The sequence below is a fragment of the Phallusia mammillata genome, chromosome 6, assembly GCF_965637545.1.
Source record: "Phallusia mammillata chromosome 6, kaPhaMamm4.hap1.1, whole genome shotgun sequence".
Classification (NCBI taxonomy): domain Eukaryota; kingdom Metazoa; phylum Chordata; class Ascidiacea; order Phlebobranchia; family Ascidiidae; genus Phallusia; species Phallusia mammillata.
Genome location: NC_137257.1, coordinates 26,572,400 through 26,644,488, shown reverse-complemented (window position 1 = coordinate 26,644,488; position 72,089 = coordinate 26,572,400). Strand labels below are relative to the sequence as shown.

At 36.7% G+C, this 72,089-nt stretch overlaps 4 protein-coding genes and 2 long non-coding RNA genes across 6 annotated transcripts in view; 2 read left to right on the top strand and 4 right to left on the bottom strand.

The window, feature by feature from the left end:
• The window catches only part of LOC145234570 (uncharacterized), a 4,571-nt gene extending 1,089 nt beyond the window's left edge, over window positions 1–3,482 (bottom strand). The window contains exons 1-5 of the mRNA XM_080099282.1: window positions 3,395–3,482; window positions 2,712–2,830; window positions 1,973–2,414; window positions 1,312–1,417; window positions 1,179–1,246 (exon numbers count right to left, since the gene is read on the bottom strand). Of these exons, the coding sequence (XP_079955408.1) occupies window positions 1,179–1,246; window positions 1,312–1,417; window positions 1,973–2,414; window positions 2,712–2,830; window positions 3,395–3,482 (823 nt within the window). The remainder of the gene's footprint in view (window positions 1–1,178; window positions 1,247–1,311; window positions 1,418–1,972; window positions 2,415–2,711; window positions 2,831–3,394) is intronic.
• A 29,512-nt stretch (window positions 3,483–32,994) lies between these two features.
• Window positions 32,995–37,472, bottom strand: LOC145233268 (uncharacterized). The gene is made up of 7 exons (XM_080097965.1): window positions 37,343–37,472; window positions 36,800–36,900; window positions 35,923–36,139; window positions 35,358–35,558; window positions 35,169–35,283; window positions 34,722–34,798; window positions 32,995–34,381 (listed from the first exon to the last, which is right to left on the bottom strand). The coding sequence occupies exons 1-7, from the start codon at window positions 37,422–37,424 to the stop codon at window positions 33,492–33,494; spliced, it is 1,683 nt and encodes a 560-aa protein (XP_079954091.1). The 5' UTR covers window positions 37,425–37,472; the 3' UTR covers window positions 32,995–33,491.
• A 1,130-nt stretch (window positions 37,473–38,602) lies between these two features.
• Window positions 38,603–43,461, top strand: LOC145233109 (2-oxoisovalerate dehydrogenase subunit beta, mitochondrial-like). The gene is made up of 8 exons (XM_080097769.1): window positions 38,603–38,862; window positions 39,541–39,627; window positions 40,041–40,234; window positions 40,484–40,653; window positions 41,019–41,113; window positions 41,675–41,772; window positions 42,097–42,294; window positions 42,942–43,461. Exons 1-8 carry the CDS (start codon window positions 38,718–38,720, stop codon window positions 43,080–43,082), a joined length of 1,128 nt encoding a protein of 375 aa, XP_079953895.1. The 5' UTR covers window positions 38,603–38,717; the 3' UTR covers window positions 43,083–43,461.
• A 7,323-nt stretch (window positions 43,462–50,784) lies between these two features.
• LOC145233910 (ATP synthase F(0) complex subunit g, mitochondrial-like) lies at window positions 50,785–51,342 on the top strand. Its single transcript, XM_080098679.1, has one exon. The coding sequence runs from the start codon at window positions 50,840–50,842 to the stop codon at window positions 51,137–51,139; it is 300 nt and encodes a 99-aa protein (XP_079954805.1). The 5' UTR covers window positions 50,785–50,839; the 3' UTR covers window positions 51,140–51,342.
• A 263-nt stretch (window positions 51,343–51,605) lies between these two features.
• Window positions 51,606–54,283, bottom strand: LOC145233911 (uncharacterized). The gene is made up of 4 exons (XR_013861210.1): window positions 54,108–54,283; window positions 52,500–52,573; window positions 52,021–52,096; window positions 51,606–51,744 (listed from the first exon to the last, which is right to left on the bottom strand). It is a non-coding gene; the product is annotated as an uncharacterized LOC145233911 (long non-coding RNA).
• Window positions 54,284–61,835: 7,552 nt separating this feature from the next.
• Window positions 61,836–66,559, bottom strand: LOC145233822 (uncharacterized). Its single transcript, XR_013861186.1, has 4 exons — window positions 66,382–66,559; window positions 63,396–63,475; window positions 62,910–62,985; window positions 61,836–62,463 (listed from the first exon to the last, which is right to left on the bottom strand). It is a non-coding gene; the product is annotated as an uncharacterized LOC145233822 (long non-coding RNA).
• Between the last annotated feature and the right edge of the window lie 5,530 nt (window positions 66,560–72,089).

Sequence of the window (72,089 nt, the reverse complement as noted above, 5' to 3'; positions counted from 1 at the left end):
ATACTCTGAAATGGATGTCCAGTTGTATTAACCAAACTTTTCCCACTGCGGGCCGCCGCATAGTTTACATGCCCTAGTGCCGTCTTCTCAAACTTAGCCCATGAGGCGATTTTTATATGGGCGCCAAGATATGGTCATTTTAAAACCCCATTTAAAATCTCTTAAATTGTATAGTTAGTCTCATCTTACAAGGAATGCTTGTATATTATGTCATAAGTGACACAATAAGGCAATTGTTTGAGCACAATTAAAATTTTTTGTTTTGTCTGTGACATAATAAACTGGGTTTGGATCAATCCTGGGCGTTGCAATCCTTTGAGAGTCGGTAATATTAATTTTACATGTCGTAACAGTAAACTTTCGTAAGGAGTAGATTAAGTTTTGACGGTAACAAAGCTATCAATACGATTTGGCAAACCAAAAATTGGGTCGCGAGCCGGATGAAATGACCTCGCGGGCCGTAGTTTGGTGACCCCTGTACTATATAGTCGGCTGTACATTCTTTATTTGTGCGCAATTTCGCATTAGAGATTGCCCTGACTTTGAGTGAATCAACGATTTCTGGGCAACATATGCGTAGTTTAAAAGAATACTGGCAACGTGTCTCTGTGTTCGCAAAAGCCTACTTTTTCGCAACTTATCAGTGTTGAAGTGGCTTTTTCCAACGTTCGGAACTAACTTGACAGTAGCTTAAAGGGGACATACCATGTATGTTGTTTCCGAAAAACAAGACAAGCATCATTAGTGCTAATTTTTGTAGGGGGGGGCGTGAGAATAAATAATTAGTGTAAAGTGGGGCGCGACTGAAAAAGTTTAAGAACCCCTGCTTTACATCACAACAGTGAGATTTAAACTGCACACATTCGGGTACACGATTCAAGGTTAAAAACAGTAAAACCATCCCAAACCTTTGACATTTGTATTTTTGTCACGAAATTTCTGTATCCTGTAGCTTTACTGCAAATTTTAACTGAAAACGCTCGGGCGGGTTGCAGTTTTAAATATGCCGAACAAAATGCAAGTCACATTTCAATGCATGGGCTACGACATTTCAAAAACTTTGACAACTAATTTTGTTTCCCACTGAATTTTAAAAATAAGAAGAGCTCGCGTACAACATAAGTTACATTTCTCCTGCTTTACGTATAACCGTGTTTAGGTTTCGTAAACTAACTTACCGATGCTGCTGGATTGATTCTGCGTTGTTGTTTCGTCCAATTCCTCATCTTGAGGCGAGTTTTTTTTTCTACATCAATATAGTTCACATTTTTATTTTTTGACAAAAACGTACAAAAAATTCAGATCACCAACCTGCAGTAAACTAAACAGGAACAAATCGCACCAATCATCATCGACCCGCCCAGCACTGAACCAATCAGAATCCACATCAGTTGGTTGCCCATGGCAACCGGTCCCGCTATAAAAATATTACCACATTAACACACGGAATACACTTGATTAATTTTAAGACAACACCTAATGCATCCATGACCCAGAAACCAATATGTTCTTTAAAGCTTGTGACAATAAGTGGAAAACGTAAGAAGAAATCATGACTACCATTTCGCACTAAAGTTTATGTGCTAATGTACTAGATCCATTGCGCACACATATTGTGGAAAAACTCTTAGCAAGAGGAAGGTTATATCCTCTACTCCAGTGGTTCTAATATTGTGGTATGCTGGGTGTCACTATTGGCATGCTGGAGCTTTTATAGTGGTACGCGAGTAGCTTTCTGCTATACCTAATTCAATTCTGATCATGAAATACAATTCAACTGACCCAATTGATCAGCCCTGGTTTGGACGAAACTCATGTATTTGACATTCTTTTGTAAATGTACTGTCATAGTGAGGAAGAACCACCTGATCTACACTTTACAACACCGTTTAAATGGTACGCAGTGATAGAAAAAGTTGCCAGGTGTTACGCGATTATTGTAAAGGTTTGATATTTTGCATATGGAACTTACCTGAAGTCACTGTTGAATTCACTGAGCGTGCTTCGGTGCTTGTGGAGAGAGTAGAATCAGTTGATCTATGCTTTACTGTAGTTGTTGGTGACGTTAGCAATGTTTTACTTCTTGTTGAAACTACGTTTGATAAAGTTGTGCTTGTTTCCGCTTTGAATGTTGTTATAATGGTTTCGGTTGCAGTTGTTGGTGACAAAGTTTGCATTGTGGTTGCAGGACTTGTTGTGGCCTCTTGTGTAGTAACACCAGCAGTCGTTGAATCACATTGTCCCGTGCACTTGACTTTCACCACTTTGCATCCGTCGTGAACTTGAAACCTCTCATCAGCACAACTCAACATTTCCTCCATAATTCCTGCTTCCCCACAAGTGCCATTGCAGGGTTGAGTTGTGGTGGATGTTATGTTGTAAAGATGACAGTACAAGTTCGAGCAAGGCCGAAGCTGTAAAAATGACACATTTTAATCTAGGTCAAGTTGGAAAGTTACCAGAGGCCTGAAACATACTCCAACATAATCCTGATGAAGGCGTCCTGTACGCAATGTCGAAACATCGATCATTTATAATAACCTACATGGCTCGTTTAGGGAAAGTTTTTTTTTTACTGCTACCGCTTTTGGCTCATGCTTTGTGTTAAAACATTACGTGAAACTGGTGTGCAACGAGATTCGTGCCTTTGGTGTTTGTGTTTCTTACGCCCGACCCATAGTTCCATTTCAATGTTTTGACTATTTCATTACCTGTGCTTTGATACCGCATCCTTCGCTAATTTGACAAAACTTTGTTCGTCTTTGGGCTTCTGAAATACTACAGCTTCGAAATCTACATTCTCCCCATGTCGCCCATTCGTATAAGTCTTCTAAATAAAGCAACTTTTTTGAACTGCATGACAAGCATACCAAATAGTAAAGGCATCCACACCTTATGTAAACACTCTTATTTTGCCAAAATTGACATACTATTGAACGGTTTAGTGTGACAGCGTTGGATACAGATAACGTATGCGATTTATTGTGTTTTCAATGGTGGTCAACGTGTATGTAACAAGTCTTGCTCATTGGTTTGTCACATTAAAACTTTATCCAAACGTTTTGTCTCATTAGAAGTTACAATGTTAAATCAGGAAAATGCATGAGTCAAACCCCATTCCGATAAAAATTGTACATCAAAGACGTAGCACACTCTGTAAGATGTTAGGCAAGCCTTACCATACAATGTTTCCAATATTGAGTATAGGAAACCCAAGTTAGGTTAAAAATCACAACACGTTGACACAAACGTATCATTTGTCTCATTTCAATACAACACAACTAAAATGCTACCAAACATGCAAACATGGGCAATTTCAACCACGTGTTTTATTGCTGTCATTGTATATATAACGTGCATTGTGCGCAAACACTCGCACATTGTGACGTCATACCTTGTGCATTTGTAACCGATGATGTCACAATAAGGATAGTTGTGATGCAACTGCTGATGACTAATTGTTTTGTCATACTGGAGGGCATTGTGATGCAACGCACCTAATCAGAGCTTCTGTGCAGTTGTTTCAACTTTTGTGTAATATTGAAATAATTTTCGCTGAAATAATTTTCTGTCCAAAACAAAGCGATTTAAATATGTGTTTTTCCTGATTTGCTGAATCAATTTTAAGTGTTTTAACCATCTTTATGACCAGAATAATTCTAAGAACCCCCAAACATAAAAAAATCTGGTAGATTACGGCTCATGACAAAACCTGTCAACTTTTATAATAAAATTAACCTCTTAAGTTCTTCTGTTTTTGTTACACGTATATTGGGGAACAAATGAATTGGTAGCTTAATTTGGTTTTTGATGAATACGAATTATACGTCACAATAATATTTTATTATTTTCGCCTTTCCTGCTAATGTTTTTTTTTATTTCTGGGATCTGTGTTTTTCAACGCCAAACTCGTTTCGCCCATAACTTTATGAGGAAGTGTTGCTAATTATAAAGCATATGTAAGCTATTGCTGCCAGGCATAATATCAAGTTTGTAGAGCTCGGCAAATGTAATTTTATGAAAACTTGATACAAAGCATATGTTACGTTATAAATGCTTCTTCGATAAACTCTATAATGCGACTCTGAAGGTGCCTCGTATGTTGATGCTGCGCAAACAATTTTCAATGCACCGACTTTTTATTGAGTCTGACTTTTTACATATAACTCGACTTTTTCAAACAAACGTTTTTGATGTCTCCCACCTGATTTGAGATTTTAACCCGAATACTCAGCATAATTAAAACTATCTTCACAACAATTTCTATTCCTTGGCATATTATAACTTTTTGTACTTAGTATACATCTGTCCTTCAGCTGCTTGTCAAGATGTGACAACCCCTTACATATCTGATTAGTTGTCATGTTACGTTGTTTCCCAACGATGTTTCAGAGACTGAATCATTTCCTACGACTTCGTGATGTAAGATTTGCTGGCCCAAGTGTTGAATGTTATCATCAATTGTGCTGTTAAGATTCTACGCACCTTGTCCAAATGCTCGTTTTATTTATAATAAAATATCTATTGACAGAATTTTGAAAGAAAATAATGAGAAAAATTCGTTTGGTTTGGGAATGACTTATGTACACAATCCGATAAAATATACAAATTCAATCAAAATATGCAAATCAAAATAAGGACATTTAATCATAAACATTACTGCCAAGGTGCTGGTGTATATAGAATACATCGTTCAGACGTTTCAACAATCTCTGTTGTCATCATCAGTGTAGGTTGTCACAACCTGTCACACCAGCACCTTGGCAGTAATGTTTATGATTAAATTACTTTTCAAGTCCGTGTATAGTGTTCCCAAAATAAGGACAAAAATACAATTATGTTGTTGCTGAATTTGCCAATATTGGTCACATACGACAACTGTGTGCAACAAGGTTAATATTAAAAAAAAAACTTTCTGTTTTTGGACAAAAAAGTAATATGACCATCCCCCTATGTTGGTTTCTATTTTCCATAAGGTGTCGCCCGCACGAGTTCATTGTAGCTGATCTCGGATTTCTCAGCGGTTTCAATCCATTCCTCAAGACCTTGGTTCTGTCTCTCACTGGTTGAAGGCTCATGTACACTCACTGCTGCGTTGAACGTGTTTTCCTCGTTCATCTGCATCACAGGGCCCTGATCAGTGTGGTTCCATCTATGCGGGGGGCTCCACCCTGGGTTCGACCCACGTGGGGCTTGGTTACAACCCCAGGAGACTTTGGGTCAGGTTTTTGGGGCGTCTGTTCCTGTGAGTTGGTTCCATCAGTTGTTGTGAAGTCGGTTATCGTGCTGTCGAACGAAGGTCTGCTTTCATCTGGTTCGATTGTTTTGCGTTCTATTTGCATTGTGTATGAGAATGGGCGACTTCCCATATGTTGTTCTGCCTCTCGTGCTGTCATTTCTAAACAAAGCAGGGTTTTTATTTCAGCAAAAACGTATTTTTCCGAGTTTATTTCAAACAAGGTTCTTAAACAGAGAATGTTTCATACCAAGGTATAAATTAGTTATTTGATCGGAGTAAAAATATAAGTAGGTACATTTTTTAGGAATGCCCAATTGGTGCGTTAAGAACTTCGTTCCGAATTTTAATTGAAGATCTTGAAGTAGGAAAAATTTTAAAAATAGTTCTTTTATTGACTAACGGGAAATTACCGAACCGGTTTAATTTTGTTAAACCCGATTTTTTTTCAAGCCAAATAAACTGACTTCTCACCTGAATTAAATTTAAAAAAAAACTTTCTACTGCAAAGCATTTCTAACAAACTTGCAGCGAATGCGTTTTTTGGCTTCCTTCATGTATGTACGTGAGATACATAAGAACAGATAGTGTTTTTTCATTTACATACCCTTACCCTGAATAACTCTAACCGCCAACGTTTTTAAAAGTTCCCAAAATTTTAATTTTTGCATAGGGTATATTTATGTCCATTGAAACTGCTTACCACCGTATTGGACTCCAATCATTAGGTCAAGGTGTTTTAACTTAAAACATAATTAGGAATGTTAAATCGACCTACCATACGCTGAACAAGGAGTAACAATGGGGGAATAGGGCCACGTGTTTGTAAAACCCGAAACCGTTTTTTTATACTTAAAGGCTGTCTGGAGTATGTCAGGATGCTGCGTTCTCCAATCTATTTAGCAAGTAATTTTGCGGAAAAATTCTTTATTATTGCATGTAAGTTTTTATGAAGCAGGTTGTTGCGCACAAATATAATAGCAGGGTTAACACTCACTATTTTAAAGTCTAAAGTCACTAGCAATAACGTTCATGGAAAACGGTTTAGTTCAACATAATCATCTTTGCTGTATGACATAATTCCCAGTTTGACTTGTTGTTTATTTGTCATTGGAACTTCATATGTAGACTTGCTTCCTATTGGTTGTTTGTCTTCATTCTTGCTTCTGATTGGTCGGTTTTGATCATCGTTGCTTCTGATTGGCTGTTTGTTTGCTGAAGTACTGAATTCTTCATACTCGGGCGATTCCACACGAACTTCGAATAAAAAGTAATTTTTTTATTTCACTGTCTCATTAATGTAATATTTAAAAACCATACCTGCATTTGAAACTTGGTGTTTATTTTTGTTTCTGTCAGAAGCTTGATTGAATTTTGTCCTGCAAAAATTATGTGTTGCGATAATATTTCATATAAATGACCATTCGGTGTTCATTAACATACCTTTTATAAATCACGAACCCAACAATTAGGAGAAGAACAACAAACAACAAAGCCCACCCAGTAACCGCAATGGCAATCCATGGATTATATTGGCTTGGCAAGTCTGCGAATCACAAACATAATACATGCAGATCATTATTGCGAGTTGCCAAGCAACCATTCTTCCAACAAATGCCGTTGCTCCAATTCCGAAAGTTTGGCAAAATCGCTTTTCAATTTTGCAACTTGTTGACCTCAAGTCCTTTGCACACCAACACAACAGTTACACCTGTTTGTCTCCCTAAGTAAAGTTGTAAATGTTGCCCACTGGCATCACTCCCGTTGAAATAACCTGAACTTATTTTAACGTCTTCATTATCAATGTGCAAAATATCAACACTAAGGTCACATAAAGGTTACGATGACGTGTGACACTTCAAACTCATGCTGATCAACGTATTTTAACTTGTTTGAACCACGAGTTTTATCGAAAGTCGTAATGTAAAGCGGGTTGACTTGTCATCTTACTGCGTTTGCAGAAGTTTTGATAATATTTGAAACAATTTACCACTGATGATGACACAAACCTTTTAGAATAAAGTGATTATGTTATTCTTGTTCATTATTTTGTGTTTATATCATTTAAGAAATGCTTTGTTGATTGTTTTCTCTAATGGTTTGAACTTGGCTTTACATCGACATTACTGTCAGTTTGAGTAAAACGACATTTTGAGACTAATTTGATTATGATAAGCTTTAAATATGTTAGTTCGGTTGGTTTTCAGGCAAAAAACTTTCTTAGTTTTTGTTCTTTATGAACGACATTGAACAAAACTTTGACGCTATTGAGTTGCACAATGCGTTAAGATCAGTGGTTCTTAACCTTTTTTCCTTGCTGCACCCCTTTCAAATCACTAACCAATTTTCGCTCCCCCTTCTGTAATTCGTTAAATAGAATAGACCTAACCAACCTTAATGATTCAGCATCCCCGCACCCCTTAGGAACAGTTCTCGCACCCCCTGGGGGTGCGTGCACCCCTGGTTAAGAACCCCTGCGTTAAGTGATCTTGATTAGCAATAATTCCAATATTTCATTTGTAACATTTGAACGTTTCTATTGGTTTTCTTGCATAGCTTGATGTTATGTATTCCACTTTGTACGGCAGTTTCAACCTGGGATAGTCACTATTTATTTGTGTGCGTCTGGGATCGCGTTCTTCGATAAACGTCATTTCCTTATGATTGTTCATATAGCAAGCGCTTTATGTTTGCTGTTCTGCTTTTCATTACATTGTGGGTTTCCTTTATTGACGAAAGGGAATGACCAAAGCGTTTTAATTTCGTTACGTCGTTTTTTAAGGAGATTTGATTCGCGTCAAAGTGATTTTTCGAAACAAATTAACTTTTTACCAGAATTGAATGGAAATACAAACTTTACTGCATAGCATTGCTAACATTGCAGCGAATACATTTTCTGGTTCTTTTATGTCTGTACGTGGCTCCGGGTGACACTAAATACCGCATCTTACCACATGATATGCCTCATGACTTGTGGAATGTAAAAATGTAAGCCCCAACAAGGGCGAATGAGACCTGTTTGTTGTATTTCTGCATGTAAATTATCATGTAGCAAATTGTTTCACACAAATATAATAGGAGCAATAACCACAACTTTTTCGCCAACTGGGTAATATTTATATTAAACTCACGCCATTTGAGATTACATGAGTAACACAAATTGGATTTACTGTTAATTGCAACAAACGTTCATGGAAACTAACTGTTTACTTCAACATAATCATCTTTGCCATAAGACATAATTCCCAGTTTGACTTGTTGTTTATTTGTCATTGGAACTTCATATGTGGACTTGATTCCCATTGGTTGTTCGTGATCTTTCTTGTTTCTGATTGGTCGGTTTTGATCATCGTTGCTTCTGATTGGCTGCTGATTTGCTGAAGTACTGACTTCTTCGTACTCGGGCGATTCCACTCGAACTTTGACAAAAACTTAGTTTAGGTCTTTTACTGACAAACTGACATGACAATTTAAAACCATACCTGATTTTAAAACTTGTTTTGTGGTTTCGTTTCTGTCAGAAACATGTTTAATTTTCTCTTTGCGAATATTGTATAATGTCAGTGCGTTTTATTTTGTTTATTAAAAAAATTGGTTCAGTTTATTAACATACCTTCTATACAACGCGCACCCAAGAATTAGGAGAAGAACAACAAACAACAATGCCCACCCAATAACTGCGATGGCAATCCATGGATTATATTGGCATGACAAGTCTGTGAATCACAAACACAATACATCTAGTTTGGTGATTTGTTGTCGCATTCTAACGCGATAATAAGAAAAAATTCCTAAGACTACAGCGGAATAAAGGTCACCATCGATTTTTATGGAATATATATACTGTATTGCAAATCAACGTTATCAGTTACTGAAACACATACCGTTGTTTCTAACGCTTGCTGCTGCATGTTTTACTATTGTTGAGAAATTGCAATAAAGTTTGCAGAAATGCCGTGGATTTATGTTACTGATTATTATCATTCAAACCTACCTGTTGTTGACCGTTGGTTTATCGGAATTGTGACAAAATTTGCGTGCTGGGTTGTAAGCGTTGAACCTGCAGTGGAACCACAAGACCCAATACAGGGAGTATTCATATTCGGCGCACAAATTCCGTTTAATGGCTTCGTAGAATCCAAGCAGTAACTTGTTCGTTTCAACCATCCAGTGTTGTTACAAGTTGCATTGCAAGATGTGTCTCTGAATGTTGTGTTGTTGTATAGGCAGGCATTTGTGTTGCACGGTTCAATCTGAAAGATTTGATTTGTTTAGTTGCGGTTCTTTACCGAAAATTATTGTTACAACTCACCTGTAAGCTTGTGCAGTTTGTATCAGAGCTAGCACAAATGCGTTGTCGATGTCGTGTTCCCTGGAAACAAAATCCATTGCATAGAGACCATGTTGTCCACTGTGATGTGAAGTTGTTGCCTATTTGTGGTAAAGGAACAAACCTTGTCAGCATTTTCCCCATAAATTGCTTTAAATTAGTAAACACATTATGAATGACTTTTTAATGAAATATGATATAGGCTGGTTTCAATAAGATCTTAGGAATTTTCTTTGTTCCAACATCATAAGACTTGCATGTTGCAAATGATATGACTGTAACTTAAAGAGATGTTTTAAGCCGAACATGTGAGTTTTGTTGAGTCAATCCCGTACAGGTCTTGTGGTTTCAACGTTCACAGTTTAAAACTACGACTCATAATATTTTTCTCACCTTCTGATAACCAGCCTGTCGCAAATACGCAGATGATTGTTGTCCCAAGTTGCCTAGCAACCATCCTCCCACCAACTTCCTTTGCTCCAATTTTCCAAACTAAGTCTTACTCCACAGTCGTTGGCGAATAAGTTGTTTTCTACTCACGTATAAGTTGCGGCCGTTGAACATTCACTTGTATGGGTGACGTGTAACTTTTCATGTATGACTGGTTTCCATATTCTAATCTCTTTTATGAATCACATATTGTTTGTTTACATCATTTGACAACTATAACAGTGGCAACTTGAGATAGATGTGCGCCACCTAACGGATACACATCATGGCTTTTCCTATATCCTTGCAAGGTCCCTATAATATTCCCAATGTGTTTACGCCCTTATTTATTTGTCTGCTACATTGCATTAAATCTTTGGCTCATTAAAACCCTGGATATTTTGGATATTTTCGTTGCACGCTTGAGCGATTTCACCAAACTCATTGCAGCCTGACAGCTCATAGTTATATCTGACGCTCACTACATGGGACTTGACACAAGTTACAACAAATGTGATTCACAGTAAATTGCGACATGAAGGAATCTTTCTACCGGTATTTGAACGTATTCATCTTGGTTGCACAAACGTTCCATTCCGATTTCTTCTTAATTGCTTGTTGGTTCTTCTACTGCAGGTTTCCATTGAACCCTTTGCTGCTCTTCAGCTTTATGCTTAGTACTCAATGCTTGTTTTTGCCCATCATCGATTCTGGTCGATTGTTGGTTTGCTGGAGTACTGAATCATTCATACTCAGGGATTTCTGCAAGGAAATACTTATACTAAGTGCAAAAATACAGTTTGCAAATTGTTACTAAAACAGACAAAGTTTGTGAAAAGCATGATGTTTGAGAAACCCAATGGAATTGTCAAAACGTTATGTTATTTTACAAAACTTTAATATTTGAACTAATTCGTTGAAGTGAAACTCACACCTGAATTAAAAACTTGCTTTGTATTCTCAGTTTTGTCCGAAGCTTGTTTGGGTTTCTTCCTGCAAATTTCACACAAGGCCGTTTGGGTTTTGTATTTGTTTAAATTTACATTCAGCTGTTAGTTGATAAACTTACTTTTTGTAAAACACACATCCCAGTATAAAGAGAAGAACAACAAATAAGAACGAAGACCCAGAAACCCCAATGACAATCGATGGAAATGCAGCAGAGTTGGGAAAATCAGTAAAATACACACGAGATTATAGAGTTGTTTATTTTTGTTGTATGTTTAAGTCGCCAGTTGAAAAACAAACAAATTTTGCACACGTTACTTCAACTAATGTAAAATCAGACCATAACGTGTTTAAAGCTTTGATTCATCATTGCAATTGCAATCTTCGTTTTTAAACAATATAAAAAAACTTTTATTTTGCCAAACTTTTCATCTTCGAATAAAAAGCCGCATTTGGAATTTGTACTTCAATGCCGCGCCTAATATTATCTAGGTAAAGGTTTCTTTCAATAGGTTTGAAAAATACTCGTTTTTGAGTTAAAGAACTTGTAATTTTGTTAAAATCAGAGCAACATGCAAAAATGTGATGCAATCTACTGGACGAAACTTGATCAGTTTGACTACGTTGACTTAAGTCAAAATTACCTATTGTTGACTGCTGTTGTTGTTGGGTTATATTTGTGGATGTGGAAGTACAAGTTCCGATACAGGATAAATATGCAGACGTTGCACAACTTCCGTTGAATGACTTCGTAGGATCCAAACAATATCTTGATCGTTTCAACAATCCAGTGTTGTTACAAGTTGCATTGCAAGTTGTTTCTCTGAATGCTGTGTTTGTTCTTTCGCAAGCATTTGAATTGCATGGCTCAATCTATATATTACAATTCAAAACAGTTGGTTGTTTAACATCAGTTACATTTGAACAAAATCAATCTACTTTAATACTTACTTGTGAGCTTGTGCAGTTTTTATTCCAATTTTTGCAAAAACGAATCCGATATCGTATACCCTGGTAACAAGATTCGCTGCAAGAGGTCCATGGTGTCCACTGTGATGTGAAGTTGTTACCTTTTTATATTAAATGGCAATAGCTAGCCTTCAAGCAAACTTAACAACTTTGTTTGATCTAAAGGTAACTATCCTCATCAACAACATTGAATCCGGTTGTGCTAGTGCAACAGAAATCTAGTAATTTAGGCGTATGACCCACATGGAAGTATCAATCGCGAATGGCCCAGCGTCTTGGGCTCGAACCCCAGAAAAAAATCCCTGTGGTAAACTACATTGAAAATACAGTTGTAACTTGCACAGTTTTTTGAAATTTTTCTTTGCCCCTAAATACTTGTATTAGCTTTATTGACCACAGTTAATCAAACGACTCAAAGTGTTTGAGTTTTCACCTTCTGATAACGAGATAGTCGCCAAAATGCAGACGATTGTTGTTACAAATTGCCTGGCAACCATCTTCCCAGCAAAAGATGTTCCCCGAATTTTCCAAACCGAATCAATAAATTCCTGTTCAAACACAAACTTGTACAAACGGAGTTTTAGTTCAACGGCAACGGTTAGCAAGCAGCAAGTTATAATTAAGTTTTAAGTAGCAACTGTTGAATATTCACTTGCTGGTGACGTGCAATCCAATCATTGATCGATGAGTTGCTTCTACCTCATATTCCCTTTTTACTAATCATTTATTGTTACGTCACACCTATAAACAGTTGTAACAAGCTTATGACGTCATAACAGCGATACAAAACAAGTTAAACATTACTTGTGCGCCACCTAACGGACACAGATCAGCAGAGGGTATTTCCCTATAAATTCCAACTCAGCTATAGCATGTTTAAGGTTTTTGTATCTTTATTTTTCCTTCTCCTTCAATAAAACTTCAAACGCCACAGACCGCACGGATATTGCGCTTTACCGCCACACGGTGGCAAGTTGTCATACGCGTCATCGTCCGACTCATGTTGTTCAATGAAGGGCAGGAACTTGGCCGAATGGTCCGGCGCGCCTGACCCATATACAGGCATAAAAAACACTGATCGGGTTTCGTCCCCGGAAGAGTCCTGGGTTCGAACCCCGTGAAAAAAAAAATGTTGTTGAATGAAACAGACACGGTGATGAATACTAAGATTTTTTTCGTGCGCTTACCTGACTGTGAGTCATCGTACAAAAATGTTAGTAAGATTACATTGTATTGAAAAAAGACAAGCGCACAACGCAATATTACAAAAACAAAGAATTTGACACAACGTTCTAGGGCAGTGGTTCCCAACCTTTTATCTCCTGTGCACCCTTTTAGTCGATATTCAAATCTAATTCCCCCTACAAATTTAGTTTGCTAAAATATCGTTTACATTAACATTTTAATGTAATTCTTAGAACAGAAATTAAACTCTCGATTATAAGCTTAAATCGATTATACGAGAACTTTCTTTTTCTCAGCTCATATATGGCAAATGCAGCAATAACACATAGCACACACAATCAGTAAGAGATTAATATTGTGGCACAAATTCCCCCCTATAAATTACAAAATGCTCCCCTAGTGGGGAATTTCCTCTGGTTGGGAACCACTTTTATAGGGTACAACAATGAAGCGAATCAAATTTTTAAAAACGAAATATTGTTTACAATTAAATTTTATCTATGTCAAAGTCATTGTGTCTCTGTGAACGAACAATGTTTCAGTAAAACATGTTATTGAATGCATTACATCAAATCGAGTTGCCATTGTAAAATCAACTACTGATTTATTTGAAGGTAATCATCTTTGCCGTAAGACAAAATACCGAGATTGACCTGTTCCGCATTACTCATCGGAACTAGATATGTAGACTTGCTTCCCATTGGTTGTTCTTGTTTATTGTCGCTTGTGATTGGCTGTTCGCATCCATCGTTGTTTCTGATTGGCTGTTGGTAGTTTTTAATTTCTTCATAATGGTGAAGGCCTATTTCAATTGTTAAAACATTGTTTTTGCATTGATCTTTCAAAATTATAGATAAAAACAATACCTGAATTTAGAACTTGGTCTGCATTTTCAGTTACATTAGGGGCGACTTTGTTTTTGTTTCTGTAAATATCGATTTTGGGTCCAATAAAATAAGAATCAGTTCATTGCTTTTATTTAATTACCTGTGGTAAACCACACATCCAAGTATTATGAGAGCAACTACGAACGACAAACCACTAATTCCAATGACAATCCATGGATTAGTTGAGATCTGATTCACTAGGAAACAAATAACAGGATTTTTTTAGTAACCCTAAAAAAAGAAGTACCCATTGATTTATTTTGTAAAATCTGCGACTGCTTTAGGTAAATTCGGTATTAATCAGTCTAAATAGGTCAGTATTTGGTTTAGACTCAAGACGGTGGTTCTCAATCGTGCCCCCTTCGAGTAACCCTAAGGACCTGTCCCTCCCATAAACCCCTAACTCTGTACATTACGAAGAAAAAGGGTGACGACTTATTTGCTTTTGACGAATGTTTTCAGTGACCCTATACCTGTGGCCATCCAGAATACATCTCGTGAACCCCGGTTAAAACAAATGGTCTTGACAAAATTACCCGTTGTTAACTGCTGATCCTGCGGTGGGCGGACAGCAGTTGTAACACAAGTTCCAATACATTCGTAATGTGTAAACAATTCACAGCTTGTATTGAACTGCTTTGCTGGATCCATACAGTATCTTAAATTTTGTACATTCCAGTGCTGTTACAAGGTACAATGCAAGCTGTCTGCCTCCAAGCTATTTTGATCTTTGGGCAAGCTATTGTATTGCATGCTTCGAACTAAAACAATACAATTCTCAAAATACAGTTTTATTTCATGTTATCGTTAAACTTTATTCTACTTCACGAATCAGTTCTGGAATTTGACAGTTTGTTTCTGAACTTCCACAAGCACGAGTTCGATATCGTCTTCCAGGGACACAAGTTTGGCTGCAAGCAGACCATATTGACCATTGCGTTGTATTGGATTGACCTGTTTCAAGTTGAAAGCAAACCTTGTCAGTCGCTTAAGTTGTTTGTAAACAAATGACAAAACAGTTTTTAAATTAATTGTCAAGTTTTGCAGCTAACCTTGCGTAAGGTCTGGCGTAACTGCTGAAAAACAACTCACCTCTTATCGAAAAAATGGACGCCAAAATGCAGATGATTGTTGCAAGTTGCCTAGAAACCATCCTCCTTTAGCCAATGATGTTGTTTTATTGAACTTAAGGGCTAACTAATCAACAAAACTTTTACGCACTAATTATTCTGTGAATCATAACCAAATACTGACACATAATCAAGATAATACTATATCTGAAATCCATTATTTCGCTGAGTTTTTTCGACGTAAACGTTTGGTTTTGCCGATCATTTGTCAGTTCTGAATTAACAAACCCACATCTTTTGTGTCGACAATCTGTTGCCTTTCCCTTTATCTAAACTTTAGCCAACAGCAGTTTGAATTGTTGTTTCCTCGCAATGGCAATTCTGCTTACTTATTATCCACGTTCTATGGAACTTTCGGATAAACACCTTACCTATAAAGAATTGTGACATCACTATTTCGGACGCCTATGACATCATAACTCGCAGTATCTCACTCACGGAAGTGCTTTGATGGGTTCAAGCGGATACTGGCGTTACTATCCCTTTACTTCTATTGTTGCATTTTGATTCTACTTAACAACTTGAAATTCTTCCCATGTACTTTCCATGACTGTATTTTGCACTGCAAAAAGATCGACTTTTTCGCAACTACAGATCCATTACACTATTACTATAATGTGGCGAATTGGAAGCGCTAGTCGTTTTTAATATTTTTATTCATCTTTTTTACAAAATGGGAAATTGCGAAAATCATTCGATGTTACCACCTGGACTGTACACTGTAAAGTTACCATGAAACAAGCAAGTTTAGGTTTTTGCATTGAATACTGCCTTTTACCTCAATGCGTTGTGAAAGTGTGATGCGCTTGCCTTATGCTATTTGTTTATTTCGATGTAATCATCTTTGCTGTATGACATAATTCCCAGCTTGACTTGTTGTTTATTTGTCATTGGAACTTCATATGCAGACTTGCTTCCCATTGGTTGATCGTGATCATTCTTGCTTCTGATTGGTTGTTCATATCCGTTGTTTGTTTCAATTGGTCGTTTGGTTTCATTGTTGCCTTTGATTGATTGGCTTAGTCCATCGTTGCTTCTGATTGGTTGTTGGTTTGCTGAAAAACTGATTTCTTCGTACTGGGGGAGTTCTGCCGATGAAATAAATATTACTCGTATTTTCCGCTGTTATAAATATATATTTGGTATTTGGATTAGCACCAAAGTCTTTAGGACTCATTAACATGCAAATCATAATATGCCAAGTCTATTTTAGGCGTTATGCCGAATCTAGTCATTCTACCAAGCGTTACCATAAGAAAAGGCAAAGACCAAACAAGAAAACATTTTCTGTCGTGCCCGTGACTAGAGCCTATCTAGGTTTTGTAGCAAATGCTTTGTCATTTGGAAGTTAGAAGACGACTTGGTTCGAAATGACGGCTTTAATAAACCTAGCGTACTATAACTTACTGTGTTTTTTTAACTAATTCATAGGTAAACGATTAAACACACCTGGATTTGAAACTTTGTTTGCACTTTTATTTTCGTTGGAAGGTTCGTTTCGTCTCTTTCTGCAATTTTTACACAAAGTCATTGCGTAATTGCATTAAGGTGGAATTTTTAGCTTAATTGACAAACCTCTTATGAAGCAAGTATCCAAGAATTAAAAAAAGTACAACCAGCAGCAACGCCCAGCCGCTAATCCCTATAGCAATCCATGGATTTGTCACACGGCTAGAACCTGCAAGAAAGGGAATAACGTGTATAATGTACGTTTTTAGACATGCTTCGGTTTGAGATCATTATGTGCCGGTATGTTTTGCCGATCTCTTATGAAGGTAAGTCTAAACTACCTTTTGTTTTATTTTGGTATTGCAGAGTATTGGTAACGACAGTTGATGTATATGGGCGTGATTTCATGCTACTAAATAACCCTGACCAATTAAAAAAATACCTGTCGTTGAATCTTGGTTTATCGGATTTGTGACTAAATTTGCTTTCTGGGTTGATTGCGTTGAACTTGAAGTGATTTGGCAAGATCCGATACAGGGAAAATATGTCGTTTGGTCACAACTTCCATTTAATGGCTTCAAAGGATCCAAACAATATCTTGATCGTTTCAACCATCCAGTGTTGTTACAAGTTGCATTGCAAGTTGTATCCTTAAATGACACGTTTGTTCTATTGCAAGCGTTTGTGTTGCATGGTTCAATCTGGAAGGTTTAATTTGTTTTAGTTCGGTGATATTTGATACAATAAACTATTTAACAATTTTTTTTTCGTCCAACTGGTGCAATGCTAAATGTATTGCTGTAATGGAATCCCGCTGTTCTTGCGCTTTTTCGCTTGTTGCTCGCAATACTCATTCATTGCTCTGATGAAGCCCTGCCAGTCTGGTGGGCGAAACGTTAGCTAAAATACAAGTTCTTGTATTTTGTTTAGCATTACACTAGTTGAACAACTAGTATTTTGTTTAGCATTGCACTAGTTGAACAACTAGTATTTTGTTTAGCATTGCACTAGTTGAACAACTAGTATTTTGTTTAGCATTACACTAGTTGAACAACTAGTATTTTGTTTAGCATTACACTAGTTGAACAACTAGTATTTTGTTTAGCATTACACTAGTTGAACAACTAGTATTTTGTTTAGCATTACACTAGTTGAACAACTAGTATTTTGTTTAGCATTACACTAGTTGAACAACTAGTATTTTGTTTAGCATTACACTAGTTGAACAACTAGTATTTTGTTTAGCATTGCACTAGTTGAACAACTAGTATTTTGTTTAGCATTACACTAGTTGAACAACTAGTATTTTGTTTAGCATTACACTAGTTGAACAACTAGTATTTTGTTTAGCATTACACTAGTTGAACAACTAGTATTTTGTTTAGCATTACACTAGTTGAACAACTAGTATTTTGTTTAGCATTACACTAGTTGAACAACTAGTATTTTGTTTAGCATTACACTAGTTGAACAACTAGTATTTTGTTTAGCATTACACTAGTTGAACAACTAGTATTTTGTTTAGCATTGCACTAGTTGAACAACTAGTATTTTGTTTAGCATTACATTAGTTGAACAACTAGTATTTTGTTTAGCATTACACTAGTTGAACAACTAGTATTTTGTTTAGCATTACACTAGTTGAACAACTAGTATTTTGTTTAGCATTGCACTAGTTGAACAACTAGTATTTTGTTTAGCATTGCACTAGTTGAACAACTAGTATTTTGTTTAGCATTACACTAGTTGAACAACTAGTATTTTGTTTAGCATTACACTAGTTGAACAACTAGTATTTTGTTTAGCATTACACTAGTTGAACAACTAGTATTTTGTTTAGCATTACACTAGTTGAACAACTAGTATTTTGTTTAGCATTACACTAGTTGAACAACTAGTATTTTGTTTAGCATTACACTAGTTGAACAACTAGTATTTTGTTTAGCATTACACTAGTTGAACAACTAGTATTTTGTTTAGCATTACACTAGTTGAACAACTAGTATTTTGTTTAGCATTGCACTAGTTGAACAACTAGTATTTTGTTTAGCATTACATTAGTTGAACAACTAGTATTTTGTTTAGCATTACACTAGTTGAACAACTAGTATTTTGTTTAGCATTACACTAGTTGAACAACTAGTATTTTGTTTAGCATTACACTAGTTGAACAACTAGTATTTTGTTTAGCATTACACTAGTTGAACAACTAGTATTTTGTTTAGCATTACACTAGTTGAACAACTAGTATTTTGTTTAGCATTACACTAGTTGAACAACTAGTATTTTGTTTAGCATTACACTAGTTGAACAACTAGTATTTTGTTTAGCATTACACTAGTTGAACAACTAGTATTTTGTTTAGCATTACACTAGTTGAACAACTAGTATTTTGTTTAGCATTACACTAGTTGAACAACTAGTATTTTGTTTAGCATTACACTAGTTGAACAACTAGTATTTTGTTTAGCATTACACTAGTTGAACAACTAGTATTTTGTTTAGCATTACACTAGTTGAACAACTAGTATTTTGTTTAGCATTACACTAGTTGAACAACTAGTATTTTGTTTAGCATTACACTAGTTGAACAACTAGTATTTTGTTTAGCATTACACTAGTTGAACAACTAGTATTTTGTTTAGCATTACACTAGTTGAACAACTAGTATTTTGTTTAGCATTACACTAGTTGAACAACTAGTATTTTGTTTAGCATTACACTAGTTGAACAACTAGTATTTTGTTTAGCATTACACTAGTTGAACAACTAGTATTTTGTTTAGCATTACACTAGTTGAACAACTAGTATTTTGTTTAGCATTACACTAGTTGAACAACTAGTATTTTGTTTAGCATTACACTAGTTGAACAACTAGTATTTTGTTTAGCATTACACTAGTTGAACAACTAGTATTTTGTTTAGCATTACACTAGTTGAACAACTAGTATTTTGTTTAGCATTACACTAGTTGAACAACTAGTATTTTGTTTAGCATTACACTAGTTGAACAACTAGTATTTTGTTTAGCATTACACTAGTTGAACAACTAGTATTTTGTTTAGCATTACACTAGTTGAACAACTAGTATTTTGTTTAGCATTACACTAGTTGAACAACTAGTATTTTGTTTAGCATTACACTAGTTGAACAACTAGTATTTTGTTTAGCATTACACTAGTTGAACAACTAGTATTTTGTTTAGCATTACACTAGTTGAACGAAAAAAAATTTTTTAAATGTGCAACCTGGTGGACGAAACGCCTGTTCAGTATTTTCAATACACTACTTGTCAAAATCAATCTACTTCAAAACTTACTTGTGTGGTTGTGCAGTTTATATCCAAAGTTTTACACAAGTGAAATCGATACCGTATTCCCTCGTAACACGATCCGCTGCATGGGGTCCATGTCGACCAATTTGTAGTGAGGGTGACGTTGTTTCCTGTTTAATGCAAAAGCAAACTGTTTCAGTCGTTATTCCTCTATGAATGATTACATTCTAAAAATAGTAGTGAAAACTGATACTTATCATTTTTACCAAATCTGCTTTAAAATCTCAAAAGTTAAGTAACGCACACTTTGTTTCTTAAGTCACATTTTTCTCTTGTCTTGAACTACCAAAATTTTTTAACCTTCTGTTAACAAGTTTATCGATAAAACGCAGATGATCGTTGTTGCAAGTTGCCAAGAAACCATCCTTCCAGTCACCGCCGTTATTTTCATATTAAAATCCACTGGCCTTGTCTATAACTTATAACAGGCAATTGCAAGGAGTTAAAAATATGCGTGTCTTTTGTTGGTGGAAGTTCCGTTAAATTTGCATTTACTTGCGGTAAACCTACACGTGCTATGCCGTGTCTTTATACTCGTATCCTGTTGTAATTATGTTTAGTGAGTTCACAGTTATTAATTGTTGCGACAATTCAGTTTTCACACGACTTAGTTGCAGTTTTGAGGTTTAACATTTTTGATTTGGAATATCTACTAACAGCGTAACTCACGTCAGCCGTACATTTAGCTAAATTTCGATTGGTGACGCAAAGAGGGCTAAACTATTTTGAAACAGTGTACCTCAAAAGTGTTGACGGTTAGAGGTTGAGGTTAGGTATTATCATTAAAAATTTAAGAAAACGTAGATCCTAATGTTAAACTTTTAGCTTACTTCCCAACCTCACCCCACCTCTTTGGATCACCTATCGAAAATTAACATTAACAGAATGTGAAGCTGACGAGAGTTGTGGTGTTAGTAGCCCTGCCTGCTTTGCAGACCCCTGTTTCATACAAATTTGGGACAAATATGATTTGTACTTTTAATGAGGTTACATCTGTTTGCCAATAGAGGGTCTTTTTGGGATTACTTGTAACAAAAAACTCAAAGCTAAGGGTTTGAAATGATCGTGTCTGTTTTTAGCGTTCTTCAATCAATACCATACAACGTAACGTAAATCGCTAAAACTGAACTGAAAACTTCTTCGTTGCGTTTTGAAATATATGCTAGGCATTAAACCAAACCAAATACAGGAAAGTGGCAAATAGTTGTGAATTTATTATGAAGCCACAGTAATAAACTCTTAAAACAATTCAGTCCAATGTTTCAACACGATAAGTATGATGACGACAAAACTTTGAATTTTTCCTTTTGTTGTACTCAACCCAATACTTCAAGGAATTTTGCAATTTCCTGGCTCAAATAATTTTGAATAATCGTCTCTGGGAATTTTCGCATTTGCGTATTGCTCTTTACCGCCGCGTGGTGGCAACGTGTAGTACGCTTCATCATTGTGACGTAACGTTGTTGTCAATGTTGTCGAATAATAAAGTTTTGGTCGATTGTTCTGTTCTTTGCTGCCACCATGCGACGGGATGTCGTACAAACTTTGCTGACTAGGTTGCGCTGTGCGTGTACAACCGACGTACGGATTAAGAAAGGTTTTTCCCAGCGCGAGTTGATCGTAACGTTTCACTTCAGGCGGAGGCGTTAGGTGGGAATAACCGGTGTGCGTTGCCATGGGCATTCCGTCCGAGCTGTCTTTGCTGTCAGCAAATTCGCACAGGGTCATGTTAGGTTGGAAAGTAAACCGTGATTGATCGGTTTGAGGAATTTCCGGAGAGAAAACAGGCTGCAGGTGATCATAAGTTCCTTCAAGTTTCCCGTAATTCCCGTTAAGTGTTCCGTAATTTCCATCTATGTCCGAATATGATTGTGGAATTCCGGGACTTTTGCCAATTTGTGGAACACCGGGAATTCCCGACAAACTTTCCATACTTGTGGCAGCGGAACGTTGAAGATTCCGATCCAGTGTGTCGTAATGTGAAGAGGTTGAGGTAAATGCTCGGTATCTGTTGTATCCGTTGCCGGGATTCTGTTGGAGGGTTTCGTACGAAGGGGAGACGCCGGTGTCTGGATAAATAAAACTCATTGGCCAATCATTGTAGGAGGTAATCATTTCATATTATACAGTACGTTACTATACGCACTCTACTGTCTCACTTGACTTAAAAAGATTTTTGGTGCTTAAGAATATGCACAAAGTAATTGTTGCCTAACAACTTTGCCGTCTATTAAATTCCTTTACATCAGGGGTTCTTAAACTGGGGGGCGCGCCCCCTAGGGGGGCGTGAAGGGTTCGCAAGGGGGGCGCAGCACAATCTGGCAGCAAAGTTTTCACTTGCAAACAATTGTAAATTAATGCATTGGAAGTATGTCGGCGCTGATTTCGAACTTATTGTTTAAAGTATAAACGCTTCAATACTCTGAAATGGATGTCCAGTTGTATTAACCAAACTTTTCCCACTGCGGGCCGCCGCATAGTTTACATGCCCTAGTGCCGTCTTCTCAAACTTAGCCCATGAGGCGATTTTTATATGGGCGCCAAGATATGGTCATTTTAAAACCCCATTTAAAATCTCTTAAATTGTATAGTTAGTCTCATCTTACAAGGAATGCTTGTATATTATGTCATAAGTGACACAATAAGGCAATTGTTTGAGCACAATTAAAATTTTTTGTTTTGTCTGTGACATAATAAACTGGGTTTGGATCAATCCTGGGCGTTGCAATCCTTTGAGAGTCGGTAATATTAATTTTACATGTCGTAACAGTAAACTTTCGTAAGGAGTAGATTAAGTTTTGACGGTAACAAAGCTATCAATACGATTTGGCAAACCAAAAATTGGGTCGCGAGCCGGATGAAATGACCTCGCGGGCCGTAGTTTGGTGACCCCTGTACTATATAGTCGGCTGTACATTCTTTATTTGTGCGCAATTTCGCATTAGAGATTGCCCTGACTTTGAGTGAATCAACGATTTCTGGGCAACATATGCGTAGTTTAAAAGAATACTGGCAACGTGTCTCTGTGTTCGCAAAAGCCTACTTTTTCGCAACTTATCAGTGTTGAAGTGGCTTTTTCCAACGTTCGGAACTAACTTGACAGTAGCTTAAAGGGGACCTACCATGTATGTTGTTTCCGAAAAACAAGACAAGCATCATTAGTGCTAATTTTTGTAGGGGGGGGGCGTGAGAATAAATAATTAGTGTAAAGTGGGGCGCGACTGAAAAAGTTTAAGAACCCCTGCTTTACATCACAACAGTGAGATTTAAACTGCACACATTCGGGTACACGATTCAAGGTTAAAAACAGTAAAACCATCCCAAACCTTTGACATTTGTATTTTTGTCACGAAATTTCTGTATCCTGTAGCTTTACTGCAAATTTTAACTGAAAACGCTCGGGCGGGTTGCAGTTTTAAATATGCCGAACAAAATGCAAGTCACATTTCAATGCATGGGCTACGACATTTCAAAAACTTTGACAACTAATTTTGTTTCCCACTGAATTTTAAAAATAAGAAGAGCTCACGTACAACATAAGTTACATTTCTCCTGCTTTACGTATAACCGTGTTTAGGTTTCGTAAACTAACTTACCGATGCTGCTGGATTGATTCTGCGTTGTTGTTTCGTCCAATTCCTCATCTTGAGGCGAGTTTTTTTTTCTACATCAATATAGTTCACATTTTTATTTTTTGACAAAAACGTACAAAAAATTCAGATCACCAACCTGCAGTAAACTAAACAGGAACAAATCGCACCAATCATCATCGACCCGCCCAGCACTGAACCAATCAGAATCCACATCAGTTGGTTGCCCATGGCAACCGGTCCCGCTATAAAAATATTGCCACATTAACACACGGAATACACTTGATTAATTTTAAGACAACACCTAATGCATCCATGACCCAGAAACCAATATGTTCTTTAAAGCTTGTGACAATAAGTGGAAAACGTAAGAAGAAATCATGACTACCATTTCGCACTAAAGTTTATGTGCTAATGTACTAGATCCATTGCGCACACATATTGTGGAAAAACTCTTAGCAAGAGGAAGGTTATATCCTCTACTCCAGTGGTTCTAATATTGTGGTATGCTGGGTGTCACTATTGGCATGCTGGAGCTTTTATAGTGGTACGCGAGTAGCTTTCTGCTATACCTAATTCAATTCTGATCATGAAATACAATTCAACTGACCCAATTGATCAGCCCTGGTTTGGACGAAACTCATGTATTTGACATTCTTTTGTAAATGTACTGTCATAGTGAGGAAGAACCACCTGATCTACACTTTACAACACCGTTTAAATGGTACGCAGTGATAGAAAAAGTTGCCAGGTGTTACGCGATTATTGTAAAGGTTTGATATTTTGCATATGGAACTTACCTGAAGTCACTGTTGAATTCACTGAGCGTGCTTCGGTGCTTGTGGAGAGAGTAGAATCAGTTGATCTATGCTTTACTGTAGTTGTTGGTGACGTTAGCAATGTTTTACTTCTTGTTGAAACTACGTTTGATAAAGTTGTGCTTGTTTCCGCTTTGAATGTTGTTATAATGGTTTCGGTTGCAGTTGTTGGTGACAAAGTTTGCATTGTGGTTGCAGGACTTGTTGTGGCCTCTTGTGTAGTAACACCAGCAGTCGTTGAATCACATTGTCCCGTGCACTTGACTTTCACCACTTTGCATCCGTCGTGAACTTGAAACCTCTCATCAGCACAACTCAACATTTCCTCCATAATTCCTGCTTCCCCACAAGTGCCATTGCAGGGTTGAGTTGTGGTGGATGTTATGTTGTAAAGATGACAGTACAAGTTCGAGCAAGGCCGAAGCTGTAAAAATGACACATTTTAATCTAGGTCAAGTTGGAAAGTTACCAGAGGCCTGAAACATACTCCAACATAATCCTGATGAAGGCGTCCTGTACGCAATGTCGAAACATCGATCATTTATAATAACCTACATGGCTCGTTTAGGGAAAGTTTTTTTTTTACTGCTACCGCTTTTGGCTCATGCTTTGTGTTAAAACATTACGTGAAACTGGTGTGCAACGAGATTCGTGCCTTTGGTGTTTGTGTTTCTTACGCCCGACCCATAGTTCCATTTCAATGTTTTGACTATTTCATTACCTGTGCTTTGATACCGCATCCTTCGCTAATTTGACAAAACTTTGTTCGTCTTTGGGCTTCTGAAATACTACAGCTTCGAAATCTACATTCTCCCCATGTCGCCCATTCGTATAAGTCTTCTAAATAAAGCAACTTTTTTGAACTGCATGACAAGCATACCAAATAGTAAAGGCATCCACACCTTATGTAAACACTCTTATTTTGCCAAAATTGACATACTATTGAACGGTTTAGTGTGACAGCGTTGGATACAGATAACGTATGCGATTTATTGTGTTTTCAATGGTGGTCAACGTGTATGTAACAAGTCTTGCTCATTGGTTTGTCACATTAAAACTTTATCCAAACGTTTTGTCTCATTAGAAGTTACAATGTTAAATCAGGAAAATGCATGAGTCAAACCCCATTCCGATAAAAATTGTACATCAAAGACGTAGCACACTCTGTAAGATGTTAGGCAAGCCTTACCATACAATGTTTCCAATATTGAGTATAGGAAACCCAAGTTAGGTTAAAAATCACAACACGTTGACACAAACGTATCATTTGTCTCTTTTCAATACAACACAACTAAAATGCTACCAAACATGCAAACATGGGCAATTTCAACCACGTGTTTTATTGCTGTCATTGTATATATAACGTGCATTGTGCGCAAACACTCGCACATTGTGACGTCATACCTTGTGCATTTGTAACCGATGATGTCACAATAAGGATAGTTGTGATGCAACTGCTGATGACTAATTGTTTTGTCATACTGGAGGGCATTGTGATGCAACGCACCTAATCAGAGCTTCTGTGCAGTTGTTTCAACTTTTGTGTAATATTGAAATAATTTTCGCTGAAATAATTTTCTGTCCAAAACAAAGCGATTTAAATATGTGTTTTTCCTGATTTGCTGAATCAATTTTAAGTGTTTTAACCATCTTTATGACCAGAATAATTCTAAGAACCCCCAAACATAAAAAAATCTGGTAGATTACGGCTCATGACAAAACCTGTCAACTTTTATAATAAAATTAACCTCTTAAGTTCTTCTGTTTTTGTTACACGTATATTGGGGAACAAATGAATTGGTAGCTTAATTTGGTTTTTGATGAATACGAATTATACGTCACAATAATATTTTATTATTTTCGCCTTTCCTGCTAATGTTTTTTTTTATTTCTGGGATCTGTGTTTTTCAACGCCAAACTCGTTTCGCCCATAACTTTATGAGGAAGTGTTGCTAATTATAAAGCATATGTAAGCTATTGCTGCCAGGCATAATATCAAGTTTGTAGAGCTCGGCAAATGTAATTTTATGAAAACTTGATACAAAGCATATGTTACGTTATAAATGCTTCTTCGATAAACTCTATAATGCGACTCTGAAGGTGCCTCGTATGTTGATGCTGCGCAAACAATTTTCAATGCACCGACTTTTTATTGAGTCTGACTTTTTACATATAACTCGACTTTTTCAAACAAACGTTTTTGATGTCTCCCACCTGATTTGAGATTTTAACCCGAATACTCAGCATAATTAAAACTATCTTCACAACAATTTCTATTCCTTGGCATATTATAACTTTTTGTACTTAGTATACATCTGTCCTTCAGCTGCTTGTCAAGATGTGACAACCCCCTTCACATATCTGATCAGTTGTCATGTTACGTTGTTTCCCAACGATGTTTCAGAGACTGAATCATTTCCTACGACTTCGTGATGTAAGATTTGCTGGCCCAAGTGTTGAATGTTATCATCAATTGTGCTGTTAAGATTCTACGCACCTTGTCCAAATGCTCGTTTTATTTATAATAAAATATCTATTGACAGAATTTTGAAAGAAAATAATGAGAAAAATTCGTTTGGTTTGGGAATGACTTATGTACACAATCCGATAAAATATACAAATTCAATCAAAATATGCAAATCAAAATAAGGACATTTAATCATAAACATTACTGCCAAGGTGCTGGTGTATATAGAATACATCGTTCAGACGTTTCAACAATCTCTGTTGTCATCATCAGTGTAGGTTGTCACAACCTGTCACACCAGCACCTTGGCAGTAATGTTTATGATTAAATTACTTTTCAAGTCCGTGTATAGTGTTCCCAAAATAAGGACAAAAATACAATTATGTTGTTGCTGAATTTGCCAATATTGGTCACATACGACAACTGTGTGCAACAAGGTTAATATTAAAAAAAAAACTTTCTGTTTTTGGACAAAAAAGTAATATGACCATCCCCCTATGTTGGTTTCTATTTTCCATAAGGTGTCGCCCGCACGAGTTCATTGTAGCTGATCTCGGATTTCTCAGCGGTTTCAATCCATTCCTCAAGACCTTGGTTCTGTCTCTCACTGGTTGAAGGCTCATGTACACTCACTGCTGCGTTGAACGTGTTTTCCTCGTTCATCTGCATCACAGGGCCCTGATCAGTGTGGTTCCATCTATGCGGGGGGCTCCACCCTGGGTTCGACCCACGTGGGGCTTGGTTACAACCCCGGGAGACTTGGGGTCAGGTTTTTGGGGCGTCTGTTCCTGTGAGTTGGTTCCATCAGTCGTTGTGAAGTCGGTTATCGTGCTGTCGAACGAAGGTCTGCTTTCATCTGGTTCGATTGTTTTGCGTTCTATTTGCATTGTGTATGAGAATGGGCGACTTCCCATATGTTGTTCTGCCTCTCGTGCTGTCATTTCTAAACAAAGCAGGTTTTTTATTTCAGCAAAAACGTATTTTTCCGAGTTTATTTCAAACAAGGTTCTTAAACAGAGGACGTTTCATACCAAGGTGTAAATTAGTTATTTGATCGGAGTAAAAATATAAGTAGGTACATTTTTTAGGAATGCCCAATTGGTGCGTTAAGAACTTCGTTCCGAATTTTAATTGAAGATCTTGAAGTGGGAACAATTTTAAAAATAGTTCTCCAGGTTTAGATCCCAAGATTTCTTGATGAAAGCTTTTGTTGTGATTTAGCATGTTTGTACTTGAATTATAGGGGAAAGCGGGGTATAATGGGACACTTAAGCGGAAACCGTCGTAGCTACGTTAACACTGGCAATATTGAACCCAAACTTACATGACAGGTAGTTTAATCTATCTCCTACAGAAACCAACCCAAATAGCCAAGCTTTACTTTACAAACAACAAGTTATTTTAAATTTCCCAAGGGTCCGTTTTTTCCCATTTTGCCCCATGGGTAGGGTAAAATGAGGTTTTGTCATACTGCACTAAAATGAGTAAGAACAAAACACACAAAATAGCAACAAATGTTTTTTTTGCATTTATAAACAAAGTAGTTGCGAAAAACAACAACAAATACAACCAATAAACACTTTTTTTAAGTAACAAGCCTAATCACTGGCATAAATAGCAAATATAGCGAATACACTTTCAAACTCTTCAACTTCAGCACACAAGCAATGTGCCTTCCTAGGACAGATACAGCATCAAATCCATCCTTTTTGCAGAAATGGAATATAACTCCTCAAAAATAAGCAGGCTGCATCTTCTTCTTGATTAACTTTCACATTGTTTGCAGCTTTTTTATACTTTAAAGACTTCTTGCAGCATTTTCCCTTTTTAGGTATTTTTTTCTTTGTTTTATGTTTGTAACTTCAGCTTTGACAGATAAGGGGAGCTAGTTAAAATACTTGTTGAACCCCTATTTCCTTTTTTTCTGAAAGTAATTTGTTTGACTTTTGGAATTGGCATCACATCACAAAATCACAAATAGATTTGGCAAATAAAAAATCAGGATTTGATGTAGTATCTGTAATACTGGTAGCATTGTCCATGTTTGGTTCAGCATTCAGCACTATGTCATTTAAAGGAATCTTTTAGAGGTATGGTACCTGAAGGAGTGGTGACAATAGATGGGTCAATATCAGTAGTTGTCAAGAGGGCATAATCTGCCTCATCAAAGACATTTTTATTTCCTGGGCAAATGCCTGTTGTTTAAAATCAATTAATAACAGTACCAGTTTTGTCTGATAATTTTTCTCTTATATATTCTTGCCATGCTGGTTGTCTAATGAAAATACAACCTTCAATAGCTTACATTTAAATAAAAAAATATAATTTCCCAATCCTAAACTAATTCTTTGTTTCTTAACTGTTTGGCAGTTAGCCAGCTATGCTATAGTTATGCTGCTATACCAATAAAAATACTAGATAGCTTGTCATTGTGATAGCAAAAACAATAAATATGGGTTCATTGCATTGCAATACCACAGTGGGGTAAAATGAAGTGGGGTACTTCATTTTGCCCCCCACCTGTACTGAACAGAAAAAGCTTTCACAAAAAATACTAACAACTGGAAAACCTTTTGATTCATTACCAAATGTTTTGTCTCAGCACTAACCAACCTAAAATACAGACTTTTCATTTTTTAAATTTATATGTCTTGGGAAAAAAAGAATTAAAATTATGTCAATTATTTTAAGAAACAGGCTATTTTTAATTTTTTTGGTCCAAACTTTTTAAATAACCGCCGAAATCAAAATCGTTCCTTGACAAGATTGATAGTCAAAATGGCCGCCTAAACACCGATTCGGCGCACGGTGGCGTAAGTAGGTCGCCTAAAAACGGTCAACTTCATTTTACCCCACCACCTCATTTTACCCCGCTCTCCCCTATATAGTTAAAATAAATTTTAGTTATTACAAATCCGGTACCTGGAGGTGGAGGCGGTTGATTGCGACGAACTGAAGTATTTGCTGATGGAGCTGGAGAAACAAGCTTCGTGCTTTTCTCTGTTTGTGACCTGCACAGCAACATTTTCTTAAAAAAGTTGTGTTGCCAATATTATGTCAACTCCGTAATAATTGACATGTCTGGCTTCAGTGGTTTCCTAGTTTATCACAAGCATGACACATTCTGGATAATCTAAATTTGTGACAAATCTTTTCTATTGATTGATATCACTCTCGCTTTGTTTCAGATGCGTGTTTATGCACAGAAGGGCAAGTTTATGTTTATGCAAAACTTTGACAGGTTTATGACATGAGGAATCTGTTTTCGAACTAAAGCACATCTCTTTAATATATGTACCTTTTGACGCAATAATGCACAGTGAGGAAAACGATTGTTATGAGGAACAAACACCCGAACGCGATCACAATCCAAATCCATCGCGAATCCGCTAAAGCCAATTCTGAACAACAAATATATTTTCATTCTTCAGATACAGATTTTATAACAAACAGTATTCTTTGTGTCAAAACGTTAGGAAAAACTCCAAGGCAGCTACATTACTTAATTATCATATTTGGTAGAGTATTGAAATTTACAAGAATCAGACAACAATCACTATTTTTACCTGGTGGCGTGGTTGATGTCGACGAAGGTCTAATGCCAGCAGCAGTAGTTCGGTCACCAATCACTGGTGCAGCAGTTATCACTTTGTTCGCTGTTGTTGCAATGTTACTTGATGTCCCCTCAGCCGTACTGCTGCCCGCAGTAGTAACAGCTTCAGTAGCATGATTGCCGGGGCATGATTTCGAACAAGGTGTGCTCACATAGTTGTTGCAACTTCTAGTAATCGTGTGACCAGTGCTGCAAATCCTGTACCGCTGTACGACTCCTTGTTTAGTGCAGGTTGCGTTGCAAGGAACGTGGTATTCTATCAAGTCACGGATATTGCATTCATCCGGAAAACAGTATTCCGTCTGAAAATTTATGGTTTTTTTAGGAATTTGTTTTTACTCGTAACCTAAACTTCATTCAGTGACCCACACAATTCAATTGCTTAGGAAGTTTTAAACAAAATTTTGAAATATATTTTAATCTGTTTTTTTTTACAGTTATTACAGTAATTATTCAGAAGCTGCTCGCACAAACATTCGTTACTGCGGCGTTAATTTGGTTCGACGGAAACTGAATGACATTTCTACTTTCTTAGACCTTATAAGTTCTCAGCAAATTTTCCCTCGTTTACTGAAATTCAAAGTTGCATAGATTTCTTTGACAGAACGGTTGACAAATGTCAGTGATGGTCAGTGACTTAAAAAGGACGAGATTATAGACCGTCGTGGGTTCGAACCTGATCATAAGCTCGCATCGACTTGAACTTACCTCATGATAGTCGTCAATGGTACAAACTTCATCAACAGTTTCGTTGTAACAAAGCCGATGTCTTTGCCGAATTGATTTGTAACATGTTGAAGGGCACTGAGACCAGCTGCCCCAGTCGGAGTAGTTCTTTGCTAAAAAATAGAAATTATTTATTTTCCTGATGTCTACACAGCCTTTATAGAATAATTATTGGGTCAAATCGGCAAAATTTCAAAAAAATGACAAATTTTAATTTGAAAGCATTTTTTACTCCAAAAAGGTTTTAGTTTGAAAGTTACCTGCTATAACTGTGAAGCAAACGGCCAACATCAGTAAGCAACTCTTCCACATTGTGTTGTGCTCTTTAACAAACGAAATTCAGATTTTAATATCAGATGACAAATTGTGTTAATTTCTGGTAATCCGACAATTATTTTTGATTTCTGTCAAATCCCAAAACTAGAAATTTATTGAGTTCCAGCATCAAAATAGAAAACTAACGACCAATCTTTAAAGGTACTAACAAAAACTCGTTCACTAAAGTCATGCACAATGGGTAAACTGCTGCACGTCGTATACTAACTGACTTTGCCTTGCTGGATAAATTATATCGCGTGAGTCAATATCCGTGTTCAGAAAGTTCTCTTTGCTTCCAAGTAAAGTCGTAACCCACCTAAATGCTTTTTTTGCTAAACTGGTGGGAATTACTGTCGTTATATTTCAGTGTTTTTCAACCAACTAAAAACCACCGCTCATTCACAAATATCCTTAAAACTGACGATGCATTCACTCACTACAACGCACTAACACCTCGCCCACCAACGTAACTGCGTATCACTTGTGTTTTATTTCAATGTTATTCATTATTAACTTTTATCACATCTGCATCATAGCTTTTACATTTCCGCTACTTTTACGTTTAACTGATTAAACCGAATTCGATCCTATTTGCCCTTTGTTACGTCACATCCGATCGATGCAAAACGCGAACTTGCGTCACTAGTTTAAATGAACAAGAACAATAATAATAGTTGTAGAACGTCATGTTTTATTCACCGTATTGTGACGCTTTAATGATATATTTTGACGCAAACAATAGTAACGATTGTGTTTGATTTTCTGAATCACCGAATTGGTGTAGAAATAGAGTAGATTTTTTGAAGCCTGTATCACGTTTGCAAATTGATTCACCCAATATTTTACAAAGTAAGTTAAAAAAAGAAAGTTGTGGTATTTATATTTGCCCAGAAATTTCGAAATTTTTGTAATACCAATACGTTCGACACCCCAGAGTTGCAAGTCGGTCCGGGTTCAGGCCCGGTTCGGGCCGGGTTCGGGCCGGGTTCGGGCCGGGTTCAGAAACGGGCTCAAAACGGGCCTGACTTTACGTTCCGTTTCCGCCATTTTTAGTAACAATTTTCTGGCTTTGACCTAATGACCACCCTACTCTAAAACGTATTGTTTACGCCATTGTTTATTGTGTTTGTTGTCTTTTCTCTTTTTTTCTTTCTCATCCTTTGTTGCAAGGCTTTCGCGGATAGGTCTGTCAATCAAAATTTCGGGCCTAAACGGGCTTCCCAAAAACGTTTCGGGTTCGGGCCGGGCTTCGGGCTTATACTTTCGGGTTCGGGCTCAAATTTCGGGCCCGCTTGCAACTCTGCGACACCCCCAGAAAATCTCAATGTAAGAAATTTTATTTTGTTTTAAATCTTTTTTACAGGTGGTAGCTTATTATTCCAGCAAAAAGCGATGTCTCTCAAATGAATATATGATACTGATGCGTTGCAATGAATAACAATAACACATTCGATATTTCATTGCCTGTCCGGTTCAAACTCGTATGGCGTGTAGAAAAGTTTGCCGGATCCTCTGAACAAATCAAAGACTTCCAGTACATAAAATATACTCAAAAAGAGCGGCAGACGATTAATGTCAGTGTAATCTTTTATTTGTAGAAATATTAGTTTCGCATATTTGGAAGTTATTATTAGTTTTTGCCAGACTAGATGTTTTGCTCTTTTTGAATATATTTTGTATATTTGATAAGTGAAGACAGATCCGTCGGTCACCACCCAGTTACACAGGTTGATTCCTGTAGTCTGTTATGACATAACATTCAGAACTGTAGTATTTCATGCTGTACAAAGAATAATGGAAAATATACAAATCAAAACGTTAAAGGTTTAATGGTGGAAATAACGGCCCAACTAGACGTAAAAAGCGACATACTTTATTGTTCAAACTTTCGGCAAATGCTCATGCCATCATCAGTGAAATGAAGGGCCACATCAGTTACACCCGTTTATATACACTTGAGTCACGTGAAGAAATGATAAAAAGGTGCGAAACAAGCGTTGCTTAAAAACGATATTTTCACCGTTAAACTTATGAACAGATCCGTACATAATGTTCCAAAACGTCACAACTCTTCATAATCGGAATCATCGTCTTTGTTAAAGCTGGGACTTTCCACAATGGGAAACTTAAAACCTCCTAAATTGCTGTCCGCTGACCTTGGTCGCAAGGTCACGAAATCTCCTTCGTCATCATGACTTGCAAAAAAGTTAGGTTGTCCAGAAGCTTCGCTTTTTCGCCCAGAGGTCATTGGAATGTCATAGACGGTTCTGTTACCACGCATTGAAGGTCGGCCCAATGTCCTTGACAACCTTTTCCCTTTTAGTTCCATATTTTGCCGCTTCGGGCTTTGTCCATCACTTTGACTCATAGACCTGAGTGCACTCGAGTCGAGTTCGAACTTAAACACTTTACAAGCACTACTCGCTGGGGAGTACGGGTTAACGAAGGTTTTGCCGAGTTGGAGCGAGTCGTAGTTACTCGTACGTTTCACTTTCGCCTCGCGTATATCTTGAAGACTCGAGTATTTCGGGGTTGGATAAGTGAAGACTTCGTGGTAATTATGCCGGGACGCTTTACGTGTTGGGGCCACAGCATCGAGAACAGTTGAATATTGCGACTTAATCGGCGTCTTAGGGTTCTCATTCGCATCATCGATTATCACTTTCTTAACAACTTCCCCCTTACTCGGTCCGTCCTCCACAATCAGTGATGACGTCACTCTGGTTACGTCATCAACTTTTGTTTCCGAATGTGACGCAACGAGACTTTGAATGCTGATTTCTTCGTAGTCGACACGTGGTTCTTGAGTTTTCCCGCGTTCTTGCGCATTATTTCCAGCTGTTTTTTGTTCCCGCTCTTTCTTGATGTTTATGACAAGGTTCCGGGCTGCTGATTGTTTGGCGGGAATCTTCGCCGGCGGTTCAGCTGAACTTACGGAACAGGCAGAAGGACCTGAAAATAATGTTTGGAATACACGTTCATGATTTCCAAGTTTTTTTTTTCACGGTGTTTGCATCCACGACGCTTTCAAATACGAATCTCGATCAGGTTTTTTATGCGTATTGAACATTAAACCATCCAAGTACTTGAAATGTGCATTGAACAATTGAAAGTATATTAGCACCGGCAAATTGCTTATGTGGCGATTTTACATCCAACACCATCAACAATAACTGCCTTGTATGTTTGTTCATTTAAAAGGGATGATTTCGTATGATTTCATTCGTACGCTTCCATACAAAGCAGTTGCTTCACAATGGACAAACATTATAACACTTAAATAACAACTAACCTGCGTCTAGTGGAGCGTGACGAAATGCGTCGTTTCCGGTCGTCATCGGTGGGGATTTCCCGAAGCATAACAGTTTCCTTTAAAACATATTTACGTATGTGTCAAAAATCACAGCATTGAAATCCCACAGGCATGACTTGTGTGCTACTGATGCGTGTTGTTCTACAGTTTGTTTGAATAATTTTATAACTTAGTGTTGTACCTTAAGTTTAAAACAAAACGACTCTGACTTTGCACTCCGTCACATTTGTATCTTAATTGTTTGGAAAATATAATGTTGAATTCTAATTTGTTTGTTTTTATTCAGGTTTTAAGCTTAAACTTTCGGGTGACAGCCCTAGGTTTGTTTTATACCTATGCAATATCATATGGTATAATATAAACTTGATCGTATGTGAGGTACGATTGAAAAACTTGTTTTAATTTTTTTCTGTCACGAAAACTCACATTCGTTTCAAGAAGTAGCAAACGAGGAGAATGAGAAACATGAGGAAGATGATGCTGATGAAGACGATCACTTTGTAAACTCCATCAGGATCAACATCGTTGCTTTCAGATGTTTCTAAAAATGTTAAACATTCAGTATTATCAATATATAAGAAAGACCCAAGTTCCATGTGTTATGTGTCATATTACCTTCGATTCTGAATGCAGTTGATTCAGTGTGGTAAAAGTCTTCAGTTCTAAATGCAGTTGATTCAGTGTGGAAAACGTTTTCGGTTCTGAATGCCGTGGGTTCAGTTCGTGCGGAGTTAACAGTCGTTTCCGATCTGGTAGATTCGGTAAAACTTTCTTCTGCGGTTGTGGATTCCACAGTTGTCACATCTGCAACATAACCTACACATATTGGATTAATCTTACTGTGCCCGTGAGGGAGAAATATTTCTGACTTTGAATAGTCAGAGTCATTTCTTATCAATCGTCATATTTTATTATCTACACCATATTTAACAAATATATCGTGTAATTACATGCAAGTTTTCATGCTTTTGAAGCACAAAAAACGCAACTAGATCAATGTTAGGAAACACTGTTTCTTTTTTTATTTTAAAGTAGTGTTAATGAAAAAAAAAAATACAACAGACATAGTTAGAAGCTTTTCCGTATGTGCAGACATAGGGCCTACTGCTCTAGCTGACATTGGAGTTTCGTTCGTAAACCAACCAACATAAAAGTTGTCAATTCTAACATAGAGACAAACCTTCTATCATTCGTGCTTGTGAGGTTTGTGTGATAGATTCACTTGCTGTGGTGATTTCCAATACATCGTTGCATAAAGTGTTGCATGGATCGTTGTGCGTGATATTACATCCTTCAGGAAGGTCAACAAGCAAAGAATACTCTGATTCGCAAATTATTTCAAACGTTGTGTTTTCAGGATGTGTCTCGTTGCACCAGGCCGATGAACAAATGTTGAACTAAAATTAAAGATATTTCATTAATGTTAGGATGTGCTTGAAGTGTTAAGAAATGGCAGTGAACACAGGTAGGGTACTCAATACACACCAATCAAAACAATTGTAATGTACAGTTGAGGCTTTCAATTAGAATGTAATTTTACAAACAATGTAGTGGTGACAGACAGTGCCGGATTAAGGGTCTGCTGGCCTGTTAGCACATTTTATAAGTGGCCCGAAAATCAGGGTGGTCAACTAAAAAATTAGAATTAGCAGTGTTGCCAAATCATTCTCCTGATTTTAAAGTGGCCTGGATTTTTGACTGGCCTGTTGGCACGTGCCTACTTTGCCTAATGGTTTATCCAGCACTGGTGACAGATTGGAAAAAGATAAAGTGATTTTGTGCGTTCTTAGCAAGGTCAAATTATTTTCTTTTTCGGTAAGTTTATTCCTTTTCCGCTTTTGGCGAAAAGCAAAACAACGAGTATTTTGTTAAGAATCGCACCAGTTGAACGACAAATTTGTTAAAAAAGCAAGTTTTTGCTGGATACTTCGGTGATAAAGACACAAACATTTTAAATCATGTATGTTTCATGATTTTTTTGCCGTGAGAAACATAGACTGGTATCTTATTTTTTGCTTTTAACGCTACCTTCAGGTAACCTAGTAAACCCTCTTAACCTGTATAGTTATATTCTCATTGTCAGTTGTGTTGGAAAATCTGAACCATATTGTTCCACAATCTTCTGAAGACTTGCAGATTTCCCAAGTTTGCGCTATTCCTGAAATTTCAAAGCAATTGTTTCATCGATGCGACAGACGCGATTTAAACTCATTACGTTGGTTGTTCAAATTCCACCGGTACCCAACCTTTCTCTTTGCAAACAAAAAAGTCTCAGATTTAAATGGTCTTAAAATGACAAACCGTAATGGTGTTGTTGCAGTTTGCAAAGCGCACTAATCCTATAGGATAAGTTCACCTATTACGTGAAATATTCGAAGTTGTTCTATGCCATGTGGACTTTAGCTTGATGTTTTTGGTGGGTAAATCTATAAAGTCGGCAAAAAATATGGAAAGCATTTTGCTTTTTTATTACAGACTGTTCAAAGAATGCCATACACACCTTCATAAAAGGAAAGCATTTAAATGCGTCTTACCCATGCAACATGTGACGAAACAAACGTACATTGTTACGTCACACAGGTTTTGTGACTCACACTAACCTGTTTGAATACAAGCAACCAATAGAAACGTCACAAAGAAGTCATTGAGAACTTGTTTGTTTAACGTCATGACTCCTTGCATCAAAACATTTGAAGTTGTTTTGTCATTTTGAACTCATGTCAAATATGGTGGTCATAATTTACATTTTTATTAACTCGATGAAAGTACTGTAATACATAATTTAAACAGGTCGATTTCACGGGTTAACTTAAAAAACACACACATATTTGCTAAGAGGATAAAGCTGATCAAAGCGTGACACTGCAGCAATTTTGACCATTACCACTTCGTACTATCATATTCACTTGCAAACGTTTCTTGCTACATCTGCCGAAAACAGCTTCATTGACAAAAATAAACTTCCAAACGTAAAGGTCTACGTATCCAGACTGTTTTGCGTGAATTTGCATCTCGATTGTTTCGTGTGCAGGTTACAATTGTCTTGCTATTGGAAATCAGGCCAAATATTAGTTAGGTATATTTTACGTGTCTGTTATTACGGTTATGTTAATAAAGCTGTAATATCCAACTCAAATTCACAAACTTAACTGTGTAAAAACACGCAATTTTTCTGGATCGTTAATGTAAATTGTTTCAGAAACAATTTTAAAAATGTATGTCATAAGTAACATAGTTGCTTAGCTTTAAATCACTTAATAATTGGACTTCATGAAGACACGATCAAAGTTGTAAAACTGACTACAACGCTAACTGACTGATTCAACAACTAAGAACAACTTTTCATAACAGACAATTATCAGTTGCATTGCGTACAACTAAACCTCAAGGAAGACAGAGTAGGGTGACTCAGTTTAGGAGACGCAACAACAACCACCCACTACAAGACCTGGCTGGTCTATGCGGTTTGTTTTGAAATCTTGTCACATAATTTAACAAACTGCCTGTTCCAATACAAAGTGTGTGTACTGTCAAAATCAAATGTAGCTTTGTAATTTTTTTGTTTTTTTTTTCGTTGTGTAGCCTAGGTTTTGGAATTTACCACAGATGAAACAGTATTTAAGATTTTATTTGGGCCTAAATGAATATTACAAATGTTTTTTTTACAATTTATACAGTACTACGTAAAACGATCTGCTGATTCTAATTAACAATTACCAATCATTATTATTTTTTGTTTCTCTCTTGTTTTCAACAAAAAACATAAATATGTCATGCATGACCGAGCTTTAGTCACGTGTCAACATTACATGCTCGAGTGCACAAAACTATTTGGAGAAAGTGTTAAAGTTTGCAAAATAAAAGTTGCGTGTATTTTTGTATATTATAGCTGTTATTTCGTGAGTAATCATTATAATTTATGACTTATATATTACCATTCAATCTTAAACTTGCAAGCAACTGATTTGAAACAAGATGGCTGGAAATTTAGCGAAGTTTTCAACCGGAATTTTGAAAGGAATTTTTCGAAATGCAACTTTCAAACCAGTTTCTTCAGTTCTGACGCAGAAACGGAATGCTCATTTTGTCTTTAAACCTGATCAACCTTCGACTAAATTCGGTAACAATTCTAATTTTGGTGAAATCGTTTTGTGGTATTGCACACTTTTTTTTCGAACATAAACCTTCAGTGCCAATTGCCAAAGTACAGATGTAAGCCCGATAATTTTACCAATGGCTCTTTCTATTTGTTGTCTTAAGACTAATCCAGTCAGTAGTGCAGAGTATATTTTTGTAAAAAAACATTTTTTGCGCAAAATTTTTGGGGTTGCATTTGTAAGTTTTGCACCATATGCATTTAATTGTCCTTCCTTGACGACTATAGCTTGCTTAGCACCTGCTGAAAATGGTCTTGCACATACACTAAGGGTTGCACACATGGGCCACATTGGTTCTGCACACCCGATCTCGTCAGGAAACTCCCATCTTCCACAGATTGAAGACTAATTAGATATTTCCCACTATAATGTGCATGTATGTTTTGGGTTAGCATAACATTTTTCGGATTAGTGTCATAATTTGTTATCCTGTTGTTAAAGATCTGCAGCAATATGGGCTTTGGGCTTTGTTTTAGCAATACCTTAAGTTATTTTGTATGATATTCACATACTTATGAGTCAACTTTATTTACATTTAATAGATTGAAATCGTGTTTGGTACCAGAAGTAAACTATGTTTTATTCATGCTATAATTCCTGCAAGACCACCATAACTTACAACCATGCATTGTGTGTTTCAGGCCCCACAGAAAAAATGAGCTATCTACAATCACTCACAAGTGCAATGGATATTTCTCTTCGAGAAGACCCAACTACCTTAATATTCGGTAAGTGAATGAATTGAGGTTATGCTGAACTACACTTTGGTGTTAGTTGGTTTTAATCATAGATTTTGTGCAAATACCGTGACTAATTTTAGTGTATGTTAAATTTGCACAATTTTGGAAATTTTGTAAAAGGACTTTATACTATCAAGTTTATAGAGCGCTTCTGGCAAATGTGTTTTTATTCCGAAGTTTCGTCGTCCTATACAGGTCGTCTTCATCAGGGTAAATAACACTGAATGTGACTAGTACAACGCATGATAAACAAAGGAAATATAGTAGTTGCTGGGAATAGGGTTTATAAGCATCTTGATTTGTTACAAAGCTTTGCTGTCAATTGTCATACAATTTTTTAATTTTGTTGTCTGATTGTGGTCGTCAAATTATTTCCATTTTGCTAATCCCCTTCACTATAGGTGAGGACGTGGCGTTTGGTGGTGTGTTCCGGTGTACAAAAGGCCTCAGAGATGAATATGGAAGTGACAGAGTGTTTAACACTCCACTGTGCGAGCAAGGAATTGTGGGCTTTGCTATCGGAGCCGCCGTTGCTGGATCCAATGTTATTGCCGAAATACAGTTTGCTGATTACATTTTTCCTGCTTTTGATCAGGTATGATATTTGGATGTATTCTAAATAAATATACTATGGATGTTTTTAGACTTGTCAAAGTTTTCAGTCTGTTAGTATATGCGACTGTTGTTTAATGTTTTTTTCCCTATGTTGACCAATAAGAGCCACTGGACAAACTTTGCATGTAAAAAACAGAAAATTTGGTTCTACTTGTGTTACCTGTTCAAATTACTACAGCATTTGTTACACATTTTACTATTATATTATTGCCATTTCCTATTTATCTAGATTGTGAACGAAGCAGCAAAGTATCGTTACCGGTCTGGTGGATTATTTGAGTGTGGGAAACTTACAATTCGAGCCCCATGTGGTGCAGTAGGTCATGGAGGGTTATACCACTCTCAAACCCCTGAAAGTTACTTTGCACATACCCCAGGACTGAAAGTTGTGATTCCCAGGTAATAGTTTGCAGGTTTCTAGTTTTTATTTACCTAATGGGAATCTGTCTAGTTAACTTGTATCATTCATTTGTCTGTTATGCAAGTTTTTTTTTTCAGAAATATGTGCCTTTGAAAATAATACTTTTTTTGATCAAATTATGGAGAAATTGCAGGTGCTCTTGCAACCAAAACTTCCTGCATATTTGGGTTCTTATCGTTTGATATGCAGTATTATGTGTGTTATTATGTATCTTTTGCAATAGGCTTACTTTTTACATTATTTTGCTCGCAGTCTATTGTAGAAGTTTGTTTTATTCTTGGTTTAAATTATAGCAACTGTTTTATATGAAGTGCAATATATACAACAAGTTTAACTTTCACAGAAGCCCAATACAAGCCAAAGGTTTATTACTTTCTTGTGTCCAAGATGAAAATCCTTGCATATTTCTTGAGCCCAAAATATTATATCGAGCCGCTGGTAAGAATGTTTTACTTACAGTTTTAAAGAGTGGTGTTAGTTCTGGCATTGCTTAATTTTAATGCCATCTATAAGTATAATTTTTCTGTTATGGTGACCATGTTTTATGGTTATTGGTGTTTAATCCTTATTAACTACATTTAGTGCTTTACAACTTTTTCATTCTTAGCTCAAATGCGTACTTTATTTTGAAAAATGTCTCCACTGCCACATTTTGCTGGTAGGTGACACACAACTCTTTAAAACCTATTTACTTCATTACTCTAAAAAGCCCCACTGTTTGGTGGGCGAAACAGCAAAATTACAACTTCTTAAACAATAACTAGTATTTTGTTTCGCATCATACCAGTTGAACAACAAATTTGTTGAATAAATGCAGAGTACCGGTATATGTTTGATTTCTCATCACAGCAAAAGTTACTCATTGTTTTTGTTCGTTTTTTTCTTATGATGTGTATAGTAAATTGGTAAATAGTATGTAGAATTTATAAAACAGAAGTATATCAGAAAGCCACCTTTCTGGTTATTCATTCACCTGTTCAATGTATGTCATGTTTGTAGAGGAAGAAGTTCCCACTGGCAACTACACACTTCCATTATCTCAAGCTGAAATCCTTGTTGAAGGAAAAGATGTGACACTAGTTGGTTATGGAACACAGGTTAAGATGCATCTAAACTCTATTGCCTTATAGAACTAAAGTCTTGATAGCATGTTTGCTTAAAAGCCTGGGAAACATGCAACCAAAATGTATAAGCTGTTGATTCCAGGCATAATATCAACCTTATAAAGCTCTTCAGGCAACTGTATTTTTGTGCTTACATCTCAACATCCTGTGCAACCAAAATGTTGCCGCTTCATTTTGTTCAAGTGGTGCTTGTAGGTGCGCTCATAAAAAATAGAAAAAAAAAATGGAGTAAAAGGTGTCTGTATTGTGTCTGTTTGATTTGTTTGTTGGAGCAAATTTTGTATCCTTGTTTAACAGATCCATGTATTGAAAGAAGTGGCTGAACTTGCACAAACCCAACTTGGAGTTTCGTGTGAAGTAATTGATCTTGTTACAATTTTACCTTGGGACCGTGAAACAGTTTGCAATTCTGTTGCAAAGACTGGTCGATTGGTTGTCAGCCATGAATCCCCACACACTGGCGGCTTTGCTGGTGAAATTGCTTCCACTGTACAGGTTTGGCTCCTTGTTTTTACGGTACCCTCTCGTTGTGGATTATTCCCACTACAGCAGTGGTTCTCGAATTTTTACATAGGGAGCGTACCAAGCCTAGCATATCTTTTCTATCGCTGCATACCACCCAAATCCTGGTTGGTTTGGTAGACGGAGAAATAGGCCTATCATTTTTATAATTCCAAGACACTAGTTCCGTCCAAAGCAGGACTGACCAGTTGGTGCATAGAGTTGCAATTCTTGATCTGGCTTACATTAAGTATGACAGAAAGCTACTCACGGACCACCTGAAAAGCTCTGGCGTACCATTCATCCAACGTGTACCACAGGTTGAGAACTACTGCATATACAGTAATGCAATGCCTGGCTTCTTAGTACACTGCAAGCTTAGACACATATTACGGTTCACAATCCTGACAAGAATGATCCTCTCTGGTGTATTTTTGTACTATGTATTGTAAGGCTTTAAAATTCCATAATCTTTATGCAGGCCATGCTTTCTTGTTTTTGTTGCAAGCTTTACTCCTTAGGCCCTTTTTTCACTTTAAAGCTTTTGGTCTTATTTGACCATATTTATTTTTAAAAAGGCTAAGTTCCAATCAAATTGATTGGTAATAATGATTTTTACCAATTTGATTTTACCTTTGCAGAAAGAATGCTTTTTAAACCTTGAAGCCCCAGTTGAAAGAGTTTGTGGATATGATACTCCTTTCCCTCATATCATGGAGCCGTTCTATATTCCAGATAAATGGAGATGCCTTTCCGCTGTGCAGAGGGTCATCGACTATTGACCGAGCACTGCGAGATCACTTTTACATATTACCTAAATCTTTTAGCGATACACAACGAATCATGTTTTATTTATGCTTTAGCAAACACCAGAAGTTCCAGGCTTTAGTGGATGACATATGAAATGGCCGGTAGCAATTATTTTTCTATGCTCATCTCAACCAATGGTCCAGGCATGGCATCAGCGAATATTTATCTCATTTTTTATAGTCATCTTATTATGCTTGCATTCCTAGACGAGTTTGGAAATAACCTCTATAGCTTACACAGCAGATTTCCTCTTCAATCCTTCCTATACCTTTTGCAAACGTTGTGATTGCATTAGAGTGTAGCTCTGACAATGAAATGGCCTTAGTGCACAATACACAAATATAAACTTTTCTATGCATCCTGAAGAGTTAATCTATGGTGAACTGGCTTATCAAACTGTTAGCAGTTTACCCGAGTAACCAACTTTATTTACCGTAGTCGATTCTGGTGAGTGTTTCGGCTAAAGAGGCCTTGTGTGGAATGCTGGAAAGCTGTGTATTCCCTACATTTGGCAACAGAAGAAGTTTTTTATCATCGCACCTGCTACAAACGTGGCCGCTAGGTTGCGCTAAAGGGCTGTTGTGTGGAGGCTTCATAGCGCTCCTAGGTTAAATATGTCCTACATTCACATGATCACGATAAATCTGTTTGAATGTCTTCTAAACGAATGCGTCGCAAAATTTACGAGCTAAGCGTTTTCATACAGGCATAATATGGCCTGATATAATGCGAAGAACTTAGGACGTTTGCTATCCTGTTTTGTGCAAAAATTCCTTACGTATGAAAAGGGATAAAATAAGTGGTTCTCAACCTTTTTTGTTGTCGGGGCCAAAAGGTAGTTTTATAGATTGATTGGGTTAACCATAGTCTTTACATACCCTAGTCTGAAAGCGCACATGCATTAAAAGTGGGAAGCTACGCCATCTAGCGGTGGTGTGGCACTTTTGCAGGCTACAATGGAATCGGTATTAAGAAAAGACGCTATCGATGCGTTCTGTTCGTGTTTTTTACTTGGTCAGCCTTTAACTCATAAAAAACGAAGCAAAGAAGTTTTATTTTAAACTATATGTGATAAATTGTGTGTTTCAAACCGTATATGTCGCATAAAACTTATTAATATTAATTAATATTTGACTAAGCAAGTATATCGACCAGGCCCACCTAAGTTTTTTCGACCTTTCTAAAGGTTCCAACAATAATTGTAACGAAAACGTTATTTAAAGTGTACTCCAATATTATTTAAGTTGGTTTGCTGTTAACTAACCTAACAAATATTATCCATTATGAAACAATCGGATTGTCTTTATTATCTATAACAATGAACCACATAAACATTTCAAAGTACTTAATAAAAATCCACAGATTGTAAACAAAACGAAATTTTTCAACTGGAAATGAAAATGAGTAATAATAGAGGCAATTAAGTACTGCTCAATACCAGGCTGTTGCAATTCATCACAAACAAAAAATGTAAACTTGTTTAAAATTCCATATGGCCAAAACAAGGGGAGATATGGTGTTGACACAAATGATTGGGCTACAAATTTTTTAAAGGTTATGTTTTTTTAAAGGTTACAATCAACAACAAAACGAAAATGGATCAAGTTTGGTAGACTACCATCCCAAAATTTACCACAGAAATGCTTCACTAAATCAATTTCTTCCAGAAGAATCATTAAAAAACATGAGTTACCCCTAAAAATAAACATCAACTATGAATCACTTGAGAATTTAAGAGTCAGCCTTTAGAGCTGGTGAAAAAAATCGATTGGGAATTAAAAAAAGGCATAATGAATGATCAATCTATACTGTTTTTTCTGAAGTGGAACCTGTTAAACAACAGTTTTTATGGAAGTCCGCGGTATCAAAATGTTGTCAATTCAGATCTCCAGTTTCTTTGCTTTATTGAAGGCATTCCTCTTCCAACCAACCATGATTTTTATTTAAATACACTCACAGGTCCAAATGCCATCAATATTCAAGTTTTTTTGAAGTCCCTTGAAACATATTGCTTGTGTCCCGGATATAAAGAAGTTTCTAAACCTTCAGAGTGGGTTTCAGTTACCAAGTATAAACAAAGTTTTGGTCAATTTCCAGAAGCTGTCAACAGGTAAGGTCATCTACAAAAAAATATTTTTACCATTTCCTTCTGTAATACACAAATATTTAAACATTTAACTAATATTCTGACATAGGTTCATGGCACATAACTGCAATATTGCTGTGAAAAACAAAAGATGTTTAAATTGTTTAAACCTTGAGCTCAATGAGGCAAGGGCCATGGAAAAAATGGAAACATTTAAAAAATCAGTTCAGTCATTAGAAGGAATGCATCGATGTAGTGCAGAAAAACTGAAGATTCCACTTATTAAAAAAATATATAAAAAAAAAATTGTTGATTCTGTAAAGGTAAAGAGATTTTTTCTTTTGAAAATAAAAAAATGGCAAGTATTGCAATGTATAGATATGTACGAATGACAGCATATTTCAACTCTCACAGATGTATTAGAGCAGGGATTCTTAAACTGGGGGGCGTGAAGGGTTCGCAAGGGGGGCGCAGCACATTATGGCAGCACAGTTTTCACTTGCAAACAATTGTAAATGAATGCATTGGAATTATGTTGGCGCTGATTCGAACTTATTGTTTGGATGTCCATGCAGTTGTTCTAGTGCCGTCTTCTCAAACTTAGCCCATGAGGCGATTTTTATATTGGCGCCAAGATATGGTCGTTTTAAAAACCCATTTAAATCTGTTAAATTGAATAGTTAGTCTCATCTTACAAGGAATGCTTGTATATTATGTCACAAGTAACACAATAAGGCAATTGTTTGTGCACAATTAACACTTTTTGTTTTGTCTGTGACGTAATAAACTGGCTTTGGATCAACCCTGGGCGTAGCAATCCTGTGAAAGTCGGCAATATTATTTTTACATGTCGTAACAGTTAACTTTCGTAAGGAGTAGATTAATTTTTGACAGTAACAAAGTTATCAATTCATTTTGGCAAACCTAAAAAATGGCATCGCGCCCGTAGTTTGGTGACCCCTGTACTATATAGTCGGCTGCACATTCTTTATTTTCTCGCAATTTCGCATTAGAGATTGCCTTGACTTTGAGTGAATCAACAATTCCTGGGCAGCATATGCGCAGTTTACAAGAATACTGGCAACGTGGTCTGTGCGCGCGCAAAAAAATTGTTTTTCGCAACTTATCAGTGTTGAAGTGGCTTTTTCTAACGATTGGAACTAACTCGACAGTAGCTTAAGGCGGACTTATGATGTATGTTGTTTTCAAAAAACAAGCATCATCAGTGCTAATATTTTTAGGGGGGCGTGAGATTAAATAAATAGTGTCAAGTGGGGCACGACCGAAAAAGTTTAAGAACCCCTGTATTAGAGAATATCGGAAAAAATTACAAAAAACTAAGGATTTCAAAAAGCAAATGAAAACAAATATAGGTACATGGTAGAAGAGTGTTTTAATGTTGTTTCTTGTCTCTATGTAAGCCTTGTTTTACAATGTGTGTTTGTACATAATTTATTATTAAAACATTTAAAGTACTTATTGCAATAACTAGTCATTCTTGTGGAGTTTATGAACAAAATGCATGAAATATCCCCATAGTGCACAGTTAAAAAACAAGTTACTGTCTGACAGTTTAACACAGAAACAAACTTTGTAGTTTCAAATGTGTCTAATATACTTTAATACAATACCAACCTTTTTTACTGAATGGTCCACTATGACTCTCACAGATTAGTTACTTTATTCAAAAAGTAAACGATACATACAACGCGTTATGTTTAGCAAACTAAATTGGCAAAATCTCTCAGAAAGATTGCTAGCTACTGGCGAAGGGAGATTTTCCTAGTCAAATGAAGGTGTTGCACATATTTTCTCAAGCATGTAATGATTAAATAAAATTTTACATTACAATTTTACAGAAAAAAACCGGTCACGTCTAAAACTGCGGGCCCACTTGGATCACTTGGCCCGCTTGGCCCAGCACTTGGCTCGCTTCATGGATGCAATTAAAAAACTGCGGGCTCGCTTGGCACGCTTCTCGCAAGTGTGAAAACTGCGGGCACACTATATCTAGTGCTTGGCCCGCCTCTCGCAGGGAAAAACCGCGGGCCCACTATATCTAGTGCTTGTCGCGGCTCTCGCAAGGAAAAACTGCGGGCCCACTATATCCAGTGCTTGTCGCGTCTCTCGCAAGTATAAAAACTGTGGGCCCACTATATCCAGTGCTTGTCGCGTCTCTCGCAGGGAAAAACCGCGGGCCCATTATATCTAGTGCTTGTCGCGGCTCTCGCAAGGAAAAACTGCGGGCCCACTATATCCAGTGCTTGTCGCGTCTCTCGCAGGGAAAAACCGCGGGCCCACTATATCCAGTGCTTGTCGCGTCTCTCGCAAGTATAAAAACTGTGGGCCCACTATATCCAGTGCTTGTCGCGTCTCTCGCAGGGAAAAACCGCGGGCCCATTATATCTAGTGCTTGTCGCGGCTCTCGCAAGGAAAAACTGCGGGCCCACTATATCCAGTGCTTGTCGCGTCTCTCGCAGGGAAAAACCGCGGGCCCACTATATCCAGTGCTTGTCGCGTCTCTCGCAAGTATAAAAACTGTGGGCCCGCAGTTTTTTTTATTGCATGGGGCGTGCCAAGTGCTGGGCCTAGCGGGCCAAGTGGGCCAAGTGGGCCCGCAGTTTTAGACGTGACCCGAAAAAAACTAATACAGTAAAAAAATTACCAAATCCACACTTAAAACCCGCTAACCACGCGTTTTCTCAATACCGATTCCATTGTAGCTTGCAAAAGTGCCACACCACCGCTAGATGGCGTAGCTTCCCACTTTTAATGCTGTTTTTGCCATTGCGCTTTCAGACTAGGGTATGTAAAGACTATGGGTTAACTAATCATAGTGTTTTTTTGATACTAGTGTTTAGGTGCATTGTAAACTTTTAAAAATGGCATATTTTGAAACATCGATTTTTTTGCTATTATTGTGAATTTCTTGGTAATGATTTTCGAGGTCTGGCGAGGATCGCACAATTAGTAGTTGGGAGCCCGCATGCGGCTCGGAGAGCCGCGGTTGAGAATCACTGGACTAAATAGTTTGAAACTACATGATTTTATAGTTTGCCATGAAAGAAGGCTGAAGCGTGTCAGGATTGCTAGTTATCAGCCTTGCATGGAAAGTCCAGTAACATTTGATTTCTTCGTTAAAACAACGTGTTTAACGATGAAACTAATATAGCCGACTTTACTAGAAACATTCAAAATTACCTAGTTTGTGTTGTTGTTTGACGAATAACAAACACCTTTGAACACGTTTTTTTGCGAGAGTCATGGGTAATTGCTGCAAAGTTTTGAGGCTACTGGATGTAAGCATTGGTAATGATTGGTGGAAGTAAACCTAAACACAGCATTATTGTCGTATCGTTTGTGCGATCACACTAATTTACTTCATTGATCTAAAAAAGCCCTGTCGTTCTGGTTTTCGAAATATCAGCAAAATTAGTTCTTGAAAACAACTAGTATTTTTATTAAGTATCACACCAGTCGATCGATAAATTTGATAAATATGCATCCTTGTGGATGAAACGTTTGTTCAATGTCGGCTAGATTGTCGGAACGTTTATCAAACTATTGAATCACTCATCAAAGTTTTATCACGATGACTAAATCAATGGCGGTAATTCTGGAACAACATGTTTGCCTGAGAACAACCAGTGTTGGTGTTAAATTCAATCTACAGCATTTAAATAAAGTTGGAAAAATATCATTGTTTCGTGGTAAAATATTTGTTATTTAAGTACAGCAACTGGCAACGTAGAAGTACCAATAAGTTGACAACGGCACAAGTTTAATGCGGACCGACAGGGTGTTTCGTATCTCTCATGCTTAGGAAAATGCTTAATTCTTTTACCTAATTTTGACTTGATGTTATATTTTATATTTATAATTCTGAATTATTGCTAAAGAATTAAACCAAATTTTGATGATAAATATTGGTTTTTGTACTGTACAGTATTGGAAAAAGGGAAAATTTTCTGGGGTCAAGATAGTGACTTTGGTTTGGTTGCAGTTTTTTTATTTGCTGGAAATTGTTTAAGTGGATTAATGCCGTTAAAAATGCATGTGATGTTTAGGACGTAGTTAGTTTTATGCATTTACGGAAGTATTTATGCTTGTTAAAAAGATTAAAATTAATTTAACGACGTTTATCTTTATTTCACTTGCTTAATTTACCAATGAAAAATAATGCATCACATAAGGAATTAGGGACACTTGGCTGAAAAGCGTTTTAATGTTTTAGTGATTCCAGTTTTATGTGAAGCATATTGGTTCCATTTTAAAATTGATTTTCTCTTCGTTGACTCTTGAATTCGTTGCCTGGTTTTCAGGCTTTAGCCACTTTACCAGAGTTAAATTCGTGTGTTTTGCTTAAAGCTGCTAATTATGATAAGTTGGTGAATATATACTTAATTAGAATTTGTTGCTACTTTTGCTTGCACAAGAGGTTTTACTTGTGTTTTGTCTTATGTATGTTGAACAAAAAATTAGGGCTTTTTATTAAAAATGCACTTATCAGAAGATGCAAAGTTATCCTATTTCAGAGTTACCCTTTCCAGAAAATTAATAGTGTTAAAATATGGGTATACCAAAAACCACCTGTGCATAACCTTTGAGACCAATTATATGGGGTACAAGGCAAGTGATAAACAGGACCAGGCAGTACTTTATGTTAAATTTTCATATGAAGTGCAAAAAATTGGTGTGAAAAGTACCCAATAGGTTAGACCAAATCTTCTACAACCTTTATCCAATGGCCGAAGTTTATACTGTTCCTCCAAATTTTAAAACTAAAACACCTGGACTAACTGCTTTGTTGCAGTTGTAAACTTTTTCTTTAAAAGGTTTTTCCATATTTTGCATCATTGATATTAGGGTTCCTCTATTTCCCGGGTTTTTTAATTCCCGGGAATCGGGAAATAATTTTTTCATTTCCCGGGATTCCCGACCGAAAAATGTGCCGATTTTTTCGTGGATAATTAAGTCATTGCAATCGCTAAAATTAGTTTATTTTCGCTACAGGCATCTGATTAGCCATGATTTTGTCGATTAAACTATATTTGCAATCTTGTTTAAACGTAAACAAGATTCAGAAATTACGAAAAATAAATTTGTTTTTTCTAGTACCGCTGGGTGGTGCATTTTCGCGAGAATAATGTACCATCTTGTATAAAAACGCTTACTTACTTTATGATCAAAATTACAAAACGCCGTATTTTGTTAACAGATAGCTGAAATTTACACATTTCTGTTATTTTTTCACAAAATTAACACGTTTTTGCTTGTTTGTCTGTTTCCCGGGAATTGAAAACAAATTTCCCGGGATTCGGAAATGTAATTTTGCCGGGAATTCCCGGGAATTTCCTGTCGAGACATTCCCAGGAAGGAACCCTAATTGATATCATGGTCATAAAAATTAGGAAATAAACACTAGTGACAAATTAATTATCATAAAATTTGTTGTCGACTTTAACTAAAAAGTTTAAAATCGTAAATCAACAAATAAGGTGGCAAACAGATTTTGTTGCCATTTTTTCTTTGCTGGGCCACTGGAATTTTCCTTTGTATGAAAATTTTCCAAAGTTTCAAGATGTTTTTAGACATTGTTATTTTAATTCAGGTTCTTTCTATAGAATCGCATCTCAGTTAAACATGTCTAAGTTAATAGCAAAAATCCCTGGTTGGACCAAAATGGGCATGGAATACGCAACGCCGCGGCTTCAAAGATTTTGGACAGTTGCGAAAGTGGAACTGCGCCCTCCAACACCTGGCGAGATGGGAGTCGCTCTTAAAGATGCACAGAAGGGTTTTACCAACATTGCATCAGGCAAAGCAATGCAGCTTACAGTGAGACAAGCCTTCCAAAACACTCTTGTAGCCACCGAAGTTCTTTGCTGGTTTTTTGTCGGTGAAGTTATTGGAAGGGGCAATATCATCGGTTACAATGTTTAACTTTGCAAAATTCTAAACTTTAAAATTCAGCTACAATGCTCAGATGTAAAAGTTCACCCAGATATTTCTTTTCAAATTCTGTTGTTTAAATCTTAGTTTCAAACTCAACAATGTTGTTTAACTTGTGAAATAATTCAAAGTTTGATGCTTCACAGTTTGTGTCTTAAAGTTCTGGAAATAATAAATCTTTGTAAAATTTGGAAGTGCAAGCAGTTGCTACTTTTTTGGTGAATTATTTATATGGCCTTATTTTTGGTTGACAACTTAAAGCTAGAATCAATAATTTAGGGAAGAGTAACGTTGCGGTCTTGTCTAAACCGCCAAGCTAAAATTGGTGTTCCCAAAAAGATAAAGGTTTGCTGTACTTAATGTCGACCAGTGGTTCAACTTACGAAAGCATCAAGCAATGTTTTGAAAACTTAGCTAAATTATCCATAGAAGTGTTTTAACCAAAAATGGTGACACAATCGATTTTCTGAAATTTTATTTACAAAAGTAAACAGTGCAATAGATAGAAAAAAGAAAAACTTTGAGCTGGAAACTTTATTCAACGGCGCTGTCGAACCTCTTGCATCCCAAGTTGTATCGGCAATGAAGGCAGATACCTGGAAAGTAAAAAAAGATTTTAAAGACCATATTTCTATCACAAACACTTTTAAAATGAATGTTTTTATTATGGAGTAAGCAACAGCACCAGACACTATGCTTATAAAAATTTTATCACTTTTTAAAATGTCAATAGTTGTAAACATATGCCCAATATTATTTTTCAGCCAGCAAAAAAAATTCTGGTTTTGTTTTTAATGTTTTTGGGGTTGGGGTTTGCATCAAGAAAAACACAACTTTTTTACTTTGACAAAGAAATTTTCTGACAAATTTACCTATTCTCTTTGCTGTAAAGCATTTTCCGGGGAAATAATCCACTTCTTCTTCAAAGCAGAACCTTGGACACAGTTCCTAAAATAAAAAATGATAGATTAGTTTTGTTTGTTTCATTTTTATCCTCGGTGGGCGGGCGAAGCCTGGATGCGTTATGCTCACAATGAGTCCGCTGCCGAGCTGCCTGTTTTTATTGCAATTCCAATGATAATTTCTTATTTTGTTATTTCGACTTAGGCAGTTGGTGACTTCAATTTAGTTCAACCCACCGGGAACTACTGGGTTGGAGCAATGCCGCTTAACTTTCTTTTAACATTACAAACTCAACTCATATCCTAAATCGAAACATAACACAATTTGTTTGACCCATGCAAAAGGACAAGAAAATCATAAAATTATTGATTTAATGAATTGCAGATTAATTAACACGATGCACTGTGTAACGTCTGCAAACTTCAATTACTACGTCACAATTGCTTACTCGGTTGATAAGGTCCATTATCTGCTCTTTTGTCATTTCCGTTTTTGGTTTCTTCCCGCTGGGGGTTGCAGGTGCTGCAAAGAAATTAAATTAGATTAGAAAAATCTTCTCTACATTTTTAGCATCCTAAGGGTTCAATTAGAAAAGGTTTTTTGTTGAATTAATGTTGCTCGTAGCTGATGTGCATGCATTGAAGTCGTGTGAAAATGCTTTTGCGGGTCAAGCATGAACTGCGATCAAGTGGAAATAAATTCTGGTATTTTTTGCATGATGGTTGAATTTACGCCACTTGCATTGAATCTGTACGTAATTTTCTACACTTACGTTGCTGCATATGAATCATCAATCGACAAAAACCTTTATGACTTTCGTGCAAAGGTTTAGATTCAACAAGATTTGACTATGCGTAGATTTGGAACATTTTTCGGCTTTTTGGTTAAAAAGGATGTCATTTTGAGCGATTGTTCAGTTCTGTGGCAAACTCCATTTATAGGATTCGGGTCAAATAATTAACTGACCAAGCACTTTCTGCGGAAGGCATTTTTTGGTGCGAAACCCTTGTACAGTTGAAAAGGTGCAGTTAGTGCGCTGAAAAGTTTAAATATAGAAATCACGTTTCATGTGGTACTTACGGTTTTGCACCACGAACAATTACTTGGCCACGTAAAAGACATTTAGCCGGAAACGCAGCGAACGCACGATGCCAATCTCGTATTGCATGTTTGGTCATGAAAATAATCTCAATGCGATTTGATGAATGGCAGTAAATGTTAAGGAAATAAATCAGGTCTGCCTTGTAACGATGAAGTGTTTACGCCAAAGGAGTTTTGCATGACGAAGCGATTTAGAAACTCTTAAGTTTGCCAAAGATAAGTTTGTTTCAATCGTTTCAAGTACAGTTACTTTCATTTTATATCGTACTAATGATTTATTTGTATCCCTTTTTTTCATTAAAAAAAGAATTTTTATTTTCAAGAAATTAATTAAACTTGACTCAACAATACTATGTCATATTCGATTGTTTACAGAGCAACTTGTTTCGATCAATGTAAGTTTGATGCAACCACATTTTATGCCGTCGGCTTTTTCAATTGCGTCAAGCATTGCGGTATATTTCTGCCTACGGCGCATTCCAGTAAAAGCTTAAAGTTGGGATTTGTCTATTTCTCGAAATGCTCTGAAACTATTACAAAAATACTTTCATGAAGATCGCTTCAAGCGTTTTAAATCGTGCGATGTGTTGCCAGTTTATAGGGTTTGCAATAAAAAAATGTGTTCAAACGTTTTAAATTTGACAAAAGTTGTTTCATCTCGGTATTTGACCTTCATTTTGACCTTGTCTGTGTAATGATGTAAAGTTATAACCAACATTGATTTGGTGAACTGCTACTTAGTCTGTTTTGCCCATTATAAAGTTTGAGTTTTACCAACAAGTGTGTAGCACTATCGTTTTGTATATTAAACGGTGCCGAATAAGCTATGCAATAAACCAAGTTTGCTAAAATAGTTCTTTTGTGGTGCAGTCAGCAATTTCATTAAAAATGGCAATATTTCAGCAAATTATTTTTGCCAAAATAATCACTAAATAATAACTTAAACTCCGCTAACCTGATTCAATTGAAACTGCGATCATCATAAGAATAGCGAGTACTGCAAAATACTTCGACATTTTCTTGTTTCTTAAACTTTCCGTCTTATTTCAACTTAATACTTCTGTTGAGTTTGAAACTAGTTGTGATGTCGATTTGTTTAAAGGAGCTGCAATTTATAGCTGATCTCTACCTGGAAACCGAACTCGACGTGTGCGATCTTTCTTCAGCCAAGAAGTTATTTCTGTTCGGTACATAGCGTGGGGAATCCCCCTCGCCTTCTTTCCTTCGCAATTCTGAATCACAAGACTTTGCTGCTTTCTTGATGAATCGCGTGGGCGAAGTTTTGTTGCTGTCGTGTGGGGGCGGATACCATGCGATTCATCAAATTAGCGCCTTTTCATCTTCGAGAAAAATTGCTTGTTTCGAAATTGGCGGCAAATTAGCATCAGAATTTGCGTTTATATGCTGACAACTAATAAATTGGCGTGACTTTGCAAAAAAATATTTTCTTCAATATGAAAAATTGGTCCCAATTTTTGGCTCGATCTTAATGTTGTAGCCTTGTGGGGTGTTTACAATGGAGAAGACAAAATTTTGTTGAAAACTAAAGAGAGCAGAAACTATTTCTTGTAAAACTACAAACTGTAAAAATGTGTTGGGAACAAATTAAAGTAAATAACATTAACCACAAATCAAAAAGGACGAATTGTCGAACAAAATTTAACTTTGCGTGACCTCAGGCTGGATGGAATGACGCATTTAAGCCTTAGGGGTAAATTTTTGCCTTCGGGTGGAAAATCGTGTTTAAAAATCTTTGAAGCAAAATTGCAAAATTTGCTTTTTTATTTTGTGTTGTCTCATTAATTTCTTTCTCTCGGTCCATCCAAAATATAATTAAATTTATTTTCATTAAATTAAATCTATTTCCAAAAATAGACATTCGGTCACGGGTTCTTAAAAAACACTCCCTTACAACTCAGTATTGTTTTACACTTAAAAGTTAAGCGGCGATTTTTTAATCTTCTTCGTGAGTGAATGACCTACTGCAGACCTAAGACACGACAGCTGTCTTTCGGGTAAGGAGAAATTCCCCTCGCTATCATCCATACACCAAGTTCACTGCCTTATATGGTCATGAACTTCTATTCACCAGGATTTCACCACCACCGACATGTTATTACGACACAGTAGTTAGTATTTGCTCACATTGGCGCAGTGCATGGTAGGAAACTGCTGCATGTGGATGTAGGGGTTTACCCTGGGAAAGTTGTATCGCTTTTAGACATACTTCCCGTTGTTCCACCGGAATGTTCTTTCCATGTTAGTCCCCCAACTCCCCCACAATTTCTGTATTACGTCACAGTAGTGCTGTGTGACGAAACTTGGCTGTGTGCAACATGTGGATTGCGATGGTCCTTTTTCGACTTCCAGAAGTTTCTGCATAGAAGGGATCGCTGCCGTGTTATTACGTAATAAACATTGTTGAGCATTGAGTAACACGCGTGTTACGGCGAAATTTACCTTGTCACAATGATAAGAAAACTATTTTGCTGCTTATGGTTCGTGCAGATATCGATATCAGATGATTTCAGTTTAATTCACAAAGTAATTCCTAGTCTTAGTTCTGTGTACAAGATTTTCTTTCATGGTATATTGCACGAATACATGCTACCCAAGTGCAGTATCCAAAACTAGCATTCAAATACACCAGTGGTGGCATTTTTTGTCAGTAGGTTCCATCACAAAGTTATATTTTTCAGTCAGTTCTTTTACCAAAAAGACCATTGACAGTAACTAGTAATGCTAACCGGTTCGCTGATCTCATAAAATTTCGTGAGAGGGTTCAATAGAACCAGTGCAAACCGGCTGAACCCCACCACTGGAATACATGCAACTTTCTTTAATATTATAGGGCATTTGTTTCGAAATAATGTGAGATAACCCTGCGTGCGTGAATGAACTTTGTCTTGAACTTTTAAACCGTTTCGGTATTTTGTTGTAACAATGGCAAACTATAGAGGCTTGAATTATAAATTTATCAAAACTGACACGGCCAAAACCGTTGCATCGTAACTGCGCGGTTTCACACGAAAATGAAACCTTCAAGTTGAATTGAATCTAAACAAAGTTTTAATCTAAATAAAAACGCCATTGCCAAATTATTCGCCGAACAATTGGCAAGAAAGCCCTAAAACTTTCAGTTCCTTGTTTCCTCACATGCACCCTTGTGATGGCATAATGCCCACTATGACGTAATACACGGATATGCGGGTTACAGAAATCACGAGGTTTATTTTTGGCGCGTTTTGGTTATTTTTGATGCAGAAACTCTGTTGCAAGTTGTTGCATGTAAATTAACCGGCTTTTCACGTGATTTTGTCACATTACACCGGCCTCTATGTCCAAAAGTCCATCTTCACACAAAAATTTGTCCAAAATGCCCAAAATTGGTTCGAAGATCAGAACATTTTACCGGCTTCACTATTTTAAGCCAGATTACTAAAACTCAAAATTTTCTTTCGCTAAAAGATAATTACATCACGTGAAAGTTAGGCAGTTGTTTTCTACTTTTACTGAGTGTTGCAAACTTTGCCTTAAAAGTAACCGTTTTTTCGACGCATTTTTCTGCAATTTTGCAGGATCCATGATAATCACAATTAATCGTTTTTCTGCCTCAATTTGTGTTAAAGTTTGGGGGTAAAATGTCTGTTTAAACATTTTTGATAGTTTGGAAGTCAGGACAGATGGTGGAAAAATGCTCATTTTTGTCACAATCCTTTACGTTTACGTTGAACGTTAGGTTTGAAATGAAAAGTGATCGTGCACTGAAAACGATTCTTCTCTAAACCAGAGGAGATTCTGCAGGTTTTGTGTTTTTGGACTTTCCGTTTTTAATTACCTTCCCTGAATTTAATGACTTCCTGATTTGAATTATCCAACCGGCTCGTAACATTTTAGCTTCTCGGACGAACAGCTGAGTAACCTCCGTTTCATCGCCTGCATGAGTTTAATCGTTGAGTCAAGTTGACAATCAGCAGCCCGCGGTCAAATTTGAGCCAAAATTATAAGTTCCATCGGTGTCATTAGATTATTCACTGATAAAACAAACCGCACTTGTGACTCATCAAACCACCCATTGTTTAATGTTCTATAATTGTCAAAACTGGATTGTGACGTATAATTAAATAAATGACGTCATAATTTGTCTTCTTACTGTTTTATGACAATGTGGTAATGTCGATGAAAAATCGTTCTATAGTCATTATTACGTCACAGTACCGTCCTCCCGTTTCGAGGAGTGAACCGGCGATTGTTAGGACACAAAACTTTTCGTCGCACCACGGGAGGGAATCAGAATTTTGTGTAACATTGTTACAAAACAAGTGACGAAGTTTCAAAATATTCTATAGCGGATTAAAACTTTCCGTTCAGGGAATTTTCAGCTATTTTGCAACATCAGCAATAAATTCGTGTGTAAACTTTTCGCCAACATGACCTTTCCTCCCTTCAGCTTTCCAAACGAGATTTTAGTTTTTGGAAAACTGCAGTTTTGCACTGATGCCTTGTGAGCGAAAAACTATGTGTGTATGTGTGCGTGTGATCGATACGGCTGATGGCACTACCAATAACACAGAAATAAACATTCCGTTCCCAAACAGTTACCATGATGAACTCTTTTCCGCTACTTTGCGGATTTTTTTCTTTCAATATTATGTCAATAGTTGGCGTAAGAGATGCAAGTTGAATAAAAGTACAAAGAAAAATTTGCCAAAAACATTGTTGTGCTCAAAATGTCCTATAAAAACTAAAGTTGGAAAGGGTTAAATAAAACTGACCAAAAGTTATTTACTTTTACTGATTTTGTAGGAACCGATTGCCTAAACAATTCAATTTGCCTTTTTCGATTTTGCGCACTATTCAAAGGAAATGTGGAAAAGTTTTTTGAATGTTTTTAGACACATTCAAATCATAATTTTAAGTTTTATTGACTTATTTAACAATAAAGTCTAACATCCGACATAAGTATCAGCGTCAACATCGGAATTACCCACAATTCCATAATATCTGCACACGTGACATACTTAAAAACACGTAATTTCCGTTTTAGTTCGTAAATGCCCCATTGAATTTATATCCGATGACCTCAGCGTATTTCCCCGTTCTATGAGTTGAACTCAACGTGCAAACAAGATTTCTTAATGCTATGTCGAAATATACAGTTTAGTTGCTGGGAGGAGGCCAAGCAATGAATACACTCCAAACATCACTAAAAGTCAAATAGCAGGTTTCCATTGACAAGGAGCCGCTACCGTCCTACTGATGCGGCCGTTCACATTCAACTTGTGCGAGTTTATTTTAATTCAATTCGGTCACTATAGTTCACAAAAGTTAAATAGCAAATTCTAGTGGGCGTAGGTTTGTATTAAAATAAAAAAAAACACGATTTAAATCATTGCGTTAAGCGTAATCAGCGGTGCAATTTTACTTAAAAAACCTCAATGTTGAGTTGAGTTTATTTCGCTTTGTGAAGACAACATAGCGACACAATTGCACTAAAACAATCACCAAGCCGGAAACAGCTGCGCAAAGTTAAGGCGTTATTAGGCGCAAGAAAGTGGATGGCACAATTGGTGGATCATGGCTGAATGCGCTGCAGCTATACCGTGTTATAAAGGGTTATGTAAATGCTTGTTTATTGGCTGCCAATTTTGGTTAACGAAATGACCAATATATTTCGTCCCTCCCATAAAACTGACCAATCAAAAGTTGTTACTGCACCACATTATTCCAGCTGTAATTACTTCAATTACAAGTGTCACAAAATTGTAATTACATGCTGCTTATATGAAAATATGTGGCGTCCATTTCGAATTATCGATTCCACGTAAACCCATTGTTCCCGCGCAAATTCGTGTCTGTCTATGACGTCATACACGTAATGTTCTTCACGGATTGTTTGTTCATTGTTTCAAGGCGCCAGTATCGCCATGAATGGATGACCGTTAGGTACATGCCCGCCGTCCATATATGTCGGGGATATTTTGTTGGTCGCATCCGGTTTTCGGACAAATAACTCTCCGGTCTACGACATCGAACTCAATTGCACGAGAAAGTCATAAGCATATGTTGATCGTGACTTGATGCGAAGAAATCTTGTCTGGAAACTCACAACCTGTATTGCTGCATCATCTATCAAACACCAGCCGTGTGGTGACGCACAAACCTCTTTATTTGGTAACAATTAAAAACCCCAAACACTTTAATGCACCAATACCAATTAGGGATATTTTACTAAATGTCAAACACTGTATTTATTACTTTTTTCATCCACCTAAAAGTACTGAATCATGTTTCCCAAATATTGGCATTATTCCCCGTATTTGGAAGTTTTAAATGTCAAATATCCATTTAACATTTAATTTACAGCAACATGCAATACGTTCACTTCATATATATCAATTCGTGCGGAATATGGTTTTCTATAGTTGGGTATTTTGTAAGGAGTTTTTCCTTATAGGCTACAGGAGTGTAATGCGATTTTTCATTAGCTGAATGCACGCAATTGTGTTTGGATGTAAAATTACCGATACAGATTGTACGACGTGTGCAAAAATACGCAATCATTTCTCCATGTATAAATCACCATATATCGCAACATTGCGCAAATGTTCGTGCACTTTTGACCTTTGCCCGTTGACATGGCAACTTGATTCCGCTCTGTTTGCAAATGTGTCGTTAGTTTCTATGGGAACAGATTGAGCGGTTTCTTCGAGGTGTTTTAAGTTGACACGCGAATCTAATTCATCCGTGAATGTACTTTATTCAATTCAAACCTGGGTAAAGTCCGGAACCGACAACATTCACGCACTTTAGATCTGTTTAATGCAGGGGTCGGCAACCCCTGGCACGCGTGCCAAGGTTGGCACGGGAGGTGGTTTTTCATGGCACGCCAACCGATTTGCCTGTTTATTTTGGAGTAACATTTTAACCTGTTGCATTGCTTGTTCGTAGTTTTTATCATCATTGTAGTAAAATTCAGCTTTACATGTACAAAACACTCTGCTTTCTTTTGTTATTGTTATCTGCTGGCACGAACCACTATTATTTAGAAAACGTTGGCACGCGAAGCCATTACCACATGGAAATAACACGTAAATTGGCACGTGTCGCCTCAAAGGTTTCCGACCCCTGGTTTAATGTATGCAATATTTTGCGAATCTTAGGTACACAAGACACGGACTTAATAGTAGCTTTAATAAAAACCAAATTGCCAAGGATGTAGAATAAAACGTACTCATTTTATAGCTTTCTCTTCATCGCTTCGATCTTCCTCAGTTTCAGCTTGGCAGTAATACCGTGATGGCAACCAACGAACTTAGGTACACAAGACACAGACTTAAATAGTTTTCCGAACCAGTTATTAATAATGCGCCAAATGTCTAACGCTTGCAAACTCACTAGTTATCACAATACTTTGTTTGTTACCGCAATAGCTTTAAACCAGGACTGACAAAAATAGTCAATGGCTCCACAGTGTATGCTTGAAGACCTGCTCATATTTTGCCTACGGCAGAACACAGCCAGATGCCTGAACTTAAAGCAGGGGTGTCCAACCCGTGGCCCGCAGGAAGGTTCTGAGTGGCCGCGTGGTATTTTTTGAAATGACTCATATTGGTAACTTAATCGCCTACGCAATTTATGGCAAACTTTCATTCCTAAAAGTTGGCATTTATTGTTTGCTTTATTTCTTTGTTAATAGAGTAGTAATACACAACTGTTCAGGTTACTTTTATTGCGTCACAATGCGCATTGTTACGCATCACAAATTCGTGCTTCAAGAGTCAGTCAGTAATGTTTCTTGGTTCATAGAGATACATCTGGTATCAGAGACTTGCGCAAAACGCATTTAGCAGTAAAACATCTTCCGCACTCTGCAGTGATATAGATTATGCCAAACAGGAAACAAAAAGCAAGTAACGCTAACAGAACTTTCCAAGAAAGGACATGTGACTTTAAATCCCCTGTAAGATCAGTAATTTCTGACAGCCATATGGAAAACTCGCTTCGCATTGCTACATCGTCCATCTCACTGAATATTGCCAAACTTGTTAGAGAAAAACAGGGCCAAACTTCACATTGAAATATCGACGTGTGGGGAAAACTTTGTTGACTTAACTATATCTTGGTACGTTATTTTTCTTATAATTGTAAACGAGGATAATACACATTTCTAAGATTAGAATTTGTTGTGAGGATTTTCATTAGAAATTATAAGACAGCTATTTCTAAGATTCCAAATTAGCAGTAACCCTCAAGTGGCCCGCGCAATCATTCGTAAACCGCATGTGGCCCTTTGGCCAAAAAGGTTGGACACCCCTGACTTAAAGCATCAATCAAAAAATAGGACGCTTGACTTAATCACCAATGTTTTTTCGGCTCCCTTGCAGTTGTATGAAAATATTCAACAATCTCAATTGGATTTAGTGATAATGCTAATGGAATATGATTTGACTTTCAGCCATGCCTTTTGTTAAACCAAGATTAGTAGGCGGTTCATTCAACTTACAAAATGATTGCACTAAAACTGTTGATCTATGGTTACACGTTGGTGACTGAAATTTATGTCTTGATGTTTTGATGGCTGAATTGTTTGCATTCTTTAATTTTAAAACGATCAAACTTTCTTTTTTCTTTCTTTATTTTCTTTTCAAACACTGAAATGTAAATCAGCAACAATTGTGGGTACAAATTTACAAACATATTTTATTTGCAAGTTTCCCACAAACACACGTCCCCACTCCATGGCGACGGCAAAACTCAATTTTTAACGTTTTTCAGTAAAATTCAACAAAACACGAGATACCTCAACTGAACTTTCTACACATTAACATAGACTTCGTGAGTCAAACACTTTTAGCAGCAAAATAATAGTTAAAAATCGGAAAAGAATGCGTTTGTATTCTTAGTCATTGTATTAATTGTAAAGGTAATTTTTGGACTTAAGTCATTAAAGATTTAAACTTAGATGGTAATAAATATGGTTTTAAAAAACTTATTTTGTCAAAGAAAACATTTCATTTAAACTTAGATAAAAAGTTTGACAAGTCATGAATATGTTAGTGAAATAATTTCAACATTGCTCTCAAAGCAAGGCGAGTAAAATTTACAACAAAAATTCACGTGAAAAAAAGAAGGAAAAAACGGAGAATAAATTGCGGAACTTTCGAAAATGAACTGTGGAATTTACGGAAATACGAACTTTAGAATTTGAGGAACTCGGAATAGAAATAAAAACGTCGGTTGAACATTTCTTTACATGAAGGTTTTTCCCTTTGCACACTTGAGATATTTTCGACACGTTTCACACATCACTAAAAAAATACAAAAAATGTTAAAAAATCTTTCAAACATTTTTAAAAAAATCTAGTTGCATTCATTTCAGTCATTTTATTGTTTGTAGGTACCAAATTACCTCTCCGTTATTTTTATAGCAGATATTATTATATTTACAAAGTTACAGCGAATATTTCCGGCCACAAAGATTCAAATACTTCCGGAACAGGCTATAACGATATTATTTCGAGGTTTCCCACTCAATAAGTAATTTTCTTAATGTTCTGCTATCTTGACGTTTTTGACGTAACAGAAATGCGACTTTCGTTAGCAATAAAGCTTAACATCATTGTAAAAAGAAATTATGTCCGTTTATTCGCATTTGCGCAAACATGCTTCATTGTTTCACTTCGGTGTTTATTTCGTTTATTGTTTTACAAACTCCTTTCAACCGCACAATTTAAGTTATGATTGATGTACTTACTTGGTCCGAACTTGTACTTGACGTCTTTGCAATCGTAAAGATAATCAGGTTTGTCCATGCAGTGGCAGAAGCAATGCTGAAAAAAAGTAAAGCCGATTAAAATTGTGAAATGCTAATCTGTGTGAAAGTCCGAAAAAACAAAATGTTCCGTGGAAAACTTTAGTTCAGAACTTTGAGGGGTTCTTGGTTAATCAACAAATTAGTTTTACTCGTTTTTGCTTAGTTAAACTGCCGAACATTTTACTTCCCACAGAAATTTTAGGAATTTGAAAAAGGTTTTAGGAGACAATGAATAACGTTTACAAGTTTCGACTCAAAATACTTTATTTAATATATTCTTAGCGTTCTATAATTCACAATAGCATGAGTGGTCGAACCGTTACAATGTTTCGCACCATGGGAATTTGCTATAGTGTTATTTCAGTATTTAACGGTGCCGGTAGAAGTGCGTGGTATTTATTCAAGCGTATCGTATCACGTGCTTACCACACTGATGATGCGAAGATCGAGTTTTTCTTTTTGTGAAATGTTGAGACAAGATTGTTGAACTTTCGTGTGACTCCGTGCTGTAATCAAATAGAATTCAACATTGGAATTCATACATTCAGTGTTCAAAGTAAAACAGAAAAACAAAGCTAATTAAACAGAAAAAAGAAATATTTATTGTTAACGCATATGTCGAAAACCAAGAAAAGTTTTTGACAAAAATAACGCCCTGGGTTTTTGCTTCCGGGACTTTCAAACATAAAAATATTTGTTGCTTTAAATATGCAGTATTACTTGGGACAGGACGGCAAAATGTCCCCTCCACCACTAGTTAAACAGAAAAAAACAAAAGATTATCCAACAGACAAAAAATTAAATATGTTTTGTTTTCAAACATGACGACTATATTTTGAAATAACGAAAAAAAGTTTTTGATACAAAGATTGTCCTGGGTATTTTCTTGCCTGAAAATACAGACATGTGCATCGTATTTATAAAATGTACAAATTAAATTAGCGCAAAATGGCAATGTGTCTCCTCCACTACAATACAGTAGCAATTTACCCAAAATTCGGATACTCTCATTAAAACATTCCGATAATAACAGCCCGGTCATTTCCTGTGTATTAATTACGCACTTATCAGATTACTCTGCCAATATAATCCCATCAAAATTTTTCACGACAATTATTCAAATTTAAATACAGACGTATGACGTCAAATGTGTCATGAAATTCGTAAGTACAACCCCTGATTTCTGGAACAGATTAAAAAAAACGTGATTTTGCATCAAAAACCTGACATGGTTAAGTTTTTTTACAACTAATTGCAATTTTTTTGGTCAAATTCTAGTGGTAGGTTGGCATTTTAATTGTTTATGCTTAATTTTTTTAAACAAAAGCAATTATTTTAATGAAGTTAAATCGCAATTTTGTGGTTTTATGCAAATTAAACTAATTTGTTAGGTGACGTCAAGTTATGAATAAATTGTAAATTTTGAAGAAACTCGTTTTTCGAGAATATCCGTAACTTTTCTGTGTGGGATGCGTAATTTTAGTTAATTTTCCTGCCGGTTACGTTTAAGTGTTCTTCTGCGTCACGTGTTTATCCCGCCCCCGTACTTTTGGAAGTCAGGGTTTTAACTTCGAGTTGTTAAGTTCAATTCGAGTGTTAATTGAAAGTTATTACATCCGATAATACCGGGCAATTATCTCGTTATATCCCATCATGCCAACGAATGGTTACAAAAAACGTTATTTCAGTGAATTCAAATAGATTACTAGAAATGCCTATCCTGTTAAGAAATATTCATTCATAAAGGGTTATGTATTCTAAACAAATCTTTATAAGGCTTCAGACTTATTAATGGCTACTGGCTACTTGTAGATTTCGGATGCTAGATTTATATATCTTGCGTTTTAGCTTCCAAAATCGTGAACCATAATAATCAGTAACGTCCAACCATTTCCTTGCCTGCCCAACATTATCGCGGAAATATCTTGTTTATGCAGCTGTGTTTTGGCCGAAACTATTTTTGTGGTTTTTCTAACTTTTGTTACATCCGCCATAAAACGCAAAATTCTTTACGACAAACTTTCCATCTTAAACGATGTCCTTATACATGCTTAATTGTGATTGGTCAATCGGTTGCCACGCCCCTTTTCTTTCAAGTGTCATGGTTACGCTTAATTTCAACGGTCATGCATGAGTGACATTGTCCTGTTTTGAGCAAAACCGTAGCAATCATCCAATTTCTGGATGAGTCATGCGTCTGTTAACAAACAGGAATCCCTCCTGGAGCTAAAATCGATTGTCCCGCAAAAATAATCCAGGGTTTCGGCTTCGTTCAAAACCAGCAGGGGGCTTTAATGTTTATGCCATGCACTGCACGTACGCTTTGGCCTAGTTCAAAAGCGTTTTTTTATCACTAAATAATATCGCATTACATTGGGTTCCTGTATTTGAAATTTGTTTCATCCACCCACGCATAAAAGATAATCTTGGGTTGAGTCTTATCCCAAATAACCAGTTTCAGTAATCCTACATAAATATGGAGTAGGCGGCTGGGCAGAAATTTAAACCAAACTCTTTGTAAATCCGTTCGTATTTGATATTACAGATTTAATCCCAAATTTAATATTCCGAATGACTTGTGTTATCCCCACCCTTTTCTGTTTCAGTTTTAAAATGTTCTGATTCCAATTTATTCTGCTAATACTAATGGACAAAAAGTCAAAAATGTACAGCGGTAAAATACATAGACCACAAACTGTTTAAAAATTTTCAAACTTTGTAATGAAAATTCAATCAGAGTTTTATGCATTTTGTCTTAATACCAAGTAAAGAAAGCTCTTTAGAATTGTTCTCTAATATATTATCAAAAATTTTACCGAAATTCCTCGCGAGTTTTGGATGTTGAAGCTTAAGTTGTTTTGATTGATTTTATCGGGTTTGACACAAAACAGACCGAGCCTCCACCAAAAGTGGTTTGATGTATATTGGAAAATTGCTACCAGGCTTGCCATGTTAGATGTGCAAACTTTGAGCGGGTTTTCAACCAAGTTTGTGCAGCCACCCATTACAGCATTCATTACAATTTTTAAAACCTGAATGTTTCGACAAAGCATTTTTTCTTGCAATGACGGAATGACGACAATGCTTCTTTGCCATTACTTGGTAATATATCAGACTGGTCACTACCATGTGTTGCAAAATTTGTTTAAATGTAGCTACGAAATATAAATAGGCAAAAACTGACTGCAAAAATTTTACCCAGATTTAAGCATTCAAATCGTGCAACAACAACCTTTGTGGTCAATTGTACAAAGCTCGATACGAAACCCGTTTAAAATTTTCAAATCGTGCTGTTTGTCACCACATATTTACGGGCAAAGTTTGTTGCCAAATCAAACCCAACACTTATGCGGGGAAAAATTGATCATATCTTATCAGTTCCTACTCTTGCGCATAAACTAGCTGAACTTACTTGATGCTTGTGAAGTTACGATGAATAGAACAAGGACGAAAAAAGCTGTTCGAAAGATGACAGACATTTCTTTGTTAAAAAGGCAGACTAAGTGTTACACAAATTTACGTTGCTTTTGGAGTTTCTGCAAGATAAAAAGAAGATTACTGTATTGGTGTTTAAAAAAATACAAAGAATGTATTCTGTCCGAAACTGCTGCGAAAGCAATTTTCAACAAATTGACCGAAAAAATGTGCGTGGTACAAAATTTGCCGTAACTTTGATCTTTTATCTCATCTTTCAAGGAATATGACTCTTCTCAAAATTGCCCGATAACTACCACTGCCACCATATTTTCAAAAAAAAATTCTTTGCGTTAAAACTCCCACAAAACACTTAGTCCATATATGGACAAAAAAATGCATGCCTGCATCGACCAATTCCCACAAATTATGATCGTCAAACCAAATAAATACACGTTTTTCTAACTATAAATTTTCTAGATTTTACTCCGTCCTTGCAATATGGCCACTAAACGTATATTTTTCCTACAACTCGATCTTGTATCCTAACTACATTCTTACGACAAATATGATTGTCACTAATTTTTCACTTTTCGAATACCAACATTCCAACTTTCAGACAAAACCAATTTCAGCAACATTCGTTTTGAAGTAAACATTTCCTAAAGCAATCGAAACCCTCAGAAAAATCAAGCGTGATGCTGAAGTGTCGTCGATCAGCGCGTAACGACTTAACCAGTGAAAATGGTCAGTAATCAGAACTACACGCTCCGCTTATGGCTGCTTCCACTCTTAACTACGTCAATCCCCCTTCTTTGCTTTGCGGTTCACTAAAGAGGTTAAGGAAGTCAGTGTAGTCACCGCAGTTCCATTCACAAATGGTGGTTTGTGTGGTGAAATGACTTCGTATTATTTACCCAACGCGCAGTCTCTCTCTGGTGATAGTTTTGCACAAATTCGGGAACAATACCATTCTTGCAACGAGCCGAAAAAATATTTGACCTATTCTGCTTAAAACTTGACCGTTTTGTAAACCTTGCAGGCCCGCTTAACCTTCCTTGCACGAATTCTGAAGTGGTCGACCTCCAAACACGCGCATTCACACATGACACGACTTGCATGGAAATGTACGTAGATGGGCATGAATTTAAGTTGCCGGATATAAGAGACATGTACACGAAAGCGATACGCAGTAATGCAAAGTAAATTTCCCTACTCAACCAGGGTATATGTACTAATGCAGAGGTTCTTAACAGTGAGGGAATTGGACACGTTCAAAAGGTTAACGAATAACCGTCTGGTTTGCGAATTTTGTCATACTTTTCTGGTAATTTTGTACTCAGAAATTCTGCAACAAGGAAATACGAAGAAAAAATGGGCTGAGAATCACTCGTCTACTTTTTTAAGATGGAACTTGTTTATTTTCAAGCCCTTGAACTTACAGTAACTCGAACAGGTCTTACAATATCTCTCTCTTTTATAACAATCTGTCGAATTCTTGATACAAGTAATACGACGAACCTAAACCCCAAAACACAAAAGACACCAAAACGATTGTTTGATCGCTCGACGCGCGGCTGACTGTTCGAGATTATTTTGTTTGTCGTGTATCCAGACTTTGTGTTCTCAAGGAACCAACCAATATCCTTGTCCACAAATCATAGTACGCCAGGTCTATTAAAGGCGTTGTAACCAAGTGATATGTTTCTATCCTGTGCCTTGCCATATGGGAATGCTTGGGAAACCGGCTGATTCGCTACAACGTCTTTAATAGATCCTGGCGTGCTATGATTTATCGATAAGTATGCCGTGATCGCTGGTCTACATGAACGCTTCACGGCTGATCAAAAAACGAGTTTCATTAACTAACAGATATGATATCTTGTCGACACTGAATTTTCGCGTAAGTGCCACTTGCTTTTAAGCACCACGCAATACTGAGGTAAACACGCAAGTTTCTGGACCCGGTCTGTACCTGCCCACGCATTGTCTTCAAGTGTTTGAACAAGTAAACTTAGCGGACTGAAATTCGATCCAGTACATGTTAAATATATTAAACATCCAATAAAAGATTGCAGGAATTTTATAATTGTCAGGCTGGCTGACACTGCGCTGACAAATGTTCTGTGTTTTGGTATTAACGTTTCAAAAAGTAACAACATTTTTGCGAATTTGCATAACGTAGCGAACAACAACGTATTTGACATTTGAAAAACTAACACTGTAACTAACAGCTAATTCTGCATGACTTTTCTGAATTTACTCTTTCCGTAACATTCACGTTTGGAAACTTAACAACATGATTTGCAAACGAGCGTGACGTAATATTTGAGATTCCACTAAAATGACCGACTAATTCTGAAAGAATTTCTTAAATTTACCCTTGGCGTAACTTGTCGAATTTCAAAGGTATGCTTTCTACAAATTTGCTACGATGAACTGCAGTAAAACGTTATTAAAGGTCAAACAGAACCCACTACCTAACTGTTCACAATTCGTGGCTCAACCAACTCAAAACATGCGGTAAACAACAGAGTTTTACTAACCACGTGTAACTTAAGCGAATGGCAAAGTGCGACTTGGACCAGCTGCTTTAAAACGCAAGCAAGGTTCCCTTTCTCCTAACTACTCGGGAACCAGAACCGGCAAATTGCACTTGGATCAGTTTGCGAGAAACGCACTGATGTCGTCAAATTAATGCTCTCGTTTTTATATCGACAAGCAACTACAAATTTGGCGACAACAATTTTTCCACACTGCCGTTGCGTGCCAAGGTTCTACGCAAACATATTTTAGTTGAGTTGTGTTGTTTATAAATACGAAAGTCAGATGCGTTTTTAAGCTAAGTATCGACGCCTTACGCAATATATAGTTGTTAATATGACACAACCTTGCAGAAACATCCATATACGAAGATGCATGTGTGCATTAACTTAACCCATGTGACATAACTGTGTGTTGGATCGCAGCCATTTCATGCCCTACGTTGTTATATTTAACTTCTGTATATATTCTATCCCCGAGTCTGGCTCGAAAAGACTTTGCTTTCAAAATTAAATTTACCAAGTGCTAAATTAGCTTCACTTAGAGAGTTATATAAGTGTTTGTTTATTTTTGAAATATCACGTATTGCCTTTGCCGTTTTTGTTCATAAAAATCTCTGGTGTTTTGCGTGTTATAGTTTCTACGCAAAAAAAGGCAATTTATTAATACAATACAGTACTTTAGGTATTTTAAAGGCGCCACACCGAATCATCCAGTCACCAAGCATTTACCACCAATATGGCAAGGTGTAGGCTGGAAAAATCTAGCCCCCGGTGGTATTCGAACCAACGACCGGAGTCTTTCCGGGACTCGCGCTCTGCAAACTGAGCGACGCAGGCTCAGACGAATCCGCCGAAAACAAATTATATCCTCATGAACTATTTTGCCAAAGTGGCAGCATCGGTATCTTATTCGAACAGAAGCTCGCCTATTAAGTGCATTCGCACCTGCAAACTTCGTTGCGCGAAATATTTCATAGAACAGAACGTGTTTGACTTAAAAAAAGCCGTTCGCTAACACGTCGAAGGTGCCGCTGATAAACCTCACAGTTCGATAAGCGAGAAACGCAGTAATGGATCCTAAGTAAAGAGAATGAAATCTAACTTCAGCTTTCTGGTGAGAGTATAATGGCTGTGAACAACAAACTTATCTTGTCGAACAAACAAACCGATTAATTCCATCTCCTGAACCCCAAACCCCTCGTGGTTTTAACCGAAATCTATTTCTGCGAAACGATAACCGAAACCTGGAATTGATTCCCAAATGGAAAAACACATCTCGACCTTATAAAAATTTTTATCTACCAAGGGAAATCAAAATCAATTTCAAATCTTACAAATATTTACCAACATAAATGCAATAAATGTCGCTAAAATTCTTTATCGCCAAATGATCTGCATACAAGCGACAACTGACGTAGAAATTAACCGTTGTAAACCGCTATTCAAACATAACAAGGCTTTTATTGCACTTAACATAGCAAAATGGGCCCGTAAAAACGGAACAGTTGCATTAAAACTATCACCAAGTATAGGCATGATCAGTGGGTGATCAACGCGCAACATCGTATTGCAAAGCGTTTCTGGGTGGCTCATTTCGAAATTGTTGTCATAATCTTTTTTTACCTTTTGCCTAAACCCCGTTTCAGGCACAGTTTACAACCTGCACTGATGATTATGGCAACAGCGATTGTTTAAACAACTGCACATACATGTATTTAGACAAAAGCTTACTGGCGGTTATGTTTTACAATAAATTACTTTTCAAGTCCGTGTATTCTGTATAGTGTTCCTTTGCACCAATTAAACTTTAAACGCAAGTATTCGATTGCAAGCAAAAGTTTAACCAGAGAACAACTATGTCCTATGTACTGATCAGTGACTTGATACCTTATAAGGAAGGCAACTCCACCAGTTTAGAGTTTCTGGTGTTAAAACTTCAATCTAAGCTCTCATCGCAAAGACAACCACCGACCAAGTTTTTAGGCCCAAGTGCCAGTTTATCTTATATCACTTGCACGATAGTTCGCACGATAGTTTGCGGTTTCTTGTCCCTAGCAGCTACAGTCATGCAAAACCACGCAAATGATTCACATTCTTTCAAACAGTGTTTCATACCGGAACGGAACGTTATACCGGAACGAAATAAATAATTTCTGGCTCAAATACCGGAACGAAATACCGAAAAAATCAAAATACCGGAACGGAACGAAATGCCGTTATTTTTTATTCCGGTATTTCGTTCTGAACATTTGACAAGTAACAATTGCTGAAAATTTCGCGCCATTAAGCTCTTACAATTTACGTTCGTTTGACCATCATTGACAAATGTTATGTGACGTAACAACTACCGACAATAATTCTTGTGTGTTGCAACTTTCTTTTTTCGCTTAAAGACCAGAAAGAAATGTTCTTTTGTTAAGACCGAAATACCGAAAAATAACGTTATAAATTTATTTCGGTCAGACCGGAACGAAATGAAAATATCGGTCCAGAACGAAATAACGAAATAAATTATTTGCTCAGAACGAATAACGTTATTTGGTTTCGTTCCGTTCCGGTATGAAACACTGCTTTCAATCAACTTCATGCATCATTTGTACCAGGAATGTTAAACTAAGACGAAACTTGTTTAATCCATTTGTGTTGAAATATTTCAGTAGCAACTGCTAACTTGGAAGAACAAGAAATATATCTTTTTAACTTCTTCAAACGCACGCGTTTAGCTTTTGTACAGAACTATATCTAAACTATCCGGTTTAAAATGCATTTCAAACAAATAAATTTTGTCAAAAACATTTACAGTTGGACAAGCGGCAGCGGCACAACTGTTCCCAACCTTGATCTGATTTGCTTTGCAACCTGGACAGATTAATAAATCCCAAGTATTTAGTCAATAGTTAACGCAATGGTGTTGAAATTCATCACCACCATGAAACGAAAGTTGTTCAGTTTCCCCCGGGAAAGTACCTTTATGGGTGAATCCCGCTGTGGCTGTCGTTTGTTGAAACTTTTAGCAAGAACTAACAAACTCCAAAAACCCCTACTTATGTGTATTTGCGCGAAGCTTTCGATGGCTTACTTCGCTAAGATTCTGAAAATAGGCATTGTCAATAAGGAACATAAGGCTTTAAACTAAAATAAAACAGTTTTCTTGTAACTG

Coding starts and splice junctions, on each gene's coding strand:
- LOC145233910 (XM_080098679.1), top strand. CDS start 50,840: ATGTCTAAGTTAATAGCAAAAATCCCTGGTTGGACCAAAATGGGCATG.
- LOC145233268 (XM_080097965.1), bottom strand. CDS start 37,424: ATGCAAGGAGTCATGACGTTAAACAAACAAGTTCTCAATGACTTCTTT. Junction 36,901..37,342: donor GGTTGCTTGTATTCAAACAG/GTTAGTGTGAGT, acceptor TTGAAATTTCAG/GAATAGCGCAAACTTGGGAA. Junction 35,284..35,357: donor AACTGCATTCAGAATCGAAG/GTAATATGACAC, acceptor TAACATTTTTAG/AAACATCTGAAAGCAACGAT.
- LOC145233109 (XM_080097769.1), top strand. CDS start 38,718: ATGGCTGGAAATTTAGCGAAGTTTTCAACCGGAATTTTGAAAGGAATT. Junction 41,773..42,096: donor TAGTTGGTTATGGAACACAG/GTTAAGATGCAT, acceptor CTTGTTTAACAG/ATCCATGTATTGAAAGAAGT. Junction 42,295..42,941: donor AAATTGCTTCCACTGTACAG/GTTTGGCTCCTT, acceptor TTACCTTTGCAG/AAAGAATGCTTTTTAAACCT.